Below are 72,089 nucleotides of genomic sequence, written 5' to 3'. Positions count from 1 at the left end.
TTGTTTATACTGAATTTAGAATCAATGTGGCTGTTTTGGTTGAGCAAAAACAACCTTGACTTGTAATATGGATCATTTTATCATGCCAAAATACCTTGTATAAAAACATAATGTGAACAAAGTTCTAGGAATTAAGCTAGTTAATAATTACTGCACAAACGGTTCAAGGATCAAAACTGCCAGTGAAGTTTTAGGAAGTAGTGAAGAGTGCTTAGACTATATTTTCCAGATTACAATACTGAAATGCAGAGCTGTCTTAATGTTTATAGAAAAATTATAATATCCACAGGTGAAATATCATGTTGTGCTCAGTGCACCTTTTCCCATGAGTGATAATCAAAATTAGTAGCCTCAGAAGGTTGTTTCTATAGAATAATGCACTGTTGACAGCAGAGAAGTATTTCCTAGGTGCAATGCTGTTTATTTACAAAATACATACTCTTAAGACCTGTTTTCTGCAGAAATAAACAGAAACCCCAGCTCAGAACCGGTTTTCTGAGGGGTTTGTAGTCCTGAAAAACCATTTCCCTTCCTCAGCCTTCCTCCGAGAGCCCGCTCACCTTAAAGTTACATATAGCTCCGGGTGAAAAGTCACCTTTGAACCTTTAAGGTGTTTTTGTTTAACGCAGTGGACACGAGAGCCAAAGAGCAACCTCTCTTTCACGGGTGATGGTAGAGCGACCGGAGCAGCTCGGGATGGTCCCAGCTCAAGCACCTCGCGCTGTTTGAGCTGGTCCGTCCCAGGGCTGAGGGTCCGTCCCGGAGGCGGCCGGCGCGCGCGGGACTGCCTATACGGCCGGGCGCCGGCCCTCATCCCTCAAGCCTTCTGCTTCGGTGGTTTTTCAGACGTTTTAGTGCTGAAGCAAGACTTGCTTTGTGACTAAGCGAAACTAGAGGAAACACTTAGTTTGGAAAACGGATTAGTGGTTTCACCGCAAACCAGGGCACAGAGGAGAAAGCAGCTGAGCGCCGCAGCAGCTGGCGTGAGCAAGGAGCCCTTGAAGCCCACGTGGCTCCTCCACCCGGAGGGATGCGCTGGCCGCCGGGAATAGCAGCCGAGCTGCTACCGAGAGCGGCCGGCCTCGGCGGAGAGGGAGACGCGCCGGTGTGCGGGCAGAGCTGGGCGCCAGCGTGGGCATCCCCTTCGGCTGCCTCCCGACCTGTCCTGACCTGAGTCCTGGGCTCAAACGCAAACGCTCGCCCCATCGGGCAAGTCACCTGATCGATGCCCCTGCTTCCGTGGCAGCTGCTGGTCCAACCCGGAGCCGCGTGAAGCAGCCGGCGTGGACGGAAGCAGCTCGGCTACGTAGGAGCCAGCTCCTGCTCTGTGAAAGCTCTTTATTTCCAAGAAAGAAGCAGCAAGACGGGAAAAATCAGCTCCTGAGGTTGGTCCTTTTTGTTTCGCTGTCAGGTAGGACAGCGTTGAAGGTGGGTGAGGAGGTCGGACAGCGTTGAAAGTGGGTGAGGAAGACGCGTTTGCTTGCTCTGACGGGAGGCTCGGAGAAAAGCCGCAGGTTCGCCCTGCTTCCCCCCACCATGTCCCGGTTTCTTAGGTGCAGACTTGGTCAACCTCAGATCTTGGTGTGCCAGCGTGGCGAGCGGGACCCGTCCGCGCGGCGGCTGGGGCTCGGGGCAATTTGCTGCACCTTCAGCGCTGAACTCTGGACTCTTCCCGCCGCCGCTGTGGCCTCGGCGCCGGCTGCCGGCGGCGCAGAGATTGCCGCTGGCGGCGGTTCAGAGCAGCGGCCGGTGCTCAAAACCGCCGTCAGTCAGGCAAATCCGAAGCGCGGTTGCCTGGGCACGAGCTAAATTACTCCCAAGGCTTGAAGGAGCCTGCTGGACACGTCCTGTCCTGAGCTGGGCAAAGAGGATAGGCGAAAGATGTCACGTGGGAAACTGGGCACCCTCCTCCGTGGCAACCCCGCAGCAGGCTTAAGCCATGGCAGGCGGCTTAAAAACCGCATATGGCTGGTCCTTTCTGTACTTCTTGGTGCTGGACGTGCGAAACGTGCTCTAGGATAACAGAGTACAGCAAAAGCGCAGCAGTGAAACCGCTACCTTGTCAGAGCGGCCCTGGTATAGTTTTAAATGCGGCTATTTTTTGAAAAATCAAAAAAAAAAAAAGGGTGTGCAGACACCTCTGTGTCACACTGGGGTGTAGTGGAGCGATGCTGCCCTAGGAGGTGCTTGGCACCCAAATTTATCATGGTCAAAGGAATTAAAGTCAGCCTCAAATGGCACAGTAATGTTGGAGGGAGGATTAGCATTAGCTCAAGTGAACTGAAAGAGATAAATCTGTGTGTCAGTGTGAAAAAAGAACTGCATGTATTCTTGCCCCTTTAAAGCATTAGTGGGACATCAGGGTGGAATTAAAATGTTTTAACCATCAGATGCTTGCATCTCTTAGGTCCCACTGGGAGTTTTCCAATCATCAAAAGCCCAGCTATAATAAATGCACTTAAACTTGCAATGCGGTTTGTAGCTATTTCTCTCTAGCTGATAATGCTATCAAATATCCTTTTATGCAAAGCATGTTATAAACAGCAGAAATGGAACAAGCACTTCCAGGATATTTCCTGCTCTTCCATCGGCGTACAGCTCCTGGCAATACAGCTGATGCTTTAAACATCTTCTTTGCGCTGTAGTCGTGCCATTGGATTAGCAAATCTCCGGCACTGAAGTTCACCGTCACTTCACTTGTTAGTACCTTACCAAACTGCTATGTTTTCAGCTTGTTCCCTCTTGCCGTTTCCCTTCTCCCTTTTCTCCCAGTTAACCCAGGCTGGTTTGCAGCTATTTCCAGCTTGCCGAAAAAACCAAAGGCAGGCTCAGACGTGGCTGCGGCACGGGAGATGTTTAGCATCAGTAAGCATGGTGGTGAGGTTAATGCTATGGGCAACTAGGCTTGTTAACACGTGTGCTCTTGCAGTGGCGGTTAGCTAAATCTTTGGGTTCTTCTTCCTGGGGTTCATCTCGTTTTACATGATTTCATCTGGTCAGGCAGCATGTTCAGTTCTTTAGATGATGGATAAGTCGGACTGGTCTGTCAGCTCTGGGTTCCCAGGGCTCCTCGTCCCATATGTGCATGCATAAACATCTCTGCACTTCTGCTATAGCAGTATTAAAAAAAAAAAAAAACTAGGATAGTTGCTGTTTTAGTGAGTTATCACAGCAAATCATTGCATTTCTGTGAATTCTGAAAAATAAAGTTCCCAGCTTTTCCTAGCTGTAAAACTCTTAGAAAAAAACTTTTCTATTCCCCTTCTATGCTTGTTTTTCTCTGGGAGAAATATGATAGTGATATAGTAACTTTTTTTGAGCCCCTGATTTAATTTGGCTGTATTTTCTGCTGCAGATACTTTCAGCCATTGCAGAATTACACAAAGTAGCTTTTTCAACAGAAAAATCACCTGAAGGAGTTTCCGCTGAGAGATGTGTGTGTATTTGTGTGTGTGCGCTGCAGGAGGGGAACAGAGCTGCCTCCTGCCTCCAGCCAAAGCAGTTTATTTTGTACCTAGCAGAGGGGGAATAGTGGTGCAAAGCTGCAGTGAGAAGGAAATCGGGCTCAAGTGAGGACAGAAAGTGAAGAGTCTGGGTACGCAGTTAATCCAGGAACTGCCCCAGCTCCATGCAGCGAGGCTGCGGTAGCAGACTCTCTAGTGATGGTGCTGCAATACCGCCTTCCTTAGAAATAACACACAAACAAGGTCTTGATGATCTTGGCCAACTCCAGGTCACCCCAGCCCTACTTTGCACCACGTATCCTGATTTTATTTCCTACGCTTCCTTAGTCCCGTCCCCAGAGTTTCTCCCATGCTACCCACCTGCCCCAGAGGAGAGATGAGAGTCTGGAGGACACCATAAGCCTCCGAGGCTTTTCCCCATGAGCAAGAAATGCGCTTCCTTCACCTCTCTCACCAGAGCCCCAAAGCTGATCTGCAATTAGATAGGGCTGCTGGGCCCAGAGGAGAGGACAGGCGCCGGGGTCCCATAAGCCAAGCGGGGAAGGTGGAAGGAAAACAGTAGATGGGTCAAAAAGCAGAATGTACATCTCAGTAGACATTCTGGTATTTCTGCATTTCTGTCCATCTCAAACTATACTATAAGCTTATTTTGGCTTGCAATGTCAAATCAAAGTCATGCACTCAGGGACAAAAAATAAGAATTTAACAGCTCTAGTTAATTGAGAATAGATTCACTGAAATAGTTCTATAGAAATAAGACAGGAGGTATATGACATTGATGTACTTTCAACAATAACGCATATACATAATTCTGATCCTTCCTTGTCAAGAATGATGATTTTGAATAGGAACAGGGTGGATAAGGCTTACTGGATGCTGAGGGAAAAGTGAACTCTTTCTTACCCCCCAAAATACCCAACAAACTGAAACAACTTGGCTTAGCCTAGAAAAATGATAGCTGATGCAGATGTATCCTTCTTATAAATTTTACAAGAAATAAAGAGCAGGGAGGAGAAGGAATAATATCAACATAAGAGGAAAAGGTAGGACTCATAATTAAACTATGTATGTATACATTTAGTGCAGAAATTGGAATAAGATTTCTCATATGTGTCTGAAGTTCTCAAATGCTCTCCTATTATATGGACAAGAAACTACAGGATTATGCTTAATCAGACAGTGAATGAAATAATGCATAATGATGTCTTCTAACAGTGGAGGTCTAGACATAATAAGCAGGAGACCTATTAAGGAATCTTTCTTTGAAAAAAAATTTGATTTTTATTGAACAATGTGTTCAGGAGGAAAAAAGCAGGCAAAAGATATCAACCTGATCCAGCGAATGTGCTTTGGGGATTATTACAGTTAGTAGGCCTTGTAATTTAATTAAACTGTGTTCTCATCAGCTAAGTAAACAGAGGAATCTAAGGAAACTGAGATGCCGGGATAAATTTCTAACAAAATAAACCAGTAACCTCGGCATTGTCTAAATCGATGTATTTGAGAACAGAAAATTAGGAAAAGGCAATACTGAAAAGCATAGATTTGAAAGAATTGTGAACATAAATTATTTGGTTTCATAGATGCTGCTACTGATACCAGTAAAGATCAGAGTTACCTTCTGAATTCCCTTCTGTGTGAAAATCAACTGTTGATTTCCAGTATCAGTCACTCTCCAGGGAGCCTCAAGCCTTCATGGCTGCTAATCTTGGCTTGCGAGTAGAAGGTGAATGCTTTGCATTTGCTACACACCACCAGAAATGAAATACAATTATTGACTTCAGTTTTACATTATTCTCAAAAGGGCGAATGTACTGTGTGAGCTGGGAAGACTTCCAATCATATTTTTAGAAAAATGAGATATCTTAGGTGGCCTACACTAGGCAGTGTTATTCATAATGCAAATGAAAATATTACATATTCACATATATCAGTATGATCTGGCGTAAGGGAACTGATCTTCTGAGATCATTGCTTCATCAGCTGACAATGGAACTGTAATGTTCAACCTCTTATTCTGCCAATTCCTCCTGCCATTAGACCTAACTATGAAATATATCATGAAGACAACTTTTTGGCGGAACCAGCAGTTAATCAATTTATATAAATCTGAATCATGAGTATTCATGGTACTTATTATTTTTATCTTGATATATGTGCAGTGCATAGTTGAGTCAGATTGCTCTAGTCAGGGTGACCATAGCAGGTTTTCAGCCTGTGAGAAGCTGCACAATTGGCTGATTTTGCTGGTCATATAGGAAGCAGAATCTGGTGTAAAACAGCTTTTATGCTTTTTAAAGTTCTTGTTGCCTAGAAGTTTCTCTTGTGCTTCCCCGAGATGTTTGCCATATTTTCTATGATGTGATTGAAGCTGAATTCAAAATTAAGGGGATGTGAAACACCAGCAAGCTTTGGTATTAGACTTCATCCATTTGCTAACAAAGCTATTTGCAACATCTTGCTCATTTTTGGCTGCTTTTGAAGAATGAGCAGACATTTTTATTGAGTTGTTGTTTAGACTTTTGCTTTGAGAGTTAAACAACCATTTCTGAGTCCATTAGTTTCTGTATTATTGCATTCATGAATCTTCATCTGCGTGATGCTTCTTCTACCATTTTTTTCCTAATTGCCTACATTTGTTGGAAATCTGACCTGTATAACATTTACTCCCATGCTGAAGTCTGCATAAACCCAGGGCACGAATTGAACCTTTCAAACAGAGTTTACTTGGGATTCAAAGAATCCTTTGGCGCTTAACGCCGTTCATTCAGAGGCGCTAGAGCGGTTTTCCACAGCAGCAGCATGGGCCCTACCCTTTTTCAATTTACAAGGGAAAAATTTATGTTTTATCTGCCTTGCAGAGCTTCAGGCTCACTGAATGATTTGAAAGGAAACTGCCTTTGTTCTGATTTATGGGTAATCACAAGAAATACAGATTGTACCCCTGGGACAACCCTACTGAAGTGTAACCACATCGAGATTAAGCTTCTTCTTTGCATGCCCTGAGAGTCTTGTGGGTGCTATTACAAGTTAAGGCATAAAGCTTCAGGAGCATGATGTAAAGCAAGCAAGTACGAGCAAGTACTTACTGCAGTAGAGAAGTGCAGAAAATTTGCTGAATAAGTTGGCACCACTTTTTGCGTTATGCCTATGACTTAAAGTGACAAAGATCAGTCCCTGCAGCAAGTCTTGGGGCACTCCATATTAACCTTTCCGTATGTCAAGAATTAGCGTTTTTTTTTTTTTCCTTTGTTTTCTCTATCTCATGAATCGTTTTTTAAGCCCTGGCGCAAATTTACCTTTTACCCTGTAGATATCAAATTTCCATAATAGACTTTGATGATGGATTTTGTCATAAGCCTTCTAAAACTCCAAATGATGAATGATTTCTTTCAGTTTTCTTTTATTCTCTACTAACTTTTTTGCTGGCATTAAACAGAACTGTGGAGCAAGATTTTTAACCTTTCAAAACATGGGTGACTTTTTCCTATTTCATGATTTTTCTAAGTGTTCTCTGGCTATAAATCTTTTATTCACATTTATCACTTCCTCTAAAACACTGGACTTCACATAGTAATAGTTGCCATTCAGATATTAATTTAAACAATTGGGAATCTGAAGACCTCCAACATATAATTACCTCCTTTTTGAGTGGACAGATTGACATAGAAGATAAATAGATGTGTACAAACTGGCTGTAGCATGTTATTGTGATTTTTTTTTCAGTAGCTAAAAATCTGGCTGTAGTTTTTAGGAGACTGTTTTGGGGGAGAAAGCAACTGTACCGCATGTCATCCACAACTGAAGTATGATCCACAAGCAAAGATGATAGGTACCAGCAAATAACCAAGTTACATTTCTCGTGTCTTGTGTTAGAATGATGCCTGCTCATGCGTATTCCCACTGTTGTGCCTGAAAGTAGATATGCCTTTTTCCCTTTTCTTTCTAATCAAGCCAAAAAAGCTATTTTTCCTGGAGGCTTTGAGGAAAGCTAGAGGGGAATGTCTGTTGCATTAATTGAGGAGAAAAGTGGGCAGTGTGGGAAAGCTACTCCAGCACCGGCCAAAAATTTGTCGAGTAACTGGGAAATTATCCTAAAAGGTTTGGGAATATTTCAAAGATAACATACAGCTAAACACTTATTAGACAGGAGATGGACATTAAAACTAGACTAAATGGTCTCCAAACATGGGTCTGAGTTATTTTTATTTATATATTTATACAAATATATATATATTTAAAAATATATAAATACATATATTGTATATATATTTATTTTATTTATGCATATTTGTATTAACTCCTGATGATGATCAAAGTTTACATCTCAGCTTTTTAATATTTGTATGTGTTTGAGAAGTATGAAATACTTTAACTATATTTCTACAGGAAAAAAAAAATTATTGCATTTGTGAGCCTCTTGCGTGACAAACTTAAAACAGCTCTTATCTGTTTAATTTTATGAGGGAAAGCATCAGGATTCAGCCTTGAATATTAGCCAAGTTTCCCTTGCGTTGCCTCGTGTCAAACTAGCAGGCGGCGGGTTCACAGGCGAATGGAAACGGCTCTCGTGCATCAGCTGCAGATCTGCTCGCGGGATGTTCTGGAGGCCAAAGGTTTACAAGGCTTCAAAAAGCGCTTGGGCAAACTCATGGGAAAAAAAGCCTCTTGCTGACAAGTAGATACAAAAACGCCACCTCTGTTTGAGAATCAGTTTTTTTTAGAGCCTGGGAGGTTTTACAAGTATCAGTGCATGTTTGCCCCATTCTTCCACTTTTCTTATGCAGCCTCCCCTGGCACGTGGTGATGCACCTGCGCTCTGACTCAGCCTGGCCATTCTTACACATCCTTCTCCTGTAAATTTTTTTGTTATTTAGTGGAAGATGTTACTGCTTCTCTCCAGTTACCATATTTCTTTAGTCACACGTAGTGGGAAAACAATTTTGAATTCCACCACTGGCTGAAGTGACCAGCGCCTATAGGAAAAAATCCTGCTGTCAGTTTACTGGTGATTTACTTTATCTTGGAAACCATGTGGTAGGGAATCTGGGAGAAAGTTCTGTGAATAATGGCTGTAAGAGACTGAAAGAATTACATCTATTTAGAGATTAAGAAGAGAAGAAATAGCACAGGAAGAAAACATAAAAAGGGGCAATCTGGAAGATCGTCTGGAAAAATAATGGCTAGTCTAACATGCCAGAAGCACTCTCATAAGATTCAAAGGATTAGTCTAGTGTAAACAGCAATGTGGTCCCCACTGCAAGTGGACATATGGTGTCCATCGTCCTTGCCAGTCGTAAAAATAAAAAATTATTCCTGGACACCTATTTGATGCGTCACCTGGACCTTGTCCTCACTGCACTTCTGATTTGCAAAAATAGTGTATGGTTTTGAAAAACTGAAATACAATAGTCTGTTTAGAGGGGGAAAATGCAGTAGTAAAAGTCAGCTGTAGCTATGAACATTATTGTATGTTTTTTTGGAAATTGCACAGAGTCTAACATCAATTCACAGATCAGCTTTGCAATGTTTGCATCCTAAGCCTGTGCAGATGGGTTATTTATTTTCGTACCTGAATGTCATGGCCAGCAAACACTGCCACCGGTTTACAAAGCAAGCCAAAGTCCGGTGAAAAATACTGAGCTGTAAAACCAGGAGGAAAATGAGTCTGAGAGACTTGTTTTCCTTCTGGCTTTCTAGGATTTGAGGGTCTTCCCAGATGAATAACAGTCGCCGGATGAACACAGTAGCATAGCTCTGTGGTAGTGCAGATTGCTTAAGGGCAACAGCACAACCTGGTGGTTTATGGCTATTCTGATGTGTCAGGTCAGGTATCTGCACAAGGAAACTCGGGACTTTCCCTTCCCCAGAAGCCACCTGATTGCTTGCATGGAATTGAAGCTATTTTTCATTAGTTCACAGGTAAGGTACCGTCGTACTTGAGGTTTTCTGAATAAATAGAAAAGACTAGCCTGCAAGGGCATATGCAAGAAGCTGAATTAATAGGTCTCTTCCCTTCCAACATCTGTGATTCTGAAACCTCAAGGTGTAGTTGTGGCCAGCTATTTCATGGGTTTTGTGCTGGATATGCCTGGATTTTTGTTCCAAAATAGTAGCTAGAGGCAGATAACTAAAAAGAAAAGCTTACAATTTACACAATGTAAAATTAAAAGAAAAAAGACAAAAAGAATGTGTGTGCAGGAAAAAAGACGTTTGTCTTGCTTGCTTTTTCTATTATGATGAAGCCAAGCAAAGTATATAATACATTTACATAAACCGAATATTCAGACACCAATAATAATATTGATTCTCTTTCTTCTGTGTCTTCAGGGTATATGACGTTGTTCAGAGTATGTCTTCTGATGTGACAGTGAAATGAAGTGGGTGCCAAATGTGCTCGGACAGAATTTTCAAATAAAGTTAATTACATTTTCTCTTTTGCTCCATGCTGAAAAGCGAGCTCTTTTATAACTAGGAATGCAGCTGGCACTGGTGCGGTAGTTGAACAAAATTCTTGCCAGCTACAGATCATCTCAGTACAGTATTCACTGATCTCACAGAGTGGGACAAAACCTACTAGCTCTACCTAGCTAGGCAGGGCCGGTGCAGTGATGGGACTGGTCCTGAGCACAGACACCTGCGCTGAGGGTTATTTCTCATTGTTTGACCTTTGTACTTTAGTCCTGAACATGGCTGAAGTATGACTTATAGTGTTGGTCCAAGAAAACACTGTAGACCACATGGAAGTAAGATTAATGCATTTAAACTTACATTTAGGCTCACACTTAAGTCCCATTTAATTTAATAGGATCAAATATCTATGGAATGGAAAGTGTGCTGAAGTTCATAGATATGCTTATTATTCTTCTTTAGTTAATTATAGAGGAAATATTTTGCATAAATAGGACAAAATAGAACACCAGTGAATGCATGTTCAAGAAAGTGTATAAAGAACTTTGATAAAGTGTAAAATTGAAAGAGGAAAAAAGGGGGGGAGGGGAATACAGATGAAATTATAGTTTTATTTTCCTTGAGTGGTGAATTGGAGGACAAAAGTGGTCCAAGACCAAATGTAGTGGTTGGCAAGAAGTCCCCCGGGGAGCAGGGAGGCGATGCAGTTGCTGTGCGACTCCGACGATCGTTTGGAGCCGATTCCAGAAGCAGGTTAAGTTCTGCCACTGCTCGTCATGGCCATGAGAGGAAAACTAACACAGGTGAAGCAACCTGTCCCATGTGCTGGCATCCCACACGTCCCCCTCAACAGAGTGGAAGCACCAGGGAAGTTCTCGGCATCAGCTTGCAAAAGCTCTTACTGGTGAGCACGGTGATGTTGGGTCTACCAAGTCATTGCTTAAGGTTGTTTCTTTTCAGCACACCCTAATTATAACCCATGAGCTCAGATAGTGCCGAACACTCTGGTTTTTGCTTCCCTCACGCCGAAGGTGACAGCGTTGGTTATTGGAGCGACGGCCTACAAGCAGCTGGGCTGGAGCTGGTGAGTCCAGCGGCCCTTGGTGCTGTAAAGGCCTCGCGGTGCCTGGAGGAGCAGGACACCGGCACTGACGGGATCAATCCTCTGCTCCGATTCCCCTGGTATTTGCTAATGCTATTCAAAATTGTCATGCTGTCAAAGAGAATTTGTCAGCAATAACTTAATACACCATTTGGGGAGATCTGCCAGTCTTGACAATGGAGCATTGAACACCCACTCAGAGAATCAGCGTGTGCTGATTTTCCTGCTCTGATAAGAGCAAGCCCTCTTTTTTTTTTCATGTTAAATTAAGGGAACATAGAGAGGATTTGTACTATTTTAATAATGCCAGGCGTGCCACAAAAGTGAATGCTGTATCAGCATTTGCAGTACATTTAGAGGATGAATCATCTTTTACTCATGGGAGTAACAATTCTGTAGCACAAATTCAATGTGTTACCATATGTGTCCACCAAACTGTGTTCTTATTGCAACCAGTTTTGTATTGAATTATTTAGGTCAGCTTATATTTGGAGGACAACAAATTAAACACCATTTTTTTTGGCTCATTTGCATGTCTGTGATTATAGTAAAAGGGTTTGCTTCCTAAATTAAAGTGATGCAAGCAGTCTGCCAGGAAAGTGAGCTGCAATATTTTGTTTGTTATGTTTTTGAAAAAAAGGTTTTAACACTCACTTTCTAACCCTAGAATAGGTGGATACTTGGAAAGTAAAAAACAAAAACAAAAACCACATCACTTTTAGTTTACACTGGATGCATAGAGACTCAGTTATGAAATGTCATCATTTTCCTTTGAGCTAAATAACATTTTGAGTGCTTGCCTAATGGTTTTACAACACAGTGTTGCTGATGTGGTTAGCACACTTTGGCACCATCCATCTTTAGAGCCGTTAGGGTTGGTGTATCGGCATCTGTGACCCGGTGATGAAGGACTGCCTAACTGCACGCATGGTCGGGATACAGTGCATTGCATTAAAAGCCTGCTCATTAATAGCTCTATGCTGTGCAGGGACACGATGTGCTCTAACAGCTGTCCTGTAGAGAAACTCTTTAAGGCAGCCTGTCAAAGTTAGCCGTGCTAATAACTCCTTAGCGCACACTGGCATATTGCATCAAGGCAGAGCCCTGCTTGCTAACAGCGCTGCTGTGATGCCAGGCATATTGTATATAGCGCTCAAAATCCATGCGTTAACAGCGCCGAGTTGCTGACGTTCTCCTGCATGCCCTGCTGAAGCATTCTACTAAACGAGCTAAGACATGGCTTATTTCATCCTACGCTGAGGGAGCAACCGGAGCTAGCAGGCAGATGCTTGAACTCCAGATACGAATGGCTTGTCTTCGCTGCCTGCCCTCGACCTACCGCTTCCTTTTCCTGCGCTGGTGAGATGCCACACTCGGCCGAAAACTCCACACTTCCCCCCTCGCTGATCCGATCTCAGGCAAACGCCTCTGTGTCCCTCAGCGCATGGGAAGGAGCATCCCATACAGATTTCCAAGGTGATTTGGTCACCTCCTATTGCCATACTGTTGGGTGGGTGTGTTGCTGAACCGGCTGACGAATGCTGCTCCGTGGTTTTCAATGTGTGCCCCGTCTTTCTGCTTCCGCCAGATGCGGCTTGTCTTAAATTGCAAGATTTAGTCTCTAGGACTGTTCTTAACTGATGCATTTGCACAGCCACGACGTGAAGAGTCCTGATTCATGACTGAAATTCATGGAGTGAGGGCTCAATACAGCTTTTTGAGGGAAAAGTTTGTTCTGGTTGAAAGTACAAGAAAACTCCCCTATGGTAAATTCAACAAGGCCTTGGTAAAGAGTTTTTGTCCTAGTAGTGAGTCAATGGGAAGGCGAGTTTCTAAAGCACCACAAAGCTGTAAACGGAAGTTGTTTTTTGCAAGTCTTATGTTAAATGCTGGTTATCATCCCTGGATTAGATCACTTCTGTCTCCCTAAGGTCTCTGCCAGGTATCTGGGGTTTTTGAATGCTGGGGATGGATATGTGTGTAGGGGTCCTGTCACTGAACAGGCTTTACCTGAGTGTACTTTCCCTCCTCAGGGTCTTTGGGTGAGGGGGGACGTGTCTGTCTTGGTGCTGAAGCACTAATGTAGTCTTTGTATTGAATCCGTGCCTGTAACGGAAATGGCTGTGCTGGAAAAATCTCCGCTTAGGTATCCATAAAACCCTTGGGCTCCTGGCTCAAGTTTTGGCTCAAGCGTAAGATGCTACATGGACAGTAACGTCTCCCCTTTCCCTCTGCCTGTTGAACAGCCCTTTGCTAACTCTGCAATCCCGTAGCCCGACCGCCGGAGATACAGATGGCAGATCTCCGAAATCCCTCCAACTGCTTCAGGCAGTGGCTGTCTTCACCTGCTAAACCCAGATTGCCAAGGAGTAAACAGGTCTTAGTCCGCAGAGCAGATATCAAAGCCCACGTAACCAAAGCTCGGAGCTGCTCATATACCGAGCCTACTGACTGGTCGTTTGGTGATCCAAGCTAAATATGTAGGCTGAGCCTGGCTCAACTATGAAGACTGTTAGGTGTTGGCTGTACCCAAGCCCCTTTTCTGCTCACCAAGCAGATCGTCTTTCCATGTTTGTTTGCAGGGATGCGATGGACGTGTCTGGGCATGGGTACGGGATAAGGAGCTACCCACAGACATATTGCAGCGATAGGAGCAGGTAGTGCATCCCGCTAGGAGCAACCAAAGAGCCAGTTCTGAAGACCTGATATCTGTATTGTATGTGGGGATTTTTATTTTATTTTAGTTTAGTTTGAGCCCATGGGCTGAATGCCCATTTCCTGAGCCCTAGGTGCTTAGCATGAACTAAATCACTACCCATCACTGAAACCTCCCTCTCAGCATTAGCTCTGAATTGTTTGCATAGTGATACAACTGGGATCCCTTGAACCCCAAAAGACAGTGATTTCAGAAGAACAGAGTCCACTTCCCTCGCCTTCGGGCAATCATCTCGTTTCCTCTTTGCTCAGGTATTTCACAAACACTTCCTAAATTTCACTCCTTGCCCATCTTATCCTGGGAGAGCTGCTGCTTTCTCTGTAGAGCAAGGGAACTCTCCAGTTCTGCTCCTCTTCCTATTTCATGCGCCCATTACTTAAATTTTCTACCGATTTTTATTGATTGTTTTTCTTACTGTTATCGTTTTATTTTGCTGTTTTACTGCTATTGTTAAGGTTTATTAGAAAAACTATTTTTTCATACTCTGTGTTTAAAAGAACTTCACTGCACATTTTTTGGCAATGCTGAGAATAGCTGACTGAAAATTAGGGGAAACATAAAAGGAGGAGGAGAGAAAAGGCAGCTTATGAGAGATAGGAAATTGCACTTCACTTTTCACATGGTTAAATCCCAAACACTGGTCTTTCCACTGGGGAGGGCGGTTCATGCTGGGTGTAAGTACAAGTGTGCTTAATCAGAAATGAAACACCACAGGCATTTGCATTTCTTTCTGCAACATTCAAAATCTTAGATAGTTTTCATCAGCTGGTGACAGGATTTTTTGCATGAACATGAAAATTAAAATCACTTGAATGTTTTCTCTGTGCAAGTCTTAGCCACTGCACTTTATTCCTTTTATGGGAATGTATGGGAAATACACTGACATTTTATTGAAGTGGTGTCCCTGCAGGATAGGTAATGCTGGAGGCCCTGACAGGCAAACCATGTAAAACTCACTTAGCAGCGACTACCTAGCTACCTTTTTTTTTCCTCTACCCTCAATGCAAGTTAGTTGCTGCTTTGGCAAAAACGCGGGCAAATGTTTTTGTGCCATAATACTCCATCTGTGCCTTGTGAATACATTTCCAGACCAAATCCTCGGTACAACCTTTATTATGATTAATTACTGTGCACAAAAGATTCACAGCTGTGGTGGTGGCTACAAAAATAGGCCCCGGCAGTTCGCAGTCACACTGCCCTGACACAGCTTTCTCGCCGCCCGTGATACACGTACCCTGTTTCAGGAACCCAGCATATTTCATGCTCTTTTGATCGTTGCCTTTGGTGGCTTTTAAAAAATGCAAACTCTAAATTCCAGGGGCTGACTTTTATTTACTGTGGGAAACGGATGGAAATACTGCTTTTATTCAAGATTACCATCAAAGAAGTCTTTAATTTTTAGTAATACAGTGAGAGAAAACATACCGCAGTACAGCTATAAAACTGAGGGAGTTAAAATAAACCCATAAGAATGTCTTTTAATGTTCCCTGTACCTGAACACAATTCAGTCATCCCTAGGATCTTGGGCAAATCTCTTAATTTCTCGGTATCTCCGTTTTGATCATTTAAACAGAAACTCCTTCAGGTTGTGCTCTGTCTCTGTGCATTTCCTACTGAACCTATCTTCAGGCAAAAGTGCAAGAATGAACAGGGAATCATAACACTTCTATCCCTGCTAAAAACGCCTCTCTTCTCCCCGCGTTTCCCACGGTCTGCTCATAGCACCGCTTCCTCACTGAGGACAGGGAGCTTTTCCTTTCCTCTTTCAGCCCGCTGCAACCTGTGCTAGGGGAAAATACACTGACAGGTGACTTTCTCTAATAAAATGCGACTACCTGATAGGGGTAAAGGGATTGGGAAAAGCCAATGTTGTTTCAGGCCAGCGTGATTTCACTGGTGCAAACAAGGTGAGAAGAAGCAAAGAGAATTTTGTGGGGTGGATTAATCCATCAGGAATCTGTATAGGGCAGAATAACCGTGAGCAGAATATAATTAATAAATTAATGAAGAGTACTGATGAATACTTCTAACTCTCATAAAAAATAATGTTTCAGAAGAGTTATGCATGGTTAGTGTTTCAAGGACACTGTGGGACTCAAAATGCCCTTAGTATTTTAATTTTTGTCACTAAATCATATTACTTTTTATTTAACACTATGTACTTTATACATAGACATACAGCAAAACCTGAGGGAGTTTACTGTACTTTACCAATAAGCCACCTGCACTGACAACTGTTTTTCAAGCAGATGGTACTGTGATGAATTATCCAATATTCGGGAATCAGGACATCTTTCTGAAAAATTTGCACAGATGTTTATAATGAGAGTGCCATGATTACACAACATTTGCGCAGCCACAGAACGAAGGGGCCTTCTGTTAAAAAGTCTCTCAGCCTGGGACGTTTGCACTACGGTAGTGCTCAGCAGGGCCTGCGCCTTCCTAAGAGTAATAGCCTCTAGGCACAGCCCTTATGGTTGAGGTCTCTGTGTGCGCCTAACATCTGTGTTGTCCCAAGGTCGTAACAAAACAAGCACAACCTCTTCCAGGGTCGTCTGTTTTTCCAAAGTTAGATTTATTTCATGAAACACGTAAGCTAAGCAACCAAATCAGCTATGAATTACAGGAATTAGTGGGAAAATGACTCTCATGTATTTGAGTTTTGTCCTGATGGGGACAAACGTGAACTGATGTTGACACTATCTCCCTGCTGCTTGAGCGAAGTTGCTGAAAGGGTGCAGGCTGCTGGCTTCAACAGCTCTCGCCTCTGAACATTAGCCTCTGAAACCTCCTCTTCCATGCGCTTCAGTCCTACACGTGGCAACAAGATGGCACCATTGGATCTGAAGTTTTAGCTCATAACAAACACCTGAGTTATTTATACTAAAATTAATGGCTGTGTCATATTCACAAGCTGTGACCCATCTATTGAAGAGTGAACAAAATCACTCTCAGCTTGTTTCCCGTGTAACCTCCCGCTGACAGATCCCACAGGGTCCTGCTGTAAGACCTAAGTCTTTTATTCATGGTTTCCAAGTGCTGCATGAATCGGGAGAATCAGGAATTGGGAAGAGTTCCTACCTTCCAGATACATGTTTTTCTTTACAGATTCAAATAAGCTCTTTTATCCCTCAGGCGTTGCTATTATTCACAGAGCCTGTGTACGAGAGGATGGATTATGATAGAGGGAGCTTCCTACTGCTAGCGGTAGACTATGACCAGCCACCAAGCTGGATTATTCAAAGCTGGTCAGGGATCGCTTGGGTGTTTACGCTTTCCAGACTAGACTGAGGAGATACAACTATTTGTTTATGCATTTATAAGCCACCAAAAGCAAAACTTTCAGCTGACGAATGTGAGTTATTATCACAAGCTAACTTAGAAAAACACAAAAAACTATTTTTTGTCATTGAAGGATCACACGTAAAACCATGTAACACTCTGCAAAACAAAGCAATCTTTACCTGGAAGAAGGACCTAGCGTTCGCCCCCAGCTGGGCCCCTTCAGTCTGTGGGTCCTTTCTTCTCCTGCCTGCGAACTGGAGGAGTTTGTACGTGACTCGAGCCACGAGAGCAACGGCAGGCTGGCGGTCTGCACGCTCTCCTTCCGACGTACCTACGCCAGCTTTGGCGGTGTACAACGCAGAATTTTAAACAATTACAGCTTCACTGCCCATGGGAAGGAAAAGGAAATATAGAAATGGAAAACACAGTTATATGGTCAATTAATTAATCTTCTGTGAAGGTGAAACCTAAAATCTGTGAAACCTAACTCATCATATAATTCGCCTTATCATGTTCATACAATGTTTCAGCTCTTTGCTGACACGGGTTTTGCCTGTTTTCTTACAAGCTAAACACCAGGGCTATAATAATGTCGTGCAAGCTGTATTGTGTATACATGAATCATTTCTTATTTTGTTTAGTGAATCAGATCCCTATATGAGATAAAATGATGAATTATTTAAGAACACCGTAAGGAACTAAGATTAAATAAACATTCAAAAGAAATAATAATAATGCATGTATCCTTCATTTGGATATATTTTTTCATCAGCTCGGATTTTGCCAAGAATTTTATAAAAGTGAAGACCATAATTGTGCTAATAAAGAAGAAATTATACCAACCTATAATTAGAGTAATAAGGAGAAAGTTATTGCAGATCATAACTGAGCCAATAAGAGGAAAATATAATCGTGTCTAATAGCTTATATGAGTTAGTGACTTCTGTGTACTTAATAAATTGGTATCCATTTTCATGATATGCATCTAAGGTATCTTTTCAAATATAGCAAATTTCTCTTTGGATAAGATGGTTTTCCATGACTTTTCTAATTATTTGTTAAGGGGATTTTTGTTGGGAATTTCTGTTAGTCTAAAATAACAAGCAACGTTGACTGGTCAAAGAGGACCTGGGCTAAGTTCACCCAGCTGCCACCTTCTCGCTTTTTATCTTGGGATTTCACAACTTTTGCCATCAGTGTTTTTCCTCTGAAGACCCTGAGCTGTCCCCATCTCAGCAATCATCTTACCATCTTCTTATCTTGTACTGCTTGAGTTTACTCTTTTTTCTCACAGCTCTTTCTCGCAACGCAGCAGCTTTCTCAAAGGTTTGAGCCAAGGTCACGCTGCTGCTCCCTGGGAAAGCCAGGCCTGCGGTCACGGCTGCTATGCCGAGGAGGGGTCTTACCAGGGCTAGAGAGCTTAAACAAAATCTTTTATTCATACAAATGACATTTCAGATGGTTTAGCAATAATTTACTTCATTAGAAAATAAAAGGTTTCCTACTTTCACAAACGATCAGCATCTCCTTGGTTAGCAGGGTCCTTCCAACTGTAGCACTTTTCCTTGGTTTTAAAGGAGCCTAAAATCTTAGAGAAAGGTGGAAATGTTGGCCTGACTGTGAAGTAGATCTGTTCACCACTCATTCAGAGACCTTTCTAAGATATGCACAAGGTGTCTAGCCCATGGGCTTTATCAAACTCTTTCCAGCCAGTTGCAAATGAAATGAGTAACAGGGACCTCTTTTTTGAGGAAACTGGTAAAAAGCCAGATAAAAGACAGTATTTCTTCACACATGCACACATGCATCCTACAGCCGGCCTTTGCTTTCATTTCCCAAGAGACTTGAGCATCTCTTTTGTCGAAATTCCTATACCTGTGTGAGATATATCTCACATGCACATATTCAATGATAAAATACACGATTGTCTTTGATGGTGATTTTTAACAACCTTGCCTTAAGTAAAGTTTTGCTTGACCTGTAAAAACAGTATAAATAAATAGATAAATAAATATATGTGTATATATATATATTTAAAAGTATCAGTATCTATCTATCTATCCATAAGCTGTTCTATATATTCTGCTGTTTGATACCTCCCTCCTTTCCTTTTGAGCTCCCAGAGGAATATTGAGAAAATGACCAGTCTACACAAAATTACTAAAGGCATTAAGTGTATTTAATCTGTAATTTTCATGCAGGTATTCTTAGTAAACTAAGTAATAACTAAAATAAGTGTTTTCTCTCACAGCACACAGTTGTGAAACTTTAATTTATATGTTAATTTTTTAATTAAAGGAAAAATCATAGAAAAAGGCCGTAATAGTCTAACATTAGACTCAAGGATAATAGTTTAGAAGTATAACAGTCTGTCTTAATGTCCCAGTTCCCTAAAGACAGCCAGGTAACCCTAACGCTGACTCGGAGCATTTCCTATGCCCCGAGAAACAGCCTGGGACGGCGTATTCACTTATCGCAGGGTCACCTCGTCCCAGGCCACAGAAATGCTAACATTTTGCATTTAACCTGTCTGCCTGCCCCAGAGCTGGTGCTTGTCTCGAGCGCCCTGGGCACCGCAAAGGGGGCTGGGGTGGGGAAGGGCCGGCGGGAGAGCGGAGCTGGGAGGGCGCAGGTAGGACGCCGCTGCCGGGGCTGGAAGCGGAGGAGGCCAGAAACGGCGTCTTTTGTGTTTGATTCTCCTGCTCGTCTCCTGCTCCTGTAGGAAACTGCAGCTCCAAATTTTTGAAAAGCAAGTGGCTAGAGTTGTCCCTAGAATTGACTCCAAGCTATTTATATTTTGTTATTAAAGATTTATGCTTATGTAACTAAGATCACAATCTTGGCTAAGAAAATTACAAACTATCATCACTTTCGTGCTAAAATCTTAGGGATTTATAATCTGGCTCAGGTTTAGCCTAGGCCATATTCTCTCAAATGAACATGTCGCTGCAGCAAACCTATCTAATGTCTGGTCCTAAAGGTACATTTTAAAGTTACCAGGAGAAACCAAATGACCACGCTTTCTTGAGCTTTTCTCTATTAAAACACTATTTCACATGCTAGCTTCTAAAAATAGTTTGAAGTCCACATGTTAAGGTCTATGAACTTCATAGTTCTTATTTCTGCTTTGTTTCTCTTCTGTACATTGCCAAATATTGCCTTTGTATAATTGAAACAGAGCTGTGGTTTGACTGCTAAATTAAGGGAAAGTAGCTGTCTCGAGCTCTAAAAGGGGAAGCAAAGGCTGCTTAAAGTGCGGAGAAGGTGCTTATTTCAGAGAAGTGCTAGCGAACGGCAGGGGCCCGCGGCAGCGACGGCCGGCCGCGTGGTCTGGAGACGGGGGTGTGAGGCTTGCATCGGCCATGGAACTCCAGCAGAGCTTTGACAAGCCATTTCGTAAGGGGGGAGTGTGTGCGTGTGTATAATTTATTTATCTTCTCCCCTCCTCTTCCTATTTTACGTTCGTTTGTATCTCAAAACATTCTCGATTTAAACAATCTCTCGATAAAGGTGTCTATAGCACAGGGCGCAGGAGGGTCCCGCGCTCGGCTGGGTGACCGAAGAGGCGCTGATTTATGGCAGGGCCGTGGGAACGTCCCTGGCTGGGCAGCAGCCCTGGTACCTCCGACCCTCGGTTTAGAGCCAAAAGACCCTAGCCACAAGAAGGATATCATAGACACTAACCAGCACGGGTGAATTCTTATTTTATGCCTTAGAACAGTGAGAAAACATTATGCGATACCTTCTGGGTACCACTTTTAACCCTAACATCAGAAGAGGACAACACATTTCTACAGCAGCCTTCAGATGTCATAAGTCAAGTAATAGTACTGATGCTTGCTGGTTGTTATGTCTGCGCAGAGTACTCTCCTTTTTCTCTGCCTCAGTTGCTTGTAATGAGGAATAACTAAACACAGTGAAAAGAAAAGTCTGAGGTACTTTAAAATTGTACTAATCTTGAGCTGTACAACAGCAAAAAATACAGGTAGGATTAGCTCTCCGTGCAAGACAAAGGAAACAACGGCAGGATTATATCATATTTATAACTCTGTTTATCTTTTTCAGTTATGAAATTGTTGCCCTGTGCTAAAAAAAAATCAATTTATCTTCCCTTTCCAGTAGAAGCTGATGCCTGGTTTTCTCCAAAACGGGGTTCTCTCTGTAGCATTTCTACAGCTATACCATGAGCCTTTGAACAGATGTCAGACACTAAAGCACGGCTGCCTACAGATCAAGTTGCGGCTGCCAACTCTCGCGAGCTTTGTGTCAGAAACAGTTGATTATAATGTCAGTACTGTCCAATTTACAGGCTTAAAGCAGCAGCTGCATACTGCATTTTCACTGAAGTGTTCAAAGCTCCTGACTCTTAGAAACTTTGTAGTTCTTGTAACAGAAGTGGGGTAAGTGATTCTCTATTTAACGTCTCCGTCTGCCAGGGTGATTTACAGTTCAGCTTGATTTGCATGGGGATTGTGATCTTTTAAAATGTTATGCTCTGCCCATTTGTTGCTCTCTTGGGAAAACTCACTCTGCCCTGCGAAGGGAACCAGTAGGCAGGCATGTGTATCAGCCCTTGCTATCATTCAGGACATTCTGGGCTAAGTAAATTAAACTGAGCTAGAAATCACTTATTAATTCAACCATCTTTTCTATTTAGATAGCGATTGCATAGTCTTGTGTATAGATTTCTTGGCTTGGAAAAGATTTGCAAGGAGAGGAAACAGTCATTGAAATAAATTGTATTCCCTCGCTGAATGAGAATACGAAAGTACGTTCTGTTTAACTTTTACTGGGTGAAACTAATGCAGAAGCAGCCTTTTAAAGTATGCAAATACATTATATGATGTATCTCCACTTGGTTAAGGTTGATGAACCAAAACAATCTTCTGACTCTTTTACTCTCATAGTAATAATCAAGTAGTGTTTGTTTTGCTCAGTGCGTTTTATATTGCTGAGTTTGTTTTAATGCAGCATTAAAATCATTATTGAATGTAGTATTTGCCATACATTCAAGGTGTAATAGTAATCCTCTGTCACTTGCTACTTTTGTCAATATTAGCAGAGTAACTTGAAACTAGACATATCCTCTCATTCTGTAGTATAAAACTTCTGGATTTTTCAAGCTTGATCTATTTCAAACCTTTTCTTTAAAATACCAGCTATTTTATTGTAGAGCTAATCAGAAAGGTACAGAATTGAATTTTTTATTAGGTTTTTTGTTTCCTTAGAATTCTCATCTAAAACATTTTAGGATCAACATTTATGCCTCTGTGTTTTGAAATGCTGGAGTGTTGTCCTCTTATCCTGCTTTTTAGACATTAAAAGCTTTAAGAACTTTAACCTCTTCTGCTTTTCCTAGTGTCATTTTCTTTTCTTTGTAATGATGATATTAAAAATCCTTAATTGCATCTTTTTGTTGCTTTTGTTGCTTTTGTTCAGTGCCGGGTGGTATGTTAAAAGTGAATATGTGAAAAAAAGAAAGAGCTGGTGAAATAACAGACTTAGTTGTAAAAATTACTTTTCCCAGCTCAAGGAGCGGTGCATGGGATGCACATGTACGCAGCGAGATTCCTACTGTAAACACTGATGGTTCTCACGGCCACCACAGTTGTCTGGGTTGACTGTGAGGGAGGGTGAAAGAATTCAGCCCTAACCTGATCCTGACGTGCCTTTTCTCACCTAGCTCTCCAAAGATTTTTATTACAGGAAAGAATGGAAAAAACTGGCGGGCGTGTAGTGAGGACTAACTGGGCGAGCCCTGCAGCTGGGAGCTCCCCTGCGGGCTGGCGAAGCGAGGCTCCGGGCACACAGGCGCCTCTGTGCTTGCTGGACCACGTGAGTCGTCCAGACTGGCTGCTCCCATCCGCGAAGCGCAGCGCGCACACGAGCGTTCACAGGTTTCTGATAAGGAAATCTTCACGTGAACCTTCAGAGAAACAGTGAAGTCTATTGCCCTTGTTCCCTGCCTGGTCGTTTTTTTAAAATAAAAAGACACTTTGAGGATAAATATTTATTTTTCCAAAGTTTATCTATCGTTTATCGGTTTTGATAAATTCTCTGAAAATTCTTCTCTGTTCCTTTGATTCTATCTCAAATTCAGGGCCATCTTTGAGCAAAATGTTCCTTTTTTTTTTTTCCGCAGTGTTTTCTCAGCTTATTTCCAACAATATGCAAACAAGCACGAGCAGCTCAGATTGGGTGCACAGCTGTACTTTCCACAGAAATTAGCCTCATTCCTTTTAAGGACACAAGTGCTTCTTATTAACAAAGAATGGACTGTTTAAAGTGGCAGGACTGAGTACACTACGTACAACAGGACAGCAAGCAAAAAATAGAAGGAAGCTTTGTTGAGCATTTTCAAATATGTAAGCCGTAAAAATGGGGTTTTGCAAATGTTCTTCTTCTGACATTTCATTTTCAAGGGGAAAATGCATTTTTATAACATTTTGAAAGATTAGGGTAAATATGACTATTAGTATGCTTAAATGGTGTACATAATCAGAATCTATACCCTTAACTTTAAAATAATATTAATTATCTCTTTGAAGCAAGGGCCAGGCCATAAATTGTTAGGCACTGCCTACACAGATAAAAAAATGCATACGTATTTTTAGCATTTTAATGTTCATTTTAAGTAGCAGAAATATGGCAACTTCTCGTGAATATGGTGGTTACAAACCGGGTTAAGTTACCTTATAGAAATAAGACCTTGATAGAAATGCTGCATGTAGGTCTTGGCGTACCTCTGGGTACAGTCACCCACAAGACCTAATGACCTGACAGTCAGCTGAGGTACTTTATGCCCTTCACTTGTTAGAAACACCTTCAGATCTTAAGACGTATGAGTAGGACACCATAACCATCTAGTGCTTTTTTGAGTTTATAGCAATGCTATCTTACTTGTCTTCTTCGGCCCAGGCATGTGCTGTGACACAAGTACGTAGCTCAAAACTTACTTGGGCCTAGAAATCCTTGTATTAAAACATGGGTCCAAGCTCCTTTCCAGAGTTCATGGGATGCATGTTAATATGTGGAAAAATCTGTGCATAGTGATGTTTATTATTCCCCTTTATTGACTTGAGAATACAGATTGCCAAATAAACCTTGAACAGAACAGTGGCTAATCAGGCATGGCATTTTCAATCACAGATCATAAAATGTTCTATTCATCGAGCGGTGAAGTCATCTGTTAACTAAAGAAAACATGATGAAAACATGATGGCCAAATATTGCTGATGGAGGGAGAGATTGCTGGTATTTGGGAACAGAAAAAAAGCAGGCCTCCGAGGCTCAGCAAAACCTCTGCTGTGTTATAAATCCAGTGTGGACTTACAACTGCAGTGGCATGAAAAGAATCAGACCACGGATACATGACCCACGGGCCGCATAGTCAGACACTACTTGTATGACCTTTCCCTCTTTGACCTAGTTTCCTCACTTCTACGTTTTTTAGGGACAGAGTTGTTTTGAAGCCCTGTATTGCGAGTTAGGGAAACTGCAGTTTTTGTAACACTTTCCCCAAATAGCCCCTTTTATATTTAGGGCCAGTCTTGCCTGCATGAAGAAAAGAGCATGATTTTATCCAAAGATTATGGGAACATTTGGAGTAACTAGTCTTCTGATCCTCTAAATAAATAGCTGTTGGTCCTCTCTTGAGAATTTCAAGGCTTAGACTATAATCTGAAGAGCCTTTTTCAGTCCTCTGTTCCTACAGAAATTGCCTTCAAAAACTGGAAACAGCTGTCAGTAAAACTCAGTTATAGCTGAAGTTTTCCAGGGAGACTGTGGAATCTCCATCCTTGGAGACACTCAAAACTGGACAAGGCCATGAGCAATATCATCTAACTTAGAAGTCTGTCCAGCTTTAAGTGGGATTTGACCTCCAGTGGTCCTTTCCCACCTAAGCTGTGAGTCTATGGAGCTGTGCTAAATACTAAACATGGTTTTGCAAGAAGACGAATTAGCAAGAAGTTATGGTTAAAGACTCCTGAGCCTGGGATGCTTTGTGCACAGCACCATCTTGTTTCCAGTGCCTTTGGAGGGATCTACATGCTTTCTAAATAAATGCTTTTGGCTCTAGTATTGATACATTAACATACAAATTCTGAATTTCTTTTTTCCTTTCTTTCAGACACCATGATTTGGAAAAATGGTACAAGTGGCTATACCAGATTTCTTATGTGGTTTCTTCTTCTGTATTTGTTCATCAGGAAGGTACTGCCTGAAGAGAATGTCATTACAACTAAGAAAGGCAGAGTAAGGGGGGTGAACTTGCAGGTACTAGGGGGAACTGTGACAGCCTTCCTTGGAATTCCTTACGGACAGCCACCCATTGGCAGACTGAGATTTCAAAAACCAGAACCTCGTGAGAAGTGGTCAGATATCTGGGATGCCACAAAACAGGCAAACTCTTGTTACCAACTTATAGATACAACTTTCCCTGGATTTCCTGGATCAGAGATGTGGAACCCAAAAACTAACATTAGCGAAGACTGCTTATACCTTAATGTATGGATTCCCTCTCCCAAAACCAAGAATGCAACTGTCATGGTGTGGATATATGGGGGTAGCTTTGAGAGTGGGTCGTCTTCCCTGCCTGTCTATGATGGCAAGTTTCTGGCTAGGGTTGAAAGAGTCATTGTTGTTTCCATGAACTACAGGACTGGTGCATTAGGATTTTTGGCTTTACCAGGAAACCAGAAAGCTCCTGGAAATGCAGGTTTATTCGACCAAAGATTAGCACTTCAGTGGGTCCAGGAGAACATAGCAGCTTTTGGAGGCAATCCAAGAAGTGTGACTATATTTGGAGAGAGTGCTGGCTCGGCTTCTGTCAGCTACCATGTCCTTTCTCCTGAAAGCCATCCTTTTTTCACGAGAGCCATCATGCAAAGTGGATCTGCAAATGCCCCTTGGGCTGCAATAACACCATCGGAAGCCAGGAACAGAACTGTGGCTTTAGCTAAGCATCTCCACTGTCCTACCAGCAACGACACAGAGCTAATCCTCTGCCTCCAAGACAAGGACCCCCAGGATATACTGGAGAGTGAAATTTTTGCTGTAGCACACGACTCTCTTTTAAAAATATATTTTTGTCCAACTGTGGATGGTGATTTTCTTTTGGACATGCCAAAAACATTGGTTGAAAATGGCCTTTTTAAACAAACACAGATCTTAGTCGGCGTTAACAAAGACGAAGGATCAAGTTTTCTAGTATATGGAACACCTGGCTTCAGCAAAGATAATGATAGCTTGATCAATAAAACAGAATTTCAAGTAGCTTTAACATATGCCTTCCCAGAAGCAAGTCAACTTGCAGTGGAATCGATCATTTTTCAGTACACAGACTGGGAAAACGAGCAGAAACCAGAACATTACCGTGATGCCATGGACGACGTGGTTGGTGATTACAATATAATATGTCCTGTTGTGGAATTCACAAAAAAATTTGCGCAGCTGGGACACAACGCGTTCTTCTACTTCTTCGAACATCGATCCTCAAAGCTCCCTTGGCCAGAGTGGATGGGAGTGATGCACGGTTATGAGATTGAGTTTGTGTTTGGATTACCCTTAGAAAGAAGAGTTAATTACACCAAGGCTGAAGAAATCTTAAGTAGGTCCATGTTGAGATACTGGGCAAGTTTTGCAAAAACGGGGTAAGTTTCCTGTAGAGGTTTGTTTGATTGGTCAGTTGCTTGCACAGAAACCTTACCCATGCTGGTTGTGGTTTCAAGTCTGATGAGAACTATGAGGAAGGATTAATTAATTGTCCAGCTAGCCAGAATTCCTGTTTTAGCTCTGATAAAAGCAATGTCTTAGTAAAATAAACTGCTGGCGTGGAGCCCACTGTATTGGATGAGCTTAAGAAAATACTGTGTACCCATCTATAAAAGCAAATACTAAACATTTTTTGCCATGGCAGCGCTGTTACAAAGGAAGGTAAGTGTTTTGAGTTTTAGAAACAAAATATATCAAATTCTGGAAAAGGTTTCCAACATTAGAAGTAAGAGAGGAAAACCAACTTGCTTTAAGATGTAATGTGCTCAGAACATGCAGGTATGTGATATGAAGGTATATTATCTTCATGCTATGAAGTAACTGATTGCAGGCTGCACTTTTCAACCTTATGTTTCCAAGTGTGCTGTAAGTATGATCCAGGGTTGCACTGAAGTCAGTGACAAATCACTTGCTCTGTCCATTTGACTCATCTTTAAGTGAAATATGGCCCAGTCTTTATAAGAACCAAATAAGCATATTTCATCTGGATGTATGAGATGGATTGAATGCACCGGTGTATTTAGGTAGCGTCCAAGAGAGCAGTGAGAAAACCCTTAGCTTTGCGGTGCACGAAGCTCTGCGCTGCTGCATCCATGTGCTTCTCTCTCTATGAAATATTCAGATTGAAATGTTTTACATTGCCCTAAGAAAAACAGTCGTTATCACCGTCATGTACAATTAGTCTCAAGGCTGTGAGCCCGAAGGAAGGGGGAGCCGTCTTTTCTTGTCAGAAGCTCAGTTTTCTCTCTCTCTCTCCTCTAAGAAAACTGTATATATTGAACGTAGAAAACTGTATCTATGAAAACATGCAGTTAAATACTCAGTTCACACTTTAAATTTTTCTAATTGACATTTTAAAATTCTGCATTAATTTGTTTTCCATGGTGGACTTTTATTTTGATTTGTGAATGTCCTGCTACCAAATCCATTGAAGGTTTGTAGAGACTGAAGTCAGCTTTGAAACAGGACCTAATAATTTCTTCTTAGTAGATTAATAGATCAGAAATCAGAAGAGACTGTTGTGCTCATTTAGTCCATATAACCTTATACATAACACAAAACATAGGACTTAAACATTTCGAGGGCTGGAAAATCCAGCCCAAATGTTGGCAGGTTGTTCTGAAGATTTATTACACTCTGAGTTAAAAAGAGAAGTTTTCTTTCTGGCCTGAATTTGTCTATTCTAGTTTTCCAGCTGCTATAAGTTGTTAATCTTTGACAATTTCTTAAGCTTTATATCATTAAATTGGTGCTCCCTGTAGAGCTAGTTCTAGACTCTAGTCGAATAACGCTTAAACCTTTTGTTTGTTAAACAAAACAGGTTGTGCTCTTCAGCCTTGCACTATGAGGCATTTTTTTCAAGTGCTTTAATAGTAACTCGGGCTCTTCTGTGAAACTTCTGTGACTCACCAACGCCTTTTGGCAACTTTCCTTGCTAGGAAGAACCACGATCGCCCGAAAGGAGACCTAATGACAGGTGTCATATATCTTCTCTATTTCAACCTGATATTCCCCCCAAGGAAAAAACTGTTTGAATCGGGCGCAGCGTTAGGCGGTGGCTCGGCTTTGGCCACGCGCCGCGGGCAGTCCAGTTCCCGCGCACCCGCGGTGTCTCCCGGACCTCGTTGCCACCGCTAATCTTAGCGTTACCGGCTCCTGGTGTTACCACTCCTCGCGCGCGATTTGTCATAGCACTTATTTAATCAGCCTGCCGTACTGCATCCCCTTTTCCCCACCAAAATGTTCTTCTAACTGGCTTATTCCTCCAACAGGTGTGTAAGAGGGCTGTGTTATTTAATGAGCAAAGGAAATGATAACCATTGATTGGGAAGATGCGTTTCATAGACCTCCTTTTGTATTCACTTTACGTTACGTTCCGAGGTGAACTAACAGTTAATTTTTACAAGCATCCTTCTTTTAACAGATTTTCTTATCAAAAATGATACGTAGAAATGTTAATTGATTTAACAAGTTCTATTCTTTTTACGGCTTAGAGCCTATAATGGATTTTGTTTATTGTAAATGATGAGCATTTTAAATCTCAGAGAATGACTATACAGATAATTATACTCTTCAAATGCATAACATTTTAATACAGGTTTTATACTTGCAAAAGTGTAATCTAAAATTTAATCTAAGAGCTCTTCTGCTTCCCTTTTCGCTCTGTTTGAGTTCTGTGGGAAAGACACAGAAAGCAGCATTCAGCAGCGATGTGCGCTTTGGGAATGGGCTGTGCAGTTGATTTCTCAATGCCAAAAATGCACGTGAAGGAATCCCAAGGCGAAGGCTGCGCAATGAGGTCACTTAAAACGTGGTAACCGTTCCTGCACTGGGAAGATATGATAGGACAACATTGTTCTGAAGCTAGTGTCACCAGGCCCTTGGTGAGAGTGAACCGAGCAAAGGCTCCTTATTACGTACCGCAGCTTTACAGACCTGCCCTGCGGGAATTGGCAGTCAGGATCGTGTAACAACCACCCCAAAATTGGAGAGCTTTCCATTATGCAAAACTATTTATTAGTAGGAAAAGAGAAATTTAGGCCCAAAGTAGGTTTTGCAGAAAAATACTTACATTTTTACGAACTGTTGGTTTCCACTATATTATAATATAAATATATATACACACTCATTCTTGTGTCCCAATTACCTGCTGCACAAAATAGAGTACGCTGTCCCGGTATCTGGCTAAAATTAGACAACAGAAGGTACCTTCAGGTTTAAGTTTATAAAAGACTTTAGCCACCAGTCTTGTCATCTAGTCTGATTATCATTTGCACTATAATTAGATTAGCCTACAGATAGAATTTCAAGCGGTTTCCACAGCAAACAGCAAATAATCCCTCCCTCTGCTTCTACCACAAATATCAAAACCATGACTATTATGGGAGATAATACAATCATACAATTTGAGTACCACTAAAAGTGCAGATCAGTGTTAACCCATTGTGTACCATTTTCCTCATAATCCAGAACACGGAACCCCATTAAGTTCTGTAATAAATTATCCACAGTGTAGAATGAGTGGAGAAATAATAGACATTGTTAATAATTCCAAAAGAAATAGCTGATTTTTTTTTCCTGGCACTTTTGTGCACACAGTAAACATTTATAAAGAACTGGGGAAGCCCTCTTGTGTTTGACATCTGTTTGTAGTAAACTGGCATGATCAAAGGATGAACATCTGGGGAAAAAATTGCTTTGCCATTGATGTTTGCAATGCATGAGGAGAAGATTAGGCAAAAAGATGAAAATCAGAAATATTGTACAGCACAATTTTTAGTGCGGGCGTTTGACCTAATATTCTAATGTGCGTTAGTACAAAAGCGTAAGGGAGGAAAGAGAAGCCTGCAGGAAAAAAGGAAAAAAGAGATAAGGTAGAGTCAACACATGCTGAAATAACTTAGTTTTGTCTTGGGACTTTCTCCCCGAAGGACCGGTGAGATGGCGCAGCTTCCCTGGCACGGAGCAGTGTGCTTCGTGCCACCTTTGGTGCTGCAGCCCCTGACTCCGCATTCCTCGCAAGGGGGCTTCGAGCCCACACTTTGACCCTAATGCTCTCTATTTTTCCTTCCTACATGAGCACTGGGGTTAAAAATGATGATAGCGAAAGTCAAAGGTTTAAGTACCCTATAGGAGCAGTTTTTCTTTCACATCCTTGCTCAACATAAATAGCCGTGATAAGTGATGATTTTTTTTCTGGAAAATTATCAGGGTAAAGATTTTCTGTTATTCATTTTCTATACCCAAGGGCATAGTGTGATTTTATTTATTTATTTATTTTAGGAATCTGCCATATATTTACATAGTGTCTAACATTCGTGTAGACCCTGCTGCTTCTCTGACAATAGGCTACTGGCTTTTGTTCATGAGATTCCCTGCAGATTCACTTACCCAAAGTAGGATTCAGTGGCTCGGGAACCCCTGGTAACTATGACGGGATGTGGAAGGATGCTGAAGTCCTGTTCGGAAGGTCACTTCTTTTGGAAATGGTGCCACAGCCCAAAATGCCACTTAAGCCGTGCACAGATGGGGCACGGGTTTAAGAGCAGATCTTGACATAGGGGCTGCATGGAGACGTGGATGTGGTAGCTACCTGTGCTCCTGCACAGAGGAACAGGCTACCTGTCACCACTGGTGATAGCAACCCATATCCATGCTGTTACTTCACAGCACAGAGTCCGAGATGAATGGAAGAGAGTGAAACTCCTCATGTGTTCTGACTGCTCAAGCAGCTGACATGAAATAACTTGAAAAAAGGACGGACTGGCAGGCCCATAAGATTTCTAGTTGTGATGTTTACCATCACTCTGTTGGATTATTACTAACTAATACTAACCTTGATCCTGATGAACAGAGCATAGGTGGGCACCCGCCACGGAGCTGCAGCTAACTGACCTGGCAGCATAGGTAACTCATCTGCCATTTATTCACTTACAGCAACGGTTCCCCTCAGAAATATGTGTATGATCTATCTCAAGAGCAGATCTAAGTAATGAGTGGCACAAATTATTATTATTTATTATTAAGCAAACTATTTCAGTTCTTCTGTTCTGAACAAAGAACATCATTTAGAGCATCCTTATCTGGTGCTAACGCCATTTCAAATTTTTTTAGGCATTTGAGATGTGGGAGATGCCGCACGTTATTCCTAATCCTCCACCGTACAATCATATCCTGGCACAAGGAGCTGCCTGGCAAGAGAAACCAGGTTGGACTCTGCAAGAACGCACTACCTGTGGAGCAAAGTACTGTGCTGTGATTTACACAGTGTGTAGGAGAGCATCACTAGCAGCGATAGTCTTTTATACCTTAGGAAAGTGCAGCCAGTTGCGACCCTTCACAGTGCGGCCGAAGTGCTTTTGCCTTCCAAAACCAGGCAGTTCACGGTGTCTCTGATGTTGTGTTATCTGAAGTTTGCCGGCAGCTCAACTGTTGTGTTTTCCGGTGTCCTTATAGTTTTAAATTGGCTTCAGTGTATTGAGGGAGAGAGGGCAGATACCTAAGACCGGTCCTGGCTGACGAATGTGTCATCGGCCTTGGGGGAGACACTGGTGTCTGCTAATGTGCAGAGAAAGGTAACTTCTGCTAAACTGCCAGCAAGTTCTGGGGTGTGGAAGGCAAAAACTTGCATGCGTGGCAATTCCTTCCCCCCACCTGAACACGTCTGCTGTTTCACAAGCGCTACAGCTTTTAAAGATTAAACTTTTGGTATCAAGTAAGGCTGACCAAATAACCTAGCCCTTTCTAGTGTTATTAGCATAATTTTATAAGATGTCTCCTTTGCATATATTTGAGCCTTGAGAGAACATTGTCATTGTTCCCTCAAAAATCTCTGTGTTGTTAGCGAGGCAAGAAAGAGGGTTATTACTGGTGCTTTCAGGACAGATCAAGTATAATAAAATATTTGGATTATGAGAAAGAATAGATTCCAAAAATTGATCATAGTGATTTAAATTTTGATTTAAAAGTCTTCCATTTACCCTGACCCAGGGTCTCCTCAGCTGATTCTGGCGTTTGAGACTATGGTCCCTTGAACATCAATTCAAGAGCAGTCTAAAAATCGTTTGAGCAGATTCTAGAAACATCAAAATTGGACAGGCAAATAGATTCAGCCAAATTGTATTCAGCAGGAAACCAGAGTGTGATATCAATATCATATGGAAGGGCGGGGATGAGGCTCAGTATGTTGATGTGTGAATACAGATTAAGTTCATTTTAGCAATATTGAGTTAGTGTTCATTGGCTTTCTCCTGAATGCCTTTCTGTGCATCTTACTTTAAATAAGGTCCATGGTGAGAGAAGATTTCTCTTTTAAAATACTTCTGAAACTCATTTCTCTGCCTCACTTTTGATGTTCTTCAGAAAGCTTTTGAAAGTAAGCAAGTGACACTAACAGGTACTATCAATCACAAACAGCAGAACGCTCTGCTAACTCTGGTAAGACAGAGTTTTATTTATCATGAAAAAATATACGGCATCCCAAATCAGCGGTTGCTAGGTTATGCCTTTTGCATTACTTTATTCATTAGGTTTAGTAACTGTATTTTTTAGACACGAGTGAAGTAAACTGACAAGGAGACAGACAAATCAGATGAGATGAAAACTCAGGCAAGAACACAGTGGAACATACAAAGATAATATTTTTAAGGCTTTGTGAAAAATGTTTCCTATAAAAGGAAACTGGCAAAACTTGTCTCACTGCCAGTTTTACAACAGATGAAACAAATCTTTGCAGCTTTTTCTATAAAGCAAAGCCCTTGAAATATTTCCTCCTCTGTTTTAAGGGAATTCGAGAGGCTTTGATTGTCCCACTAAAGCTCGGAAGCACTTTGCCTGGTTATTATTGCCTTTCCCTGATGTTCCACGGGTAGACGTATAATAAACTTCAGTGCTTTTGTTACCAACTTGTCAGCACATGTTTATAGAGAGTTTCAGAACAGTGAGAACAAAGCCAACAGGCTCATATAGCGTCCAGACGACAGGCTGAACTGGGGACCCATATCTTGTATGCATGGAAGGGAAAGCACATACTAAAGAAAGCAAAAGCGAAAAAACCTCCAACTTCCTTTTTAACTTTCTAATGCTTCAGAAACTGGGAAGGTCTACGTACCACTGAGCCACTCTGTGATAAGAAATGTGCTGTGGGGGGTCCCTGCTTCTGAGGTTAGCCCACGACACAGGCAGGGGCTACAACCCTGAGACCTGGTGCTGATCCTCACGGGTCCTTTTGTTCACGAACAAAAAATGGTCACGTTTTAGGAAACATTGTTTTCTATACCTGTTTCTCCATCTTCACTTAACTTTGGATTCTTAAAAGTGACTTATGTTTTCGGTGTCTGTACATATTGTTATACTAAGAAACAGTAATGGAAACCTCTTTTTAGCTATCTAATACATTTGGAAATAGTGCATCATGGAAAAATCAGTAACTAGAGACTCGCATTTGGCAGTCATCTCAGTTTCTGGCTTGCAAGCTGACAAGCTGTCACAGAATTTCAAAACTGAAACCAAGAATATTTAATTCAGTCATTTTTCTGAGATATGCCTAGGATACAAATTGCTTAGATTGGCTTAAAATTATTGCAACTCTTGCAAAAACACAAGAAAATGTCTAGTTGCTTTCCATATGTGCAGCAAATCCAATTCAGTCCATACAGGTTTTGTTCTCTACAGAAGATGAGTCAAACCACATATTTTAAAGATCAGATGAGAGCTTCTATTAAGGAAATGTCCAAATATTGTAGGAATAATTGAATGAGACATCAAACTAAAAAGTATAACTATAATGTTAAGGTTTGCCTTGAACATAATACTGGTAACACATTATAGAAAAGGTTAAGATCTAATACAATTGTCAGGAACAGAGCAGCAGGTAAAAAACCTCTTCCTGATGAGGGGAGAAGAAAAAAGCCCTGTGATTAAAATCAGTGGATTTCAATTACAAAAAAAGAAAAAAAGAAAAAAGAAAAAAAGATTTAGATCTCCTATAAGCTTTTGTGCTTCCTCTAGAAAGCTATTTTAGTCCAGATTTTTTAAGATTACCTCACTGGGACTTAAGCACCTGAATACCTTTGTCTCGCTGAGTCTCTGTTCCTAAAATGATCACCGACGTAGCTCTCTGAGTCAGAGCTGTATTGCAAGGACAGTTCATCGGTTTTGGCATATGTTCCGTTACCACAGTGACAACCACAGGTAGAAAAGCCAGCGAATACTTCAAAAATACTGTCAAAGCCTGCAGGATCAAAACCGCCAGTAAGGATCCACAATCATGGGACCGAATAAGGGAAACTCGCTACGTTTGAAGACCTGTAGGCAGAGACGCACAAAAACGCTGGCGTATGCATCGTCTGATTTCTACCTCAAACGCAGGGATGGAAATATGAGGCCTGCATTGAAATTATTTAGTGCTTGATGGAAACCATATGAATGAAGAAGATGGGAAACAAGAGAGGGAAATGCTAACCGATGCAGGAAGCTAGATGAACAAGAAAAGACAGAAGGAAGAAAGGACAAACAAAAGCAGATGGAAAGATATGAGAAGAAAATGTCTGAGAGACGTGCTAGCAGTTTTTGGATGAAAGGAGCTGTGAACAGTGAAATGAAGGAAATGCATGGATGAACATATTGCAAGTTATGTGTGGGGTGGGCTCAATACACTTCAGAGATAATCCAGTATTAGGAATTACGCTCACTAAATCATAACATTTGCAGGCATGTAAACGCATGGTTGCAAAAGGCCCTGTGAAGGTCTAATTAGTGCTCATGCACAGTTAATCCTCTTTCTATGGGCGTTCTTCTTCCATAGATACAGTGCTGCTTTTCTGCAGCTTACTCCTTGTTTTGTCTTCAAAAGGCAGAAATTGGAGTTTCAAAGGTCTGCAGACCCCATTTTTCCAGGTGATTCTGGCACACTGAGCTGAAGTCCTGCTGAGAAATTTCGCAGGAGGAATGGAAACCTTTTGGTACACGTTTTAATTTACTCCCCAACACGAGAGATTGGCTTGTTTCAGGGAAGTGGCAAAGGGGAAGAAAGGAGGAAATGAGGAACAGCAGAGGTTAGCTAACACCACATTTTCAAAGGTAGCTCAATATAGTGTTTAATTTTCTTTCAATCAGCTGCAAGAGAAGTCAGCTGTGGATAAACGTAGTTAGCAATTTAGTCACAGGATTTGTGAGATTCTGTCCCCACAAATCTAGAAGCTGCACAAGAGGAAATCAGTCATTTCATGCTTTCAGTTAATTATCTTACACAATCATATGCTAGTGCAGATGTAAAATTAAAAGCTGCCATCATCATCTTTCCCAGACATCCCTGGCTTCCATCTGTTTTCTCTACCTTTCCTTTAGGGAACATAAGACAACTACCTAATTTCATATAAAACATATTCTAAGTGTTGTTCTTGAGTGTTGCCTCAAGCTTATAGCAGAGACATCCTTTCTCTACCAGAGCTGCTGGTCAAATACTGTGATTTTTATCTAAATTAATGAAGTGGTGTAATATAAGTGGTTCAGTTTCTGATGAAGCAATAACACATATACACACTACTGAAAGTCACCTAATGGTTACACATATAGGGCTGTCAGTTAGGCCTGGATTGCATGGCAGTAGAAATTTGTGACTCAGGCTCTTCCTACCACAAGCAGAGGTTTGACAACGCCATTAGTGGGAAATATCAAGAAAAATGTTACTATGATCAAGTCCATCAGGACACCATGAATCTAGATGATTTTATTCAGTGCAGGGCTATGTGAAGTATCCATCCTGGGAAGAAATAATGATTAGGGCAATTACAATTGAAAACAAATCTCAAATATGATACCCTAGCATAGTGTCTACCACACAGGCTGTATTGAAAAGTTGGTCCTTTGAGATAAGAAAAGCATTGAAGCCATTTATCTAACAATTTCTGAGTGTCTGCGAATGAACTCTATTAATGGCAGAGAAAGCAAGAGATGGAAACAGCAATCATATACATATGAGTGGAGTATTTACTCTTTCTCACAACCAACAGGACTGAGAAATTTTAACAAGTCACTGTGAATTTAAAATATAGAATTAATAGTTCTGAGGCAATAAAAACATTTTTCCTCTCCCTTACAGATGCTCTTTAGATTTGTCCCAGGGAGCAATACTGGTTAAAATAGTGTGCAAGTTTTATGCTTTTCCAGGTCATGGGAAGGAGGAGTGAGGTTGTACAGGAGATCAGCCAGTTTCAGAGGAGAAGTAAAAGGTCGGGTGTCATGTCCCTTTCTGGCTACTTATTCTTTTACTTAGCTTCTACGGAAATGATTCGTCCCTTCAAAGTCTCAATAGGGTTCAGCACCTTCTTCCATTCCCAAATAGCCCTCCTCAACCCCAAAAGTGAGACTAAAAACTATAGTTTCATCTGATTTCCTGCTGCAGCCAAGAGTGTAAAAAAATAGCAGCTTTGAAAAGTGGTCCCTGAAAGCTGAAATTGCTATCATGTGAAAGGGCGGAAGGGTCTTACAAACTACTTGGCAGACACTTTTTTTTTTTCCTCCAAAAAAAAATTGCAGAAGATTTCCTATAGAATGGAACCTTTTCCATTCTAAGCCATAGTGTTACCTCCATTATATCTATTCATAAGTGACGTAAATATGAACATAGACTATTCACACAAGAACCTGGGGTCCAGGAAAAGGTGTTATATCATCATTGTAAATTCGGTCTAGGAGTGGAGAAGCTTCTTCTGTAAACAGCTACAGGTACTTCTCCACCTAGGACCTCATCCAAGTCCATAAATCTTTCTATTCAGTTTGGCTGGATTTGGATCAAACCCATATATACTGATTCACCTCAAAAAGCTCTGGACCGGTCTTCCAAAAACTGGCCAAAATAACAAATCAGATGCATGTATGTTAAGAGGAAGGAATAAAACACTGCTGAAAAATTCTTGCTTGCTTTATCCCAACATATAGCCTAAGTGATGTAAATGACTACAGTTACATGTTGTAGGTATGGCGCTTTAGGTACTTGTCATATTCAGCGTAGTGTGCCTGCAAGCTACAGAGTAAGTGATAGTATTTCTTTAAAAAAAGAGAAAGGATAAATCATACTTTTGATAGTTTGAAATTATCTCCATATTAACGCCAAAATTTCACCCATTTCCCTGGAGTCAACTTAACTTGAATTTTTCCTCTTCCTGAAGAAACTCTTACTATTAAGTTGCAGGTTATTGTCTGGTTTGGGGTTTGTTTGTTTGGTTTTTTTTGAAACAGCCCCAGGTTTTGCTGGGACTTGCACACAACACGGGAGAGCACGTGCAGGAGCACGAGCGTGGGCGCAGAAGGCGAGACGCCCCTCGGCGGGGTTTGCAGGGCTCCTTAGCTCCGGCCCAGCCGACCTGTGCCGTTATTGCTTCCGATCCGAGAGCAGGCTCCGCTCCAGGAGCCGGGGATTCGACTCACTGACCTCCTAAACTCAGTGCAAACGTGCCCCAAGAGCTAAGGCAGAATATCCTGGGTCTAAGTTTCTCAAACGCTATACTATTTACGGCCAAGACCTTAAGACTCACCTCGTCAATCCCTTACGTACTGCAGGAATTCACAAAAAAAAGTGCCAAGACTTTCACAAGCGAGAGTCACTTTGGACTCTGCAGCTGGCTGCCTGAGGAGCCCGTTTCGAGGAGAGCACCGTAAGACCAAAAAAGAAGCAGCAGCCTGTTGCTTCGTTTCCTGATACTGATATCATCTGTAATAGTGCATACCGTGAGAATTTATAGTTTAAGACATTTAAACATGCCTCTGTTGTCACCAAATAGGAATCTGGAAGGAACATCCTGAGCTTTATTTAGCGTGTGAAGGTGCAAGAAAGCCTAGCTGCAAAGGTCCGGCTCCAATTTCTGTCGGTTAAAAAGTAAGCCAGCCGGATCATACAGCTTCCTCCAAGGATCAGCAGAAGAAATAATGTTTATCTTCAATATAACTTGCAAAGCAGTTTCCTTGGGCTGTGACTCAGGGGCACTTTATTTTTTGTCCTTGTGCTCAGTTCTCGCTCACCGATCACAGAAACGAGTTCATAATCTAGCGGCTATAACAAATTTTCCATAAACAACTCTTAAGAAAAATATTTTGAAGGATCTAATTCTACAGCCTTGCTCAAACTGGCGAGTAGTTAATCATATGAATCTTTCTATTCGCTACAGTTTGAGTAAGGCTCAAAGATCACAGAATCAGGACCTAAGTTTTCTGTTGTATTTAAGGAGCAAGGAAATGAGAAAGGTTTGATTACTACTGATTTGCAGAAACTGGTAACTATTTTCTGGCAAGAATCAAATTCTAACAAATAGATCAATGCTTTTAAACAGGACCGATGTTATTCAGTTTTTTTTCTAAATTCCCCAGTGCCACAGGAGCATGGGCTTGTGTTGTGAACAAGGACAAAGAAGCTTAGGGTATAAAACAGAAAATCACGAATGCTTCCCAATCCCCCACTGTTCCACAGACCAACATTACCCCTGTCCGTGCTGTCACTTTTAAACGTGGTAGTTTTCAGAGCTCGGTTTTTATAAATGGCACCATTCACACTTTTCAGCTGATAGATTAGATGTCTTTCCCACGAATGTGAGGGGATAAAGACAAGAGAATGTTTTAAAATAAAATATTAATTGTGGCAGTGCATTTGCGCAGAGGGTCCATCAGTCCAATAGATTAGATGGTTAGCGATTAGCTGATATTAAGGAATACTCTGAAGAGCAGTCTACATTAAAAAAAACCCAGTGAAGTAACTTGTTATGCAGTATTATGTATCAAGTGCACCTATTGCTAGTGGCATGGACAACAAAAATAACATACGTATTTGTTAAGTGACAGCGTGTCAGCTTTCCAGCTCACTTCTGTAGGAGTGGCACTTTCCCTGCCCGCTTACTCTAAATGGGCCAATTCCCAGACTTTGGATAACGGACAGGGAAGAAAAGTGCCTCTGTCATCTTGTCTTTGCTTTTGCGGTTTCTAATAACAGAAAGCCTCAAAGAGTACATTTAATGTAAACTATTTTGGCATGATGTAAAGCTTTTGTCCAGAGAGTCCATCAAAACATTTCAGTAGATAGTAAATGGTTAGTTGACTTGGGAAAATGTTCTGAATAACTGACTGAATTTAAAAAATCTGAGAGTAAATTCATTACCTTGAATCATACGTAGGTGGCCCCGACTGGTGGTAATATGGGCAGCAGATGCAAACTACGTCTTCATACAGTGAGAGCCTCTCAGATCTATACAGGTCTCTGAGTGGAAAGAGTATACAATAATTAGAGCTTCCAGGGATATTTTTGCAGTTAACAATTTTCTTAGAGGTGTTACAGATATATTTTTTTTCATCCTTTCCCTTGCTAACTTTTCTAAGGAAAGTTTCCAGAGTGGATTTATTTTCTTTGTTGCAATAGCTAGGGTTGCTCCTCAGGTTAAGGATTTTGAGTCTTCAACCTCATGCTCCTCTCTGGTGTCTACTTAGCAGTGACTCATATGAAACTAATAGCCTGGTATGAAGAAACCGGCATTAAGCCAAATTGTTTGAGGGTTTGGGAAGATTTAACCAGTACTTAACAGTAAAATCTGATCTTCTTTTAATAGGACTGGGCTGGAAAGTATCAGTTAAACTCCCAGTCGTACCTTCTGAGCAAAACATTACCCTGCGTACACGAGGCAAATGTGCGTTATCATGACGCTATGGTCCCTCCGGGGACTGCAGCATGGCCCAGAATTGCTACGATCCTGGCACTCGTTGCGCTGTGACTAGAAAATGAACATAGGTATAAATATCACGCGCCGTGGCCTTTAGAAATGATGTGAGACATCTGGCTGCGTTTGCCTGGCGAAGGCAGCAAACACGTCCTGCCCTGCTCCGAAACGATCCAGTGCCTAACGCAGCTCGTTGCATTTTGAAGGACTGGAAGAGCACAAGCATCTCTCCCCTTCAGCTCTGCAGCTGATTACGAGGGCCCTTCTGCCCACAAGCAAAAGAGGAAAAACAACATGTTCTCTTCCAGGCCAGGGAAAAAAAAGAAAAGATCATCCATTTGGCTCAAACGCTTAGTCAAGCACTTAAAGATGTTTTGTTTGGATATGTTGTGCAGTGCCAGCATGATTAAAGTGTTCTACATGATATAACCATTAATAAATCAGTTGTAAAGTTGAGATACATTTTTAGGTTACAAATCTTTTGGCCTTTCCTCAAAGCGTAGGATTCCCCCATTCCTAATCCCACTGAAGTTGATGGGATCACTCGTTGATTAAGACTTCAGTAGGAAGGATTTCTGGACTTCTCTTATTTACACGAGTATAAACTCAAAGCACATTATTAATCATATTCATTAATAGGAGGTTTTATACCTGCACTGGGCCACTGTACAAGTATTTGTAGTAGGTACAGAAGAACCTATATGTTAAATTGTTCTGCCACACTTGTACCGCTGTTAGCATTCGAGTGACTATCTTAAAGCTAGCTCGGGTACATGTGTGAGCTTCAATAACTCCTTTTGTTTGCAGTATAGACATACGCAAGAGATCATTCATTCCCCAAGCTACCCCTTGGGCGAAACACTCCCATTATGTTCCTTATTTGACTCTGAACCCGCTATTTCCATAATTCTTGCAGCCTTTGTAATGCAACTATAGAAAATAGACACAGGCTTATTACTGCTGTTATATTAACTCGAAGGCTGTTCCCCCCGCCTGTTATCCTGTGCCCATGGTAACACACCATAAAATGCCATCCATTGAAAAACAGCTTATTGTCCGTACTGTTTGATAGCTGGAAGGAATCATGAAAGCTAATAAAAATGATTCACGCTCACTCTCTCCTCCCATTAAACCAGCTGTTTAAAAGAAAAGGGGGCCAAATTGAAAATGAGCGTCAGCAGATACAAGCCCGGTGAAGTCAATAAAGTGGCACCTAGTGGGAAAAGCTCTAAATTTGATTTCAACTCTTACTGCGCGGGGAAAGCAGAGGTTGCAGTGGCATTATCATAACCTCTCAGCGGGCAACCTATTCCGCTAACGAGACACCCGCGGGCCCGAATGCTAGCGTGAGGGTAACGGGTAGAAGGCGTTGAGGAAGAAATTGCCTCGCTGTGGACGGAGCGTCTTTGACTAGTACGGCTGCCGTCGCTGCGGTTAGAGCAGCGCCGAGCGCTCAGCTGGGCACTGGGACACCACCTTTCCCGCTCTTTCCCAGAACAGGGAAGAATCAGATATTGCCTGTAGGATAAACCGTAGGCAAATGAGCTTGCCCTGCTCCTCTTGGAGATGGCCTGATGGAAGTCAGCTCTAGTTCTGCTGATGACTTTGGGCTGGTGTACTCCAACTATGTTAGACAGCTAAAGGATGTTGGTTTCTTTTTTTTTCTTTAGTGAAATGGAGAAACACACAACATGTTAATCAGATCCCTTAACAAATAAAGCAGCAAAATCGCAATATAGCAAAAGCTTGAGAGAATCCATGCTAGCATGGTGCTACAGTCAATGCTTACAACACGGTTAGAAAGGCACAGGATGCCTAAAACACTTTTCATGAGAATTATCACAGAAAATTCTGCTTTCTAGACTACATGAAAGTATAATGTGACAGTACAAAAGAACCTATATGTTAAATGGTGATACCCCTGCAGAGTGAACACTATTCCACGTTCATTTGTAAAAATAAAGTGCATATTTCACAGGTACTTCATATCATGAGTGCTTGTGAACAAAAGAGTTACAATTTAGATGATGAATTAAATTTTTGTGTATGTGTTTGATAAGCCATCTGTAAAAGTAATGCTATGTGAATATTAACAAATATGTAGTGAGGTAGTATTGTATTTCAAGTTGTACTGATCATGTGAATAAGAAGGGTAACCAAAATATGTTCATAATGATCAACAGAACTCTCTATGTCCAGGCTGTCTCATTTTTCATCTGAACCAAATTAACTTTTTCTTCCTAAAGTTGCTGAAGAAGAACATTAAATACACAGAATTGATCAGTGAATAAGCTCTTCTAAAATCTTCACTTCTACTATGTAAAACCTAGCATATTTACTATGAATGAGTCTTGAGAATTAAGCGTTATTGCCAGTTACGGGAATACAATACCCAAAGAGGGAGAGTCTGAGCTTAGTAACAATGAATAATGCCAAGCAAATTCCACTGAGCACAGGATTAAAATAAGGCTCATGAACTTCAGTGGAAACATGTATATGCATAAAGGTAGAACATGAGAGCAGCTTTAATGGAGATTGAGTCCAAAAAGAAACTCTCTGTTTTTCAAGTTAATGAGAAAATACGTTTGGCTGCCTTAAAGACATATCTTAATGAAATAATTGAGTACCTGTAAATGAGCTGCTGTACCACTGTGAAAGAGTAGAGAGAGTCCAGCCTATAACTTCAGGGCATACGCAAAGGAAAAAATAGCTGAAATACTGAAACAAATTCTGTTTATATCAAAGTTTAAACACAGAAATTTTGTTTTGTTTTCTCTCGCATTTCTTCTCGGGAGCAATTCGAATAATTGCTCTCCTTAATTGCCCTAAGACTTGCTCATGCAAACATTAAAAACCCTGTAGAAACTAGGCGCTTCCTAAAATATTTAATGAAGTAGCTCTTATTTTCTCCATACAAAATGAAGGTTTTGCCTGACTAGAGCTTATAGACAGGGACAGAGATATAGAAAGGTGATCAGTGTTTGATGAGGCAGATGCAGGGGATGGAGGGACCTCCTGCATGTGTGTGGCAAAGCTGGCCTGGCTCTGCTGAAGGCACAAAACCCATCTTCAGGCCCTATTAAGAGCACAGAGGGGGCAAAAGTGGCATGTACTAAAAAGAAAAAGGAGATGATTGAGCGCTGCCAGGAGCTGAAAGAGCATCTGAATGAACAAAGGTTTGAGGAATTGATAAAGTCGATAGGATGGAGGTTTCCATGGAAATTCTGAGCCTCCTATAGTCTATCTGCAAAGATGGTCTTCACTTACAATAACTATTTGTGAGTAGAAATGTATAGAGTTAGGGTTGTGTTGGATTTCTTCTGTTCAGTAAGGATATTCTCCCAATAGTTTGTTTTGTATATAGTATTAAACTTTGTGTTTGGTCCAAAGACTATGGAATTTTATAGCTTATTCCAGGCATTACAATTCTCATCACGAAGTTCTTCGCGAGCAGGAATGAAAAGTAATTGTGATAGGGCAGTGAGGTTATAACCATAACTTCGTGTTCTTACCAGATAAAAAAATTATACTCCTGTGATCTTTCTGCTTTGCTGTCACTGGGAGCTGCTTTTTAACTTTGGAAGTTTTCAATAGTGGAGCAAAGGAGGAGATTACTGGACATTTATCTGAATGGTAAGCATTATAGGAATGTGGAGAAAATGTCCTAATCAGCAGGTTCACATATTTTAAAATGCTGTGTTCATCTGACAGTTCTTTCAATCACTTTTAGTAAGATACATCTGTAGCCATAGTATAACCCCCCCACCCACCACCTGTAAATTATAATGTGGAATGTCGTGATTTATTTCGTAGCACAAAAGCTGTTAAATGAATACTGACAGCACCATTAGTGCTCTGATCTTGAACTGAAGTGCAAGTCAGCTCTGCTTAAGTCATCATTCTCATGAGCCACAAATAAATGCGCAGTTAAAAAGGGTGCCATAAGTTAATCAGAGCAGAATTAGTAAAGAAGTGAGCAATTTAGAAACATAGGAATGGGCACGCTCGATCACATTACCGAATCTTTTACTCTCATATCATGCTTCTGTGAGTGGCCAATACCTGGTGCTAAAGGCCAGAGAGTAAAGGAGAACACTAAAGCATGGGCCGAAAACTTGACTCATTCTGCACAAACCGAGTGGTACTGATGCAATTTTAGCAGCTGAACTTCCATGCGTGGTACCTTGTTCCCTTCCCTGACAAGCAGAGCTCATGTCAGCTCCCCATGCACTGGGCTCCTTTCGAACCACTGGTGAAAAGTAAGGTAGCAATAACCAAATTAATGTAGCTGCTAAGGCTCCTTAATTTATCCTGCCAAGAACTGTGAAGCCATGTTGCCCTGCCCTAAAATCCAGGTTCCTCGATTTCAGCTTCCAGCAGAGAAAATGAGTTCCGGTGCTTGCACAGAAGCAAGCTCTTTAATTGGTCTTCTAACTTCTTAGCTAACATAGACTCCTGTTTTGAACAGTCGCACATCATCCACTTTCTATGAAGATCATATTCTGTCTCATGTGTCCCCTAACACAATATTCCCCATTCTTTTTTTTTTTTGACACCCTTAAACATTCTCTTTTTCTCCTCAAGTTATGTAGATTCATCCTATAGATACTACAGATTCAAATGTCCTTTTTGGAGGGGAAACAAATGGATGTTAATTTGTCTGTCCCTTTGAATGTTAATCTGCCTGTTCCTAAACCCTCATGAATTCTATCGTATTATAAATACTTATTACAGCTATTTTACTACTAGCAGCTGTGATCCTGTGATGCGCAATGTCTGTTTTATAAAGAGCCAAGCACACTCTACCTCTTCCTGGGTTCCAAAAGAGCTGAGGCTTCTCTTGTCTGGTGCTCCAGCAAAGGTGCCCAGCGTACTTCAAGAAAGAACTGCTTTTTCTTAATGAGAAATAATCCTCTATTCCAACACAGCTCTCACCCAACATTTGGACTTTTCTTTAACCTTCGCTTGCATTTCTATCTGAGACATTTGGCCCAATATATTTGTCTGTTGGAAGTGGACAGCAACATTCGGATTAAAACTTAAACATCCCAGCCTCCCAATTTTCTTTGTTCATTTGTTTGCTCTTTAGTCACCCATAATGCTTTACATCTTCTCTTACAATCTCCAAATTCAGCATGTGATTTGTGTATGGTAGTTTATTAATGTTTTTTTCCTTAGGTAAAGTAAAACACCCTGAGAGGGTGATACAAATCACTTTACTTTTGTTAAATGAAGTTCAAATATATATTTTTTAATTTGTTCCTTACAAAAGTGTACTTCAGTAATTCCAAACTAACATGCTTAAGTTGAAATAAAATAACTCTTCAACAGAAGAAAATTACTTAATTGACATGCTGAGATAATTTCTCATTAGAAATGAAATGTTTCTCTTTACTTACTCAGAACACCAAATGCGACTCTGGTTAATGGAACAAGATGGCCAGTCTTCACGAGTACTGAACAAAAATATTTAACTTTAAACACTGAAGCTTCAGAGATACATACAAAATTACGTGCTCAGCAGTGTCGATTCTGGAATACATTTTTTCCCAAAGTCCTGGAGATGACAGGTAAAAGCTCTTTTTGGTAGATATTCATATGTAAACTGTTTTATGCAAGCTCATTTGCTTCATATTAATGTGATACTTTAGTTTAAATCTTGAAGTTTGTTTGTAAATGTATTTCCACAAGATGTTCCCGTGTTCAGCAGAACTGTCCATCCTGCAAGGTGTCCTACAGCTGCGATCATCAGTCCATAACCTTGTAGCACCCAGCTACATGCTGGGACAAAACCAGGGACAGGCCCAGGCCCTGGACTTGTGCAGAGCAGATGCATCTTCAACAGAGACATTTTAGCGTGGTGTAAATCTCCCCGTTCAAGGTATCCGGTGTGATGGTCTGGGAATTGCTTCAACTTGGGCTTCCCTGGGGTGATAGCAAGAGCAGGAATGACATTGCTAAGCTGGGAACTTGCACTGGGATTTCCGAAGGCTGGAGAAGCTTTGTATAAACTTCATGTGTCCCAGGTATATTGTGGGCTGGTATACTGGGATTATATTATATACAACATATGGGATTATATTATTATGTGATTGATCCACAGAGGATATCAAGTGTTTTGCAGCTGCCAAGTGGGCATTTGGTTCTTCTTCAGAGTTGTGTTTTATTTCTAGAGTTTCAGTCATTGAAGACAACCGAGGGACCTTGGCATTGGCCTACGAAAAATACATCCGATTTGTAGCTAGCTGTTCATACAATGTGTTTGTGAGATGTAGCTAATCACTACTCAGAAAAGCGTAACTGCGGCAGTTTGAAGTCTTCTGTTTAGCAGAACGCAACGGACTCTTAAATCCACTGGTACTGAGACAGGTTTTTGTGCAAAGGCCGAAGCGACTGCTTTTGCGAAGCCCATCAAACCGATCAAGGGTCTGTGCTCGCGGGCTGCACCAGCAACTGCTCTTGTAAAAGAGATTTTGCAGCTCTGAGCTGCACACTGTAGCTGGGCTGGAAGAGTCTCATTTCAGAACTAAGATGCAATTTTTAAAGATTAGTTAGTAATTTAAAAGCTTTCTATAAGACTCAGCTTGAATCTTAGACTTAAAAATAAGTAAACTTCCATGAAAAAGTGCACAGATTTCTTTTTTCCTGAAATAATTCGTTCCTTCCTAATTTAAGCCTATATTTGTGTTATGGCTAAATTTTTGTCCCCTCCCAATTCAATGGAAGTTTTTCAATTAAATCAAGGGAAGCAACATCAGTAGGTAAAAGGAATACTTTATCAAATCTAGTCTACGATTTTAAAATCGCACAATATCAAATTATATGGATGGATTTTAGGGCAGTTTCTCAAATTTTCGCAACCCCTTCATGCTGAGCCAGGAGAACCATTTTACCCGTTTCTCTAACCTGGCTGTGAGCTCGTGTGGGGTAATGTATATCTGCCAAATGAGCCGTGCGTATCCAAATGCTCGGTGGCAGAACAGAGCAGAGCACGTCGCTAGACACAGCTCAGAACGTCTTGGCAGGACGGCCGCGTTGCTTTGCACGTTCCTGCGGCAGGAGGGATGATGAAGCAGCCCTCCGGGTCTGCCAGACACAAGTACTTCGCTTTCTGTACCACGTTCAGTAACTCGCAACATATACTTACATTATTAATTAAAAGAAATTCAACATATTCTTAACGAAAAGGAAAGAATCATCATGCCTGGATCCTACTCTAGAAATGAGCCAAGAATATTGTGAAGAAGTAGTGCTGTTTTGTCACATATCTTGGATCTATCAGTCCTTGAAATATTGTAATAAAAATATTATGTTTTTATACTTATGTTCTGTACACAATCTTTTAAAATTCTGACAAAGAAACCCTTATGTTTCTACTTACAAACATGATATAATACCCTTACACTGCAAAAATTCTCTTCACTGAAATATTTTGCATATCTATCTCCTTTTACGCCCAGAGGAACTCACAGAACACTGCATGTCATAAATAGAAGTATTTCCTCATCTTATGAAGGCCTATTTTTGCTATTATTTCTTCTATTAAAATACTCTTAGAAGTAAAAGCTTGCTTTAATATGATGTAAAACAGAGAACATGAAGTAAGGACATTTATTATTGCAATTTATAGTTCAAGGGGAATTCTGATAGACAAAGTGGAATTATATCAGTTAGGATCTGAAGAGGATAACCAAAGTGTTTTGTCCCCCCCCCCCCCCCCCGAAATTACAAGGGATTTCTAATAGTGCCAGGTGGCCAGGATTTCAGACGGATGATGGTGTCCTGCTTGGCAGCAAACCCTTTGTTTAGTTATTGAGACATTTCTCACACAAGCCTTGCTATCTCTTTGAGGTCTTCTGGTCATGTGATGGCCAGGTCCAAATGTGTTCAACATCCGAACAAGTCTGTTCCCATGACACACTAGGTAAGACAGGTTGCTCAGGGCAGTTATGTATAAGGGGAAAAAAAAATATTTTGCCCCTGCCATCTTTATGGTTAGATATTTTCCATTTTCCTTGATCAACAAAACTTGATAGGCTGGAAAAAAAATTGCATCATGGTTTTGGACTGAGAAAACCAGCAAGGAAAAAGTAGACCTTACACACTAACATAAGAGATACATCCATATATAATATACAGGTCTTTATACCTCTGGAGTACTTTGTGTTTGTAGTGTTTCAGAAGGTTTCTCAGTGTCTTCTCCTTCAATTTCAATATATGTGTAATTGAAGTGTAACTGAAGACACGAGTCAAAATGTGTAGTTTTGTGTCTAGCTTGATAATAACAGCTAGCCTGGTAAATTGGTTCTAGACCTGCCTTACAGGGCCTTTCATTTCCAAATAGAGCCGCTACCCAGGTTTCAGTCCTAGCGCTAAGGGCTGGGTGCACTGAGGATATTCGCCATTCCCAGTGAGCCTACAAAAAGCTGGGAGCATTTGGCATTTAATATTTCATTTGAGGGCAAGAGCACTGGGATGATCACCAGAACTTTTCTTCTGATGACTCTTCTAAAAGTAACACACTGGAGGGACAGAGAGCAGTAAGTGATTCTTAAGTAGCTTTTAGAGCAATCATACGTTAATTATAAAAGCATCTATGTAAGACTCTACTTCCTTAATACCATCTTAATGTATCCAGAGCCCTGACTATTTATACACACCTGTTTCCGCTTGATTATAGAAAGCTGCAGGCAGCCAAACTCTCCATTTGCGTTCCATTACTATTTGTGTCCGATACGTAAAATACATACTTTTCTACTTCGTTTGTATCATACATCATCGAAAAAGAAAACAAATATCAAGGTAGCTAATATGAGTTCATTGTATTTTAAAAACTAAACCTTGAAAAGATTTTAGGTGGGGAGACAAAGAAAAGTTAATTTCAACCTCCTGATTAGTGAATAACCAAAATCATTCTATTTGCTATGATCATCCAGACAACATCTGTATTCTATAGAGATATCGAAAGAACTATAGATACTCAGGGCATTCAGACTATTAAAAAAATACAGTGAATTAGAAAATTCACAATCAGAATCAGTTTTCAGTTTCCGTAGAGCTAGCTCTGCACTCATTATGCTTGTTGAAAAGTGAGTTACTCAAAAGTAACCTCACCAATACTACTGCAGCTATTCAGTGTTCCTACAGATAGCCAGCTACAGACCTTAATCTTAATTTTTCTAGCTCCAGCGTCTTGCATCCCAGATCACAGGAGATGGAACAGCCCTTACAATATCTCACCTTCCAGACATCACTATTGTCTTTTGGAAGAAGAAAATAAAAAATCTAAAATTCTTAAAAATACATATGGAAACACAGATACTATTGTTTTCAATAAAGCATGAATATTCACAGAATGTATGATTAAAGAATATTGAATAGAGAGATACTGAGGTATAGATACTGTTTCTTTTCTCCTTTGTAACATTTTATGTAGAAACTATCACCATGACAGTCTGCAGTAGATCAAGTTGTAGTGTTTATCATACCGATGAATCAAAAAGACGTTTGCCGGTACCACAATTTATGAGATGTTGAGAAGGATAGAAAAATTAATTCTAACTTGCCATCCCTTTTTAATTATACTATAAAAGAACAGCTACACCGCCTTTGTCCTGCTCCTAATGATAATAGCACAGAAATACATTTAAGATTAGCACTTTATTGGCACATTCAGCAGCAAATGATGGTATGGAGACAAAATTTGACTTTGCTATAATGCCATTTAAATGAGGGCTGTATGGCTATGTGGAAAGAAAAGAAACGCCAGCTGTCTGTGCTGACCCTGTGCTGAGGAATAGCAAAAACTTCATTTTTTGCTTTGTTAAACTGAGACCTTTCGAAACATTAAGATATGATTCACTGCCTACTGAAGTCTCCCCTTTTCTCCTCATAAACTTCACTGGGCCCTGGATCAGGCTAATTGTTATTACTATAAGGTTTGGGACTACCTAAATTACTATATATAGCAAAATAAGTTCACTGTATTATTAGCTGACTTTTGTAGTATTGTGGCTGATCATAGCTGCCCAGTACTCCAAGCTGTAATTACTGGTCAAGCCGAATTCCCTAATCTTTTCTTGCCTTCTAGCTGACAGCTCGTCTAAGTCATGGGTGGTTGCTTCAAAGAGATTGATGATGTTGGTGATAATGGGATGCATTGACTTGTGACTTCAATTTGGATCTTATCACTGCAAAAAGCAAACAAATGGGAATCTGAGTTCTTATTTCAGTGTTTTCCTTTCTCCCTTGTCTTTTAGATTCATAATGATGGCTAGTCTGCGTTGCTCATTGTCTGTTTTCCCCAGCTCACTCACTTCTTCACAGTGATCTTTTCAGAAAAAAAAAAATCACTGCTGTAGAGTATAAATTATGAGACATTTTAGTGCTTCTTAATTGAAGATGTGTGTATGGTAGATTTATTCCATTTTATTCCAAGTCTTTGGACAGAAACACTTTCCAAACATTAAGACTTCAGACACACCTAAACCTGAATAGTGAAGGAAGAAATAAAGCAATTTCTTGAACTGATATTTAGAAGATTTGCCTGAATAAATAAAGCTGGATACCCATAATAATCAAGTATAAGAAAAGAAATAAGATTTAAGCATTTTTCTCCAAATAAAACAAGAACAATCCAAATGCTAAGTTATCAGACCATCCGAGATGCGTGGAAATAATCTGGTGTTATCTGAGAGCCTGACTTCTTCTTTAAGAAATATACAAAGACTAGTTCTTAGGGTCAGGAAAGTAAAATGTCATGTATATCTTCTCCCCATAGTCCTGCAATTCATATCTGCCTAGCTTAGTAACCAAAACATGGTTTTACCATTACCAGCACTGCAGCTTTACTCTTAGAGTTAATGACAATTCTGGCCAGCAGAAATTTTTTTTAAATCATCTGAACTTTCTTTGAACTCTGATATGACCAAGCTTATATTCTTCTTTAAACTGAAGGAGAAGAGTTTGGTTAATTTTTTTTTTTCTCTTATATTTGCTCTTCGCAGTTTTACTTATGACTACAAGCAGAAGTACAGAACCACACCAAGAAAAGGCTGTATTTCTGCTCTCACTGAAACCAAGAAGTAATGAAAATCTCATTTCAAAGTCTCATTAAATTGCCATCTGGATTTCCAGACCAAAAAGGTTTGGAAATGTTGAGCTGAACTGCAGATAAGCAACTAAATTACTGGATGCTTCTCCAAACTAAATCTCTGAATCTGTTAACTCTCTTTCCAGAACATTTTCTCTACTGATGTGTAAAACACAGAAGTAGTATTTCATTTTCACATAACCAGCTAAACTTGCACTGCTGTCAGATCATAAAAAAGGGGGAAGGGGTGTATTTATGGAGGAAAGGGGCCTATATTCTATCCTAGCAGAAGAACATAAAATCAGAAGAGCATAAAGCAACCATGGAAATGGTATAGCATGAACTCAATTACTGAACTTTTTTTTGGAAGCAAGTTATGTCAATATGGGAGACTGAGATAATTAGGTCCAGAATGCATTCATAGATCACAGATGCCTTCTAAACTTTAAGAAAAAAAAATCTACAAGAGATCTAAAATAATGACCTGTAGTATGCAATAAACTGTTATCTTCCCCTTAGCTGCTGTATGAATCATTCCTGCAGCATCCAAGTTCCTCCCTGGGGCTAATTTCCTTTTGGGAATGGAAGAAGTGATCCCTGTCCATAAGATACTTTGGGAACTTTCCAAGATGATCTACTTTTATTACTCTTCTTAACCTCGCCCTCTGCTATGAGGCCTATTACAGATTTGGCAATAAATATTGTCTTGGGACACAGGATTAGTTGGCACATGTTTTATAGGCTAGAATGAGGAAAAAAAAGCAAATTTTTTGTGTTGACATTGTGCACATTTTACTGCATCTTTCTCCAAACTTATGTCTTTTATGCATTAAACATGTATATTTATTTCAAAACAGGGTGAAATCATGACCCTATTAAATCTAATGGCAACACTGTTGTCACTTTGAGCAGAGCTGTGATTTCACTGCATCTTTGCACACACCTATCTCAGTTTGCATGGGAGTATTCTTTGGAGCATCTAGGTTTCACTTTAAAATATATTGAACCCAAATAATATTTTCAGGATTTCAGAAAGATGTGGTTTTACAATTACTAATCTGATGGACACGAATATTAGCTAAAAACCAACAAATCTACCCTGTAAGTGTATTTATTATCCTGAAGTGCATGTCAGGATATCTTTCCAGTCCCTCCTTCCTGATCTAAAGTGTTAATCACTGAATTTCCAATCTTTCCAGGTTGGAGAAAAGAGAAAAAGGAAGACTAGCCTATAATGCATCTAGAGCAAATGACAGTGATAATCAAAAATATTTTCAATTAGCATTTAAAGAGATTCAAATTTAGATTAATGTAACCCATTTCATGTTTTACAGGAAGCGTTGATGAAGCAGAACAAGAGTGGAAAGCAGGATTCCATCGCTGGAACAATTACATGTCGGACTGGAAAAATCAATTTAATGATTACACTAGCAAGAAGGAGAGATGTGCAGATCTCTAATTAATATGTTTACCCTTTCCAGTATGTCTGTATTACTGTTGATCAAGGCAAATATACAGGTATTTCTAACGTATCTAGCATAAAATGTTACGCAGATTAAAAAAAATTATGGGTATAATATTAATTCCCCAGATCTTTCATTTATGTTTTAGCTCGTATCTCAATAAACAACAAGGCATCCAAACCCTTTGAAGCTTCAGTGTGCTAAACAGGACTATAGATATTAAAGTCTGAAGATTAATGATGTACATATTACAAACAGTAGCTGCTTAAATTCATACTTCAAAGAAACAATGTAATCTGTTATAGAAAAATGGATTTTTTAAATAGAAATAGCTGTGTTTTAAAGTATTGTCATGCAAAACACAATTGGTTTTGATCTTTGACTACGATGCTACAGCACTTAAACCTTGCGCTAGACATAATTTAATTGACATAAACATAAAGAGATAACAACTTTGCTGGACACACCAAATGATATTTGCTTGTTAGACCAAAAAGTTTTAAGGCAGTCATTAAAGCCTGAATTATTGCATCTTTATGGCCAAATCTGTAGGACAGCCAAAGCAGGAGAGTATTCAAACTATCTATTGAAGGCCTAAAATCATCTGCACCCTGTGCTAGTACAATCGTGAAGCAAGCCAGAATAGCCTCCGCTTCTGCTATCCCTGTTTTGCAAAGAGCGAGGACCGAGGGATTCGCGGAGTAACGAATCTGCAGCCAGGGCCACCCTTCCCCTGCTCACGCACCCCGCACCTTCAGTCTGCACAAGTCTCTGCTATGGAGGTAAGCTCCAATTACGGTGATTTTTGTCCACTGAGTTGCCTCCCAGGCGAGGGGCAGCCCCGCGTTTGCAGGAACATGCACTGAAGGATGCGTTTTTATAACCTGCAGAAAAGCACCGATCTTCATGGTTCATCAGAAATTGGTCCTGAAAGCCCTGCTCAGCCAGGCAGAGCAGGGACCTTGCCCCAAGGCGCTTGCGCGTTTCAGGGCAAGCGTGGAAGGACATCATGCAAGGTGAAGTGGTCAAGATGACCAGGCTCTTTCAGATGGCAACACACATGGGCAACTATTCCTCCTACTTCTCTGCTTCTGGATGGGGCTGGAAGTTAGATGCCTCAATACCACCTTACTGAGCTTCCTTCCACTAGCCCATCTGGGAAGAATAAATGTCAAAAATTTGATAAACGTAAGGAGGATGTAAGAGGAACAACCCATCTCATAAATAAGTTATCCTGATGCTTTTTGTAAAAGTAGTAGCCTTGCACTGTATCCATTTCCTATTCTAGTGGTCACAAGCTCTTGCAAAGTTCCTGGTTGAATTTGTCATACTGACAAGATCTAGATAACAGAGAGCAGTCTCTTTTTGGTGGCCGATTTGTTCATGTAGGATCCCTGCACAAAAAGGGGTCACCGTTTATTTTTCAGAAAGGCCAAACTCTGTAACCCATGATAGCTTTCAGCTTTTCATCCCTTCAGTTGTTATTAAGAGAATACAATTATTTCCTGAATAAGTTATGAAAGAAAAAAAAACCTGAAGACCACAATCAAACTTCCACAATCAAAAACCTGATCATTTTTGGGCAGGCTGGTTATAACTATGAAAGTATCTAGAGGTTAAAAAACCCCTCTTCCTAGAGCATTTCATGTTTTCATGTTCAGCATTTCATGTTTATACCATGTGTAATGATCTCATTACACACATCAGCACAGTTACTGGTATTAAGAACAGCATGGAGAGCTGCATCAGTCTGCAGCGCACTGGACATTTACCGAGTATCCCTCGTACTGCCGATAGCTACTGAAGCAGCGCCACGAGGACGGGCCTCTGCTCATCCCCCAGCTGGGTCTGCCCATCGCCACGTCCCTCCGCGTGCACTCCAGAGGTGCCGGGTACCAACCCGCCGCAGCAAACCTCCGCAGGAGCGACACCACCCCCAGCACACTTACGCACAGCACTTGTCATCTTTGGTATCCTCTCTTCAGCTGTATTTCACTAGATACCTGTCTAATCAGCCCAGTCAATTAAAAAAAAAGAGCTAATTAAAATGCACAAATAACCTTTGGGAAGGGTGGTTGTAAAGCAGTTTATAAAATATTTTGTTGGTTAGGTGTCTCTGTATGTGCTGTTACCTAGGCTGGATAAGGTCTATTTGAAGAATAATTAATACTCTTTCCACAGTACATATGCTGTGTCCATTTCATGATCTTAAACAGGAATAAAGATGGAGGGAAGAGGAAAGAATAAAATAAAGCTTAAATCACATTTTGGAGAGCTGTTTTATTGATTTTCTTGATGTGTGAATAAATTGATAGCTTTGTTTTTCATATTCAGGGGAAGAAATTATCTCTGTTGTATCATTCACATGAAATCAACATATCATGTAGTCATATATCCATATCCCACATTTATCCAAATATAATAAAGCCCAAGTATCCGGACTTACATTGCTAAGGTAATGAAGAGCTAAAAAAGATCAGTCCCCATTGTGAAGAGTTTAAAACTGAAGGTCAAACATACTTGATATCATTTGAGGAGACTTTCAGTGTCATTGCTTAACCCAGAGCTTGCATATTAGAGGGGATGTGTCACCCAGACTTCACTGAAGATGTAATGTTGTTAATTAATGATTTCTCTTGGCTCAAAAGAGGCAAGAAACCAAGGTTTCTCTGTGAAACCAGGGAAAATGTGTTGATACTTTCAACTCATACTTCATATCTGAAGCAAGAATTTTGAATTTAGTCCCAGAGCTGCTGGAAGATTATAATAAAACGAACTTCAGTGCCAACGAAAATGTTGGCATTAAACCAGTTGTCATTAGGTTTATGAGCTAACAGCACACTGATTAAATTACAGACATTTCACACTTATTTTAGAGACAGTCATAAGAGGGTTGGAGTCAGAAGTTTCCCGACAAAACTGTTTAATTAAAAATACCAGTTTTTGAGTTTTTAATGTTTTGTCTAAAGGAATTTGGGTTGGATAAGCTCTCAGTAAAGTGAAGTGTTATTTGAGGGAAATCCTATCTATGATCCTGCTGGAGTATCCAATACCAAAGGAGCCGGTGTGCTCAGGGTACCAGGGTCGAGGGGGTCTGCAGGGTTTGACATCCTTCGGGCAAGTCAAGGTCAAAGCTTTCTGGCTCCAGACAGGGACCCTCCAGCTTCTCTAGCAGAGCTAAAAACCCCAAGGCTTTCAGGCTTCCTTGCAATCGCAGCTTTTATATCTGTAACTTGGATATTTAGGACTGACTTTCAGGCTTTGTAATCCGTCCCTCAAGGTTTATCACACTGAAAAAGCCACATTTCCATTTAACTGGAAGCCTGGCTTTTCGGCCCCTCTTTGGTCACTGGAGGCTCAGGCTATTTATAGAGCAGAGATTGCTGCTCTATAAATACATAGATATATGCACAGAATTTAGCTCTTTGTTAACAGGTAGCTCTGATATGTCTGTGAATAGAAAGGAACTGAGGCAACTCCCTGTCATCCCATAGATGGAAATGCATCTTTGCAACATAATGAATATAATTTTTTTTATTTTAGGTAGAGTGCTGTAGAGAAAATTATCATAGATTATGGAGAAACTGATGGAACTGCCAGAATGTGTTATTTATATTGCACGATGTACAAGCTTAATATGACCCTCTTTGAGCCTCTCTAATGTTCTTGTTACAATGGATCATCAGCAAGGGATTCGGCCCATTGCCGTATGCAGATATCATACAAATTATTCTGAATATCATATTAATGGCGTGTGCACATATTTGTCTCTGTCAACATCACAACATTGTCTTCTTCTCAGGCATGATTATACTTCATGCATTTTTACTGGCTCAGCACCAGTTCTGCAACATCAGCGGCAGCTATTTTGAGGGACATAATAAACACCATAATGCTTCGGTTACACCTGCAATATGTCCAGCTATTAAAGAGCAGCCTGTGGTGCCACTACCAAATACCAGCCTGAAATCAGTAGGCAGGTCCCTTGCCCTTCCTTCCCCACCGATCAAAAAAACCAAGCATTTTCTACCCCAGAATCATTAACAATGAAAGGGCTAAATAGCATATATAGAGGTCCTACATAGCCTAGTAGCTCTGTTCTGTAATTCCAGCCAAAATATTCTCCCACTGAACTGCAAAACAGGCTTAGGAGCTTGCCAGCGGTTCTGAATATGGGGTGAGCAATGAGACCAGCAGCTCTGGCTCGAGCTCAGGGTCTGCTGCGGAAAGCACGAGTGCCAGCTGACAACTTTCTCACTGACTTTTTCTCTTCCAACCAGCAGAACTGCGGGCATTTGCCCAAAAGTCCAACTGCTCTTGGCTGGTGAGCAGCTCTAACGCCATGCACCTGTGTAATGGATATGTGCAGCTGGACATGTCTAGCACTGCCGATCCCTCTGGAGCGCGTGCCACGCACCGCCTGATTTACTCTGGGTGGACTGGGAGCAAGAATCTGTCAGGAGAAGTCCCTGGCTGAACTGCAAGTTTCTAATCTTTTCTTGTCTGTGTAAGGTTCTAGGTGGGTTTTCCTATTGCCAGGTGAATAACTGCTCTAGGTGGGTGAAGAAAGTTTATTTTAGATCTCTAGTAATGATAAGTTTTAGACTAAATGAATACTATGGCTTAGGGATCTACAAGAGGTGTTTGGAAACAGCGCGTGAACATAGTCAATACCTAACAACCTTGACTCTGTTCTTCGAGCAGAGAGAACCATTACTCCAAAATTATGTTATGGACTTTAGAGGCTATGCATCCATATACACATCCATATACATTATATTTATATATATATATGCACGCATTCACCAGAAATTGCCTCTCAACACTATCTCCAACCTTTGCAAGCAACAGTGACTCGGGAATGCAAGCTTATGTCAGGGCAGTACATGTTAATCTTTTTTATATTTTCAAAATGTGTCATCTAACTGAAGAATAAGATGATCACAGTACGTTCCGATACAAACCAACAAACACCTCAGCCAAATTAGTCATTCACAGTTAAAAGTTCAAAAGCTTTTACTCTGATTTCAATTGTTTTAGGACCAAATTTTATGAACAAACATAATTAGCCATTTTTAAATGCATCATAAGACAAGATAATTCCGTCCTGACCCCTGCTGAAATCTTGAAGCATGAATACTGATTATCTTCTTTTCGCACGTAAACCTTCAAGCATTTTGTTGATAAACTAGATTAGTTGCACTCATAAAAGCTTTAACTCATAGCCTTAATGACTACAATGCAGCCATGTGAATCTACAATTAGTGCAGGTGTGAATTTTTGAGAGGCTTTTAATTGGATTGCAGGTGAGTTTAAATAAGGCTTCCAGGCACACTGCATGCGAAAATGCTGGGCTGAGGGTGGGTTAGTTGCATGAAGATTTCAGTTCATTTGGGGAGTGTTAGGAGGAAAAATGAAGCCTAGTCCCAGGACAGGGCCTGTTGCACAGAAGCGAGTGATGCGAATCACAGCAGCTTGCAGGCACTTACAGACTTTGTGGGTCACATCCAAACTTTACCGAATCCAGCCATTACTTGCATCACCTTCTCTTTAAGAATACTCCCATTCCGGTCAGGGTCCTAGAGATCGCCTGGAAGTTATTGGTGTTCCAAAACTGCAGAAATATCTGGTGCCAGCTTCGGCTTTTAAAATTCCGCTTCCATTTTAATATATTCCAAGAACTAATGTTTTAGCCACTATTAATAGCACAATGTACAAATGGTGTAGGTGGTTCTTGTGGTTTGGGAGTGCTGTGGTTAATTTCTTTAATTTATAAAGTATTTATAAGTCCTCAGTTATACTGAGTAGTGGTGAAAGTGTGTAGGCAGAAAGCAGTTATCTCCACACCTCTCAATCTTCCAAATTAAATTCGCTCTTGCAGCATGTCTAATCACTTCAGGGCACCTCATCATCTTCTCTCTGTTACGGGCTATGCAGCACCATTTCTTGCAAAAGAGATACATATATTTCGGTGGAGTTTTAAAGATTGATCTTATTTTATTATCTCATATGTGAGGCAATTAGGGTTTAACCCAGAATAAGCAGCAAGAGATATGACTGATCATTTATCAAGAATTGTTTAGAAAGCAATTCACATGGATTTTATTTAGGACTGTGAGAATCAGCTGGAATTACACATCTAAAATGATACTTCTGAAATATTAAACTTCTCCCCACACACACACACACTAATTACCGAGCTGCAAATTTTATAGATAGTGCTAGCTGAAGTTATATCAATCATTAAATAATATTGAGGTATGTAACTGTTAAATATATTTGTTTTAAGTGGGGAAAAATTAGGCCTGTTTAATTTTTTTTTTTTTATTAGGATTTAGAATTGCAGGAAAATATTGCTTTTTTATCTTTCGGTATATTTTTGTCTTGGAGTTCATCCCATTTCATGTTTCATCTTAGATGGCTACAATGGCTTGGATAGAACTACTTGTCTCCGCTCCCTGGAAGAGATTGATCTTGTAGCTCTCATTGAAGTTACGATTTCGGTTTCAGGAATGATTCTTAGAAACCAAAACAGTAAGTATACACTTATATACATATGGTTGTCTTGATTCATATCATATCATATTTTACATCACATCTCTCTTTGACCTCAGCACTCTCAATTTTAGATCACTGGGTGACTCTCAGTTGATGAAAGTTTTGTCATTGCCCTTCAGCAGAAGCAAGAATAGCTCTTTTGACTGACATTTTCAATCTTCTCTATCACTTAGTAATCTGGGAGATGTTTAATATCTAAGAATACATTCTACACCTCTAAGCATACTTTTTTTTGCAGATTTCTGTTAATGACAAGCTAAATGCGAGAGTAAAATATGGACAAACTGTATTTATACACTCTTTACAGAGGAAAATCCATGAGAAGCTTAAAAACTCCATCCAGTTTATATTTAGTAATTTAGCCATGGTATTACATTACATTTAGTAGTAATATTTATATTTACACTCCAATTAGTTTACATTTTATACATTTCTGTTCTTTTGCTCATGCATGGCCTCTGAAAAATGGAAGCGGAAACCAGAATTATCCTCTGCGGGTCCCTGGCAGAGCTGTCAGCATGCCTTCAGCTCACCTGAGCGTCCTCTGCTCCTGCGCGAGGGCTCTGAACAGGCAGGAGATGAGGTTAACTGTGCTGGAAATCTGATCCCCTCTAGCAGTTCCCATATTAACCACTTTCAGATGCAGCGTGCAGATGATTAAAAACATTAAGATCAAACACAGCCAAGAATTCCTTTCTAGAGAGAGGCATTGATAACCAAGTGCTACAGCAGCTCCCAAGTTTGATTTGGGCCAAGTCTTATCACTCTTGCCAGCAGCTCCAGAACCGCAAAACCAGATTTTGGCCAAAACTCAGCCTGCAAGCCTCTGCTCTTACTTCAGGATGCAGTGTGATGTGGTCTGAGCAATGCAATCCGAAAATACTTCAGAGGAAGAAAAACAGAGAAGAAAACCTCACTGTGCTTTCTTCCCTGTCCCTGGGCAGAACATGCCAGATTAACTAGGCTTTCACTACCTCAAAATGTACTAACACCGCTATGGCATGAGATGTTCTAAAGAGTTTTGCACTGAAATCAGTCTGTATAAGGTACAAACAGGGTCTTACCTGCTTTTTCCACCTAGTTAATCCTAGGCTAACTGCTTCCCATGGTGGCTGCTGTAGCAGGACTGTAGAGCCATAGTCATAGACTGATGAAAACAGGGCAAAAACCTCCTCCTAGGCAGGAAGGTCTTTTAGCAAGAAGTACTTCAGAAGACAATTGGGAACCCCTGGATTCCTATTAGCTTTTCAGTCATTCCACCTGGCCCTTATTTCTGGTGAGGCAGGTGTGCTGTGGCATGAAAATATACGATCTTCTGTTGACTGACTTTTGAACCCTTTTGAATCGCAGAGGGAGATCCAAAAGTTGCTCAGAACACTGGAGAGGATTCACCAAGGATTTATCCCAGCATGGCAGCAATTCTAGAATAAACTATGCAATTTTTGTTGATAAGAGGACAAGTCTTATGCCAAATCTCTGAAAAATGCACTCCATTTTACTTCTGTATTTAAGAGAAACTTCCTTGACCTTGTCAGTAGCCACTGAAGCCTGTATTCCTTTAAATCCCCTTTCTGCATTTCAGTTACAAACTCTTCAAACTAGGGTACTGTTAGTGCACTATGGCTGCGCAATGACTTCACGGCATTTGACATTCATAACTCCAAATTTATAAAAATAGAATCTTGCATGAAAGACCTTGTTATAACGGTTCTAGCAAAGCATACGTTGCCTAAAGCAATACAATTATTGGTCAATAATTCCTCTTTAGCTGTCTGTATTACTGCCATTTTATTTCAATATTTGGCTCTTTACCCTTTGATCTGCTAATTATCTTTTTACCCTCTGATCCTCTTCGCAATTCCTTGGCAATTTGATCCATTAATTACAGCACCCATATTCTCTACATTCTGTAAAATGTACATTTCTTCTGACCCTCTTCACCTTTCTTCACACAAATACCATCTTTCTGTAGGGTATATCTACTTCTGTAAGTATCTGTGATGGAAAATGCTATAATTAAAAGCACTTTCATTACAATCCTTTGGACTTCATGAAAAGGTCTTAATAGTTCAGCATTGACTTAAATAAATTTTGATGGAAATGGGCACTCAATTCTAGTAAATTCTTTGGCACTCCATCTTCCGTTACACAGACTCTTAGATTTTTTTCAAATGCTGGTTGTGTCTCCATTCTGGAAACTCTAGAAAAAAAGGCAGTTGCTGATGTGTTTTTGATATGTAACATGAAATAAAAAAAAAAGATATAATTTTCTGTTATAAGACTTTTCTCATTTAGTCACATTGAAGTTGGTGTGCCATCTCTGGATTCTACAGACCTCATTCCAACACGAGGATTGTGTTTTATACCAGAACTGCCCAAATTGTAGCAGGTCATCTTCCTCACAGAGGAGAGAGCTTGTGGATCCAGAGCTGGCATCAAAGACTAACTCTAAAGCCCTGCGCTTTAGAAAAAAAAACTAATCAGAATTTTACAACTTACTGTGAAGTTGCATTTTCTTCTACTTAAATTTTGCAAAGCTTACAAATAAAGGCAGGCGACCTCAGATGGACGGCTGTGCTTCTTCCCACCTGCTTCCCAGAGAAAGGCAATCTAGTACAGGCTGGGTCTTTTCAACGTTCGTTCAAAAGAAGAACATACAAGCTCCCTGTGTCTTAGTTTGCCTGTCTCTGCAGCGAGAATTCATCTGTTAATAACTACCTATCTTTTTAACCTCAGTGAGAGCAGATTTCGTTCAGCACTGAGGGCTTGGGAAATCTCAGTTGATAAAACACAGCAAAACACAGACTCTGTGATTCTAAATTTTATGAAAGTTTCATGTGGCACTTAATTGCAAATATTCACTTAGTCCTGCAGCCGAAGCTGCCAGCCATGTAAAGCAACAGCTTTGTGATGGGTCCACTCAAATGAACTCAGCAACTTCTCATTCCTGAGAAGCCTGCGAACAGTTGGCAAACAGCTATCACTGATGCAGTATTTTTTTCTTTGACCTCGTTTCTGCTTTAAAAATGATTGAATGAATTCCTATTTTCTTGTTTAAATTATCTTTGCAATTTTTAATATGGATAATTCATTTTAGCCTCTCCCATGCAAAAAAAAATCTCATTTTCTGTGCATCCAAATATTTACTATCAGATTACTCCTATGAACTATGAAAACTGCAAGGGCAAAATGCAGGTTACATAGTAGAGATATCTTTTTCTGGAGTATATTTTAAAAATATCTCCCATGGAACAACTTTCTTCTCCTACAATTTCAAAACAAAAAGCGTGCTTACTGAATACAGTCCTATCTAATCATATTGACTTATTCTTCCTTTTTTCCTTTTAGACCTACCTGATATCATACAAACTGCCGTCTTTCACATCAGTTCTTAAATAGTTCACACTTTCTTGCCTCACAAGGCACTTAACAGCTTTTCAGTAATCCGATTGTTCAATTGCCTGAATATTCCTTGACATGGAAAAGTGAAGTAAAAGATCTGCTTGAAATATCTTTAAATTACAGTAGGCCATTTCACTGTAGCTGAAGCAAGTAATGGAGAATTTGTAAAATAAAATGTAAGGGAATGAATTGTGGTTTGCAATAAATACGTGCATTGCTCCAAGGGTATTTCTGTTTGAATTATGGGATTTCTCATTCATTGTTTGGGAATCGGGACTTATCTGCTTGACTTCACTTTATAGTTCCCCAGCTGGGTCTCTTAGCTGCTTCTGAGACATGCTATAATTCAATACTATATGGAGAATCACCGGTCATTGACTGTAGATCTCAGATTTCCCAAACATAACCAGAAACGTGGTCAGAACTGCTGACAATGTCTGTGTTAGGAGGAAAAACTTATTGCTACTTCCTTTTTTAGAACTCAGTCTCATCCAGTATTTCAAAGAGCATGATGCCATGAGCAACAATCATTAAACAACTACTGCACTTTGGCCTGAACGTACTGGGATTTATGCCTAAACTGAAATCCCAAATAGTAAAAGAACAAACTGATTAATCAAGAAATTCTTCAAAGAGAAGTTACATTGCCTCTAGTCAGATAGTCTCTCCGTTTTTGTGCAACACTCATCCCAGTCAATATTTTGACTATTAAAATCCATCAGGTGACATAATGTGAACCCATTTAAAATTTTCCTGCAGCAGAATCCAGAGTTCACCTCACCGCGATACTTTTTAATCTCCAATTTCAATCAAAATTCACTTAACCAAAACACTTAGGTCTTTTTTTTCTTTGACAATTAATTAACATTTCTCACTGATAACTGTGTAACCTCTTTCTTCTCCTTGTGTATCCCTCCAGCAAACTACATCAGGTAGTTTTCAGTTATTCAGCTGTTTTCTTCCCCCTTCCTATATATTTCTTGCTTTTCCTCTCTGTGTTGCCTGTACTGTTATTCAGTGTTATGATGCCTTAAGAGATTTGCAGGATTTCTATAAATTCTTTTGCTCTATCACTACATAAATTAAAAAAAGAAAAAAAAGAAAAGGCAAGGTATTTTTCCATAGTGGTTGCCAACCAGTGTGTTCCCAAACACAGAAATCCAGCTGCAATCCATTCCTTAAAAAAATGCTATTTTGCCCTTCCTACCATTCAAAGCCATTTAGAACTGTTAAAGCTTCAGGGTAGTGGAGCTTGCCCAAGCTCTTGTGCTTGCCCTTTTAGCTCTGAGCAGCAATTAAACCCCCAGATTTCAAGAAAATTTTATGATTTTCTTCTCAAGCATCTTTGGATTTATCTATTGCAAATGGGTTCAGTATTTTGCACTAGAAGCCTAATTCAAAGGCTACTAAAATCAATGGAAGTCTTTCAGTTGAAGTTTGTAGGCTTTAAGGTGAACCCTAATTTATCAGATGAGCCAGCCCCCTCTCTTTCAACAGAAGTCAATAGGTGTATGTGCAGGTTTCACACAAAAAAACTCCCCAAATGTGCTTTGATACACAAAAAAAACCCCAAATAAGTAAGCATGTATTTATAACTACGATGAATGTACAAGTAATAGCATGTCACACGTGTCTAAGAATAGCAGTTTTGTTGACTATAACCTTCACCACAGGAAGACTTGGAAAAGACTGAGATGCCAGCATAGCTTTTGTAGCATATAGAATTGCCTCTCCCATTACTGATGGAGGCGATGACGACAGAGACTTTAAGTATTGTTTATCACTGAAATGTTTAGATAACCTTCCTCTCTTTTCTTCCCATGCTATTTAAGCAAGAAGCTTCATCAGAACAAGAGAAGCGCTGTCACTGCGTTTTTTTCTCTTTTCAATCTTCTTATTCATGAATTTTAGCTCCAGTGATCTTGGTGACCCTGCATCGAGATCAGCTGAAATTTTGCATTTTAACAAAGACAGCTAAGGAGGAGACGTGCCCATTAGTCCAGGATTGTCAGCACGAAGCATATCGGACATGAAATGCGGTGGTGTTGAATGCCTTTGAGGCCACGCTAGAGTGAATGAGTAGCCAAGATCTGTAAAAATCAGGCAAAGTCATATCAGACTGGGTTCCCCATACCCGACTGGGGTCCCAAACTGTGTAGCACCACGAATATTGTGAGATTTTGATCATATTTTAAACCTCTCTGCTCTCTCATCAAGCCTTTGTTCTCATTCTTCTTTGTTTTTCTATTTCTGTAATAAAAAATAAACATAGTTTTGCCTGGCCGCTTTCTGTGAATTGAAAGATAAACCTATAACTTGGGCCATACTTGGATGGTTTTACACATGCTCAATAACCCCGTGAAGGCTCCTGTGTCCCTTTGAATTTAATAGAAGTTGACACTGAATTCAGTGAAGTGCAAATTTTCCTCTCAATTTCACTAGCACTTTTTCTGGACTTAGTATGCCTGTAATTTCACACAGTGTCTGTAAATAGTGTTATAATACAGCCAGAGACTCAGCAATAGTATTTCAATTGAGAAGTTAGGGACCAAAGTCTTTTGCCATTAGCGGCCTTCAGTTCACATCTGTAACGGATCGTCCTGATCCGACGTTCTTGAGACCAGTCTTTTACTGCTAATTGGTTTCATTTACTTCCTAGCAGGTTCTTATAATCAGAAATGATGAATCCCCCCTTTAGGGAAATATCAATAATGTACTCAAAGAAAAGATTAACTGCTCCGTGAGAGCCTCATAAACAAGAGAGTCCTTCAGCTTCCTGCTGCAGAGCCGGTGGAAGGAGCTGCGGTGCCGTACTAAGCCTCGGCGCGGGATAACAAACCACCGTGCAGGTCTTCTTCCCGACTCAGAAATAACAAGGTATGACACTAGGCAGTCCCGTGCATTAGCCAGCAATCTGATGGGAGTCACCTGCTTTTCATCAGTTTCTCTACTGTGATTTCTGATGACTGCTAAAGGTGGTAAAATCATAGTTGTTGAACTATAGACTTAAGAATATGGATTTTTTTTTCCTGCAAGTAAACTGCCATCAGCAGGAATTACTGCAGTCCTGGGTCATATGTGGGACAGACTTTTTGGACTTTAAGGCTCCTTATTTGACTCATAAACTACCTTGCAGTTCTGGAAGGGGAACATTTTAGCTTGTTATCCTTGCAGTTATATAGCAGTTCTTGTTGTCCTGGACAGTTTTCATGAAAGCAGGTGCATGGAAGTACGGGGAGTCAGATATCTGACTTTTGCCTCTGCCTTGCTGTGAGAGCTGATGAGAAGAGTTATGCCGGGGTAGATGCAGCCTTGATGCAAAGGGGAAGCGGAAGGGAATTGCAGAAATGCCGTCGCACAGGGTTGCACGTCCCGGAGCGAAGCTACTGCTGCCGAAGCATCTGCTCCGCAGCCTGGCACAGCGACAGACCTGCCTCTCGCCTCGCAAACGGAGCTGAGGGTTTAGAGAAAGGTGCTCTGCTGGCAGTAAGCAAAATCTCAGCTCTGCTTCAGGGTCTCGAGAGGGGGGAGATAATGTAAGAGCTGATGTCCCCGGCCTCCGCCAGGAAAACTGGATGGCTCATGCTGAACTATTTTCCTGTTTCTTAGATTCAACAAGCTACTTCTCTTCGGCAAAGTGCTATTAAAATCAGCTGACTTATGCTGGTGCTTAAAGCTACCCACAGCAATAAGTGCTTTGCTGAAAAAAGGCTGGACTTAAGCTGAAGCACTTTGCTGCATAAAATTCCAAGTCAATATTTTAACCTGGCTGTGCAATTTCCCATCCTGTAACGCGAGGCTACCTCCTCGCGCCTTCAGTTCAGAGCAGTCTTATACATATCATCAGGAATACCGTGCTCGTCCTATGCCTCACTACATCTTATTATGAAATTATAGTGCCACTTTAGAAGCTTGCTGGAGGGAGAGTTTCGAGCTAATGCATGGAAGCTGGCCTCCCATACCGATGAACAAATATTTTAAAGTAGATACCGCTGAATATCCATGCAGTGTCTTGATGCAGCAGGCCTCAGAAGATTTCTGTCGTTTATCTTAAGAGAACTGGAGTTCATTCGCTTTACTGTGTCACCACCCAGTCCCAAAGTCTGCTCAGTATTTTGGAAAGGGGCGGGTTAGCTGGGAGGCAAGGCTGCACGTTTCAGACATTTCAAAATGAGCCTCTGCCGGTCCGAGGCATTTGGAAACATCAAAAATTTTTACTAAAATTTAGCTCTTTTGGTTTTATCTTCTGTAGCAATTGTCACACTGCCTAATCATGTTGTTCCAACATTTCAGATCTGATGATAGAAGATAATGGACTGCAGAGCAGTTTCTGGAATTCTTTGCATGTTTGTTTGATAACAAAATATGCAAAATATTCACCAGCACTCCTGGCCAAAAGCATTAAAATACAAAATTAAAGTGTCAGCACGTTGGTCTGAGCTCCTCAAAGCACGAGAACTTCTCCAAAATTGCAATAAACAGTCAGACATTCTTTCAGAGCATGATAAAACCTACTGACGTCTGCAGGGAACTATGCTACTGTAGTAATATCCTTCCTACTCCATCACTGCTAGCGCTGCATACACAGTCCTAGAGGCAGCTTGAAAATGTTCAAGCAAGATGATACGAGACTGTTTGACAATAACCACTTGTCTCATGTAAAATATCTACACAGGCTGCACTGTGTGGTCATAATAGTTATGGGCTCAGCAGTTTCTTCCCTTGCTCTGTGATAGTCAAGATGCCTTATTACTCGACCGACTACCAAATATGTGCAAGCATAGGGAAAAGGAAAGTCTATGGAAAGTTGTAAAAAAATTACGCACGGTCTCTGAAGAGACTGAAATAATTCTGTGAAGATTATTCTCCCTTTCTTTGTGCAGTTCCAACCTTTGTATTTCAGTGCCAAAAAGTATATTTGGAAAGCAGACTGGCATAATTATGTTACCGAGGAACCTGTAAGAAATAGCAAAACTGCACTATAAAGATAGCCACTGGGAATTACACAAGCAAAAGGAAAGAAGAAAATAATATCATTTGTGCAAAGAAGGGTTTGTGTGTGACAAAGGTAGAAAGGAAAAATTTGCTAATTAGATTCACTGCAGAATTTGTCTGCTGACCCAAGCTGTAAATTAGAAGGAGCCTAGTTAGGACGCTCACAATATGATCCATACTGTTTGTTCTGTGACTGCTCTCCGGGCATGTAGAATTTATGAAATGTTTTAAACCCTTGCTCAGAACTTCGCTAAAAACCCTGCACTATTTTAAAAGGAAAGCGCCATGGCAATGCTAGGTTTCGCCTTTGCAGAGCTTGTTTGAAGAGCCCTCTTAAACAAGCTGAGATAAGCAAACAGGCCTGCGAAGAGCAGCAGCATTCCTGGAGTTTCTATAGCTCCGAGTCTCACTCCATGTGGCTTCCTGCTTAAACAACAGCACAAGGAAAAGGGGGAAAAACACTTTTTTGAGAAAAGAGCCCTGGTGTTAATAACGTGCATACCAAGAAACTACTTTTTCACCCAGTAACTAGCTCCTTGAGTCAATCGCACGGCTCCACTGGAAGCAGAAGTAGGTAGACCGGTCGGATCCCATGTGCTAAGCGTGGCTTGACCTGATTTCAGGGAACCATGGAGCACCTCCAGCCCTCCAAGCTGGCGTGGCCGAGGCGGGACCACGGCTGGTTTCGCCCCCCTGCGGCATGGGGCCAGGGCTCGCAGTGGACATCCCCCAACCCCAAGTGCTTGCCGTGTCTCACTGTCCCACAGCGGTTCCCAGGGAGGGCGGGTAACTCGAGCAGCTGCAGGTTCTCCTCAAGTCCTTGCAAGTTCGGATGGGTTTTCTCTGTCCCGCTGCTCATGCCTAGAGCGCTCTCGGCTCTGGCCCAAGAAGAACTCTTTAAGATTGGAACAGGTAGATAGCCTTGCTGGAGGAGATCCCAACGTTTTGAAGCCCACTCTCTTTGTACGTCAGTGAGTCTAAGGATTTTCAAAGCAGAAGAAATAAAGGTGTTACTTGGTATTCCTATAGCTAGGAATCCAGTTTGCATGACTTGAATACAATGAATTCAGGCCAGTCAGAGCCTACTAAGAAATATTAAAATCAGAGAGAACAGCAAGTTGAGCAAGTTCTTTGTTTAAGACGTAAGCCAAGCCTTTCTCTTAATTTTCCCTTTCTTTCTCTCGAGGTCCAGTGTTACACTAGTCATTTTCTGATAGAAACACCACAGATGATCCTCTTACTGCCAACAACCTCGGGTGTCTTGGTCTGTTTGGGAACAGAAATGTGCTATTAGTATCTTTAAAAAGGTTTGCTTATTATCATGGTGTATTGCAAACTGTGTCATCAGAAAAGCAGAAAATCTCTAGATATTATTTTCTACTTCAAATAAAGCTATATCCCATGCTGAAGCAGTTTTTCAAACACAAATTCGGCAAGAAAATTTTTTCTAGCCGCTAGAATGAATCACTACATGCAGAACGGGTAGATTTTTAATTTAATTATCTCTTTTGCATCTCTTGCCAAGGTTCCCAGGATAATTTATCAAAATCCAGCAAGGGTTGATTTGGGTGTTTGACTGTCTGACTTTTCATTTGAGAAATAAATAATATTACTCAGCCTTCCCTCGTCTATGAGCAGCAGAGAAGGCTCGGCAGAGGAGTTCCTGGGGTCTGGAGGGCATCCGAAGGGAGCAGTCCCGGCACCGCTGGGGCGGCCGGGCCGCGGGAACGGGCTGGGGTTGTCGCAGCCCTGGAGAGGGAAGGGAGAAACGCCTTATCTTCTCCGCCAGCTCCACCGAGGTCATGGACAGATTGGTGCTGACAGCCTAAGTCTCTCCTCTTGACTTTGCACCATGTGCAAGGTTGTTTTAAGAGGGTAAATATTTACCAGAAAAAGAAGCTGCAGACAGAGGGAAAAAGAAACAATGAGGATTTTGCCTCGGAGGACACAAATTGAACTTTTCATAAAATTTTGGACAGAATCTTCATCATTCACAAATTATACATGTGCATACTGGGCCCAGTTCCCCAGATATTCATGAGTTCCCGTTTCTCTGTATCCAGATACATTTGTTTCATTTTACCTTTTGCGCATTTTGATTTCTATAAAATTTTTACATTATATATAAGATATCCATAGTCTGCAAAGGGATAGCTAGATCAAGAAAGGAACAAGATTGTCCTCTTTGCTCCTCAAGACAAACAGAAATAGCATTTCTCTCTTTTCACTCATGGACTGACGATGTGAGATAAAACCAGAAAGGCAGCAAGCATTTTCATTTTTATCTCTTTTAAGCTAGATATGGTTCATATGAAAAGTCCTCAATGCCTTCTAGCAGATGGAACAGTTTGGTCTAAAATATATTAGAAACACTTGTTACTATTAAAAGCAAAAATGTTAAGGGAAAAAGCAATGCAAAGGGATGACAGCAATAAAAATGCTGACAATAATGTAGTGTCTTAGTCCACTGAGATTTGCCAATAATCAATATGTGAAACCTTCTCTAAAACATACTTTGGCTTTTGGCAGCTTTAAAAATTTTTCTTTCCATAAGTGTAGACTATCTAAAATTTAGGCACCTTGAAAAACTCAGAGGAACTCGGAGAAATTACTGAAAGAACAATAAATATTTAAATCTCAGGAATTCACAGAACACCTCCAGCTGGACAGAAGCAGACAATACTCCAGGTCTGTGATGGGATAGAAAATCAATAGGATGAAAGCCGTGGTTATTCCTGCTGCAAATGTAATTCTGGCTGCTCTATCTTAAGGCAAGGAGCAAAGTTTATTGCAAACACTATGGACTTTCCATTTTCACAGCTGTAAGAATAAGGAGTATCTCCACTGAGACCTAGAAAATTATCTCAGTTAGTGGAAAATCAACTCCCTTTTTTTTTGCAGAAATGTAGTTTCTAGAATGTACGTGTTAAACTTCAATAACTCTGCTGAAGCACAACTTTGCAGCATCTTTTTATCTTCATGTTTGGTACAAAGGGTCAGAGGGAATGACATTTAACAACATCCTTATACGTTGAGCCTTATGTCCTTCATTAAGAAAAACTAACTAGTAAGAGGAACCAAATAGTGCTGTTTTGAATTACTATAATTTAATCATTATTCATAACACAGGTGTGTTTGAACCAAACTTACCAGTTTGGGTTCAAAAACTTTCCTTCACCCTATTGAACACCAACATAATCTTCACTTTTGGAGCCCCCAAACCTTTTCCTCACAACATTTTTCCCATGGTTCTGCACTTCAGAAATAGAAATTACCAATTGCCACAAGGAGACCTATCATCATTACACTTCTAGTCCATTTAAAATTTGATCCTATGCCCTAGGATGGAGGCCTAGTCCAAGTCCAAGGCTGAGTTCTATCCAAGTTGGGCCTCATATTCTTCAGAAATAGTCTCTCCAAAATAAGAAGGACGTTTATGACCACTGAAGCTTGTATTCCATTGACTACAGACATGCCAATTTGAAATCTCATATCAAACATCTCTTGGCTCAGAGAACCATCAAGTCTATGGGATCTTTCTTCCTCCTAAGAACACTTAATGAATTTTTAGGAGTCTTCTTCCCACCCCTTATACAGCTCCCTTGCAGATGTGAGGAAGAGAAGGCTGATTTTTGCAGAGGAATAACAAGACCCTGCTAAAGGGGCACTTGTTCACAAAGATGTAAAATACTACAAATTGCTGACATCTGAATGAAAAGCTTTATAGTCAGATTGGGAGGGGGAGGACATGTGTTCATTTGAGGTTTTTTTTTTTTCTTTATCTGTGTTAAAAATATGTTTAATCGAGAGGAAGAGGAGACGAGGAAGAGTTTCCTTGCTTTCGTGAAGACCACAGTGCTGAGTTTCTTCCTACTGAACTTACTAGCTGTTCCCATGTGTTTCCATCCTTCTCTTTTAACAGGTTATAAAATTTGCCTAAATTAGGTCGTTAGAAGCTATGCATGAGACTGTTGTGCCTACACAGAGTCAACGGGGCTTCATGTGGGCTCAGAAACTGTCCGAGCAGAGTTTAGTGCAGGATCAGGGCTTGCGGGTTAAAAGGCGGGTTCTTGTCTCCCTGTGCGTGCGTTCAAGATGTCCCGCATATCTAAACGATGACAATGATAAAACTTTGTCTGACAAATGCAGGAGTAGGAAACTTAGGTGAATATTCCTCAGTATGAGAGAGGCTTTTTAGGTTCCAAAAAAAGGAACATAGGGAGAAAGACATGATTATTGGATTGTACAAAACATGTCATTCTTTCTCATATTCAAATGAAACACCAAAAGTTTTCAATATTCAGCAATTCACTTTATAGCTGGAGAACATTTATGACAAATCAAAAAGTTCCTGAATTAAATATCTGTGTACAGTTCTTTAGTGCACTGTTAGTCACACAGACACAAAATATGACAGAAAACCAGGTTGTATTAGCTACCACTGTAATCTATTTAATGTTAATGGTTCAATTGTGTGCCAGACGACCTATAGTTCTGTCTCAAATTATGTTGTTTTACATTTATAGTAAGTATTTGTTTTCATCTGATAAATGTAAGCAATATAATCATGAGGCAATGCAGGCAATATTTTGGTACTTTTCCAATTTTTAATACAGCTTTTTTCCCC

General features: G+C 40.7%; 1 protein-coding gene across 1 annotated transcript; it reads left to right on the top strand.

The window, feature by feature from the left end:
* The first annotated feature begins 21,283 nt into the window (after positions 1-21,283).
* Positions 21,284-52,687, top strand: BCHE (butyrylcholinesterase). The gene is made up of 4 exons (XM_013961144.2): positions 21,284-21,379; positions 25,111-26,632; positions 45,356-45,522; positions 52,379-52,687. Exons 2-4 carry the CDS (start codon positions 25,116-25,118, stop codon positions 52,501-52,503), a joined length of 1,809 nt encoding a protein of 602 aa, XP_013816598.2. The 5' UTR covers positions 21,284-21,379; positions 25,111-25,115; the 3' UTR covers positions 52,504-52,687.
* Positions 52,688-72,089: the final 19,402 nt, after the last annotated feature.

This window comes from Apteryx mantelli, chromosome 9, assembly GCF_036417845.1.
Source record: "Apteryx mantelli isolate bAptMan1 chromosome 9, bAptMan1.hap1, whole genome shotgun sequence".
Classification (NCBI taxonomy): domain Eukaryota; kingdom Metazoa; phylum Chordata; class Aves; order Apterygiformes; family Apterygidae; genus Apteryx; species Apteryx mantelli.
Note: the sequence above shows the minus strand (reverse complement) of the source record. Positions and strands in the feature narration are given on the sequence as shown.

Bases quoted from the DNA above. Each gene is read 5' to 3' on its own strand.
- BCHE (XM_013961144.2), top strand. From the start codon at position 25,116: ATGATTTGGAAAAATGGTACAAGTGGCTATACCAGATTTCTTATGTGG. The intron at 26,633-45,355 runs GTAAGTTTCCTG...TTACTTACTCAG, and splicing joins GCAAGTTTTGCAAAAACGGG to AACACCAAATGCGACTCTGG. The intron at 45,523-52,378 runs GTAAAAGCTCTT...CATGTTTTACAG, and splicing joins CAAAGTCCTGGAGATGACAG to GAAGCGTTGATGAAGCAGAA.